At 38.0% G+C, this 68,053-nt stretch overlaps 2 protein-coding genes across 3 annotated transcripts; both read right to left on the bottom strand.

The window, feature by feature from the left end:
- Positions 1–7,797: 7,797 nt before the first annotated feature.
- On the bottom strand, positions 7,798–42,595 carry LRRC6 (leucine rich repeat containing 6). Its single transcript, XM_017818270.1, has 12 exons — positions 42,334–42,595; positions 38,624–38,791; positions 35,654–35,731; positions 33,652–33,824; positions 32,760–32,959; positions 31,473–31,661; positions 28,724–28,801; positions 26,157–26,222; positions 24,435–24,504; positions 23,515–23,610; positions 17,130–17,215; positions 7,798–8,362 (listed from the first exon to the last, which is right to left on the bottom strand). The coding sequence occupies exons 1-12, from the start codon at positions 42,593–42,595 to the stop codon at positions 8,176–8,178; spliced, it is 1,653 nt and encodes a 550-aa protein (XP_017673759.1). The 3' UTR covers positions 7,798–8,175.
- Positions 42,596–50,134: 7,539 nt separating this feature from the next.
- TMEM71 (transmembrane protein 71) lies at positions 50,135–58,288 on the bottom strand. 2 transcript variants are annotated; one of them, XM_017818274.1, is made up of 9 exons: positions 58,184–58,288; positions 55,102–55,159; positions 53,833–54,042; positions 52,862–53,031; positions 52,173–52,352; positions 51,567–51,642; positions 51,016–51,065; positions 50,745–50,817; positions 50,135–50,504 (listed from the first exon to the last, which is right to left on the bottom strand). In XM_017818274.1, coding segments are annotated over exons 1-9 (831 nt in total). In that variant the 5' UTR covers positions 58,197–58,288; the 3' UTR covers positions 50,135–50,503. The 2 variants fall into 2 exon arrangements, with proteins under 2 accessions (XP_017673763.1, XP_017673761.1); XM_017818272.1 differs by lacking the exon at positions 50,135–50,504 and having other exon boundaries at positions 50,651–50,817.
- Positions 58,289–68,053: the final 9,765 nt, after the last annotated feature.

The following is a 68,053-nucleotide window of genomic DNA, read 5'->3' as shown; positions in this document are numbered from 1 at the left end:
GACCACCCTCGTTCTCAGTTCAGCTTTTATACACAAACAAGTTTACATGTAGTTCTCAGGCTAAAACAATTACAGTTTCTACTGCACCTGGTTTGCTATAGAAACTGTAATTGTTTTAGCCTGAGAACTACATGTAAACTTGTTTGTGTATAAAAGCTGAACTGAGAACGAGGGTGGTCGGAATCCTGCTTTTGGGGCGCTAGCCCACAGGTTCCCGGGCCCCGAATAAAGCACCCATAAACCAGCACTCTGTTGGTTTGTGTCTTTGTTTGCGGGCAACAGTATCAGGGAAAGATCACTCTTTTCAACATTTCTTATACAGAACAGGGTCAAGTGCTCCCAGCAGGGTATGCAAAATTGAATTTTGCCTCTCCCAGGATGAGGAGGAAGGGGCTGGGCAATGTTGAAGTGTGCAAGAGAACCACAGCGTCAATCCTGCCTCCCTCAAGGGTTAGCAAGTGTGATGGGGCAGTCACACACAGCCCTCCAGAGTGGTGGCAACATTGCTATTCACTGTATTCACTGGCCTATGAAAAGTCCTGCTTGAACTGAGCCACATCTTGGGCCAAATGGACTCCTGATGTGGCTTCAGCTGGTCTTCCTTACACCTACTGCTGTGGGTCATTGCATAAGAAATTTATTGGTGTATTTGTGCCTCCTACTCTCAACTGAATGATATCCTCAAGTGATGGGATTCAGAATTATATCCTCAGCTCTGCCACTATTAAATTGAGTTACTGAGGTTTGTCACTTTACCTAAAATTCTTCATGTGCTCACCCATAGGATGGGGATATATTTTCCCAGTTTTGACTCTTAGTTCACCAGTAGTTTCAGCATCTATGAAGCTGAGATATGTTGGGAAGCTTTCAGGCCTCCTCAGGAAGTGAGTAGGGACTAGATAAACCAATAGAGCTCAGCCCTTTCTGGGAAACTGTGGGGTATGATCCATGGGGTCCTGGAGTAAAGGACCTGTGGATCTGAGTGCTGGGGATTTCTTTCTGCAAAGGCATTTTTCCGTAAGTGACTCATCTTGACAATAAACCATGCTAGATGCAGAATTTAAGAGTTAGTTTGCATATCAAGCTGTTTACCCAAATTCCTTTGGCAAAAGCAAATGGCAAGTTCCTGTGAACATAAACCAAGAACTCTAAAATCAGCATGAAAGGTCCAAACCAGCTCCACATTCACAAGAAGCAATAGCCTGTAAATGGACTGGTGGAATATGGCTTAGTTCAGGACCCAATGGTACTTTTGAAGTGGGTGTCCTGCTTGTATCCATTTGCTGTTTCCTTGTTTGCAATGTCAGGCAATAGATTCCTAGAACCACCTGAAAAGACCCACTGTCATGTCCCAGTATGAGCAAGGAAGTACAGAAGCATTGCAGTACAAGCAGTGGGGAGAACATTCGTACTTGTGTTCACACACAGGTGTTCATTCCTTGGAGACACTGAACGACACTGTGGATCCTCTTTCCCAATCTGACAAAAGCTCCAGGTCAAAGAATACCACATAAAGTTTTTACAATCAAAGAGGGAAACCTTGAACCTCAGTCTGTCTGATGAAACTGCTTTTTTTTTCCTGATCGAAGAGCCCAGTGACAAATTCAAGAGCTATCAGGTGCTGAAACTAACTCTGTAGTTCATATAACAGGCAGACTTCCCTATCTCTAACTAGGTGTAATAATTTATTTTAACCCCGTGATTCAGATATTATATCCAACAATAGAATCTCTTCTAATTCAGATTAGATGGTCATTTTTGTCAGCTGTCCTTGAATCTTATACATTGAACCCTGAACTAATACAATGGGAAAGAAGAAAGAGCTTCTTTGTCTATCAAAAGAACATGAACTAGACATCAGATTTTCAGTGATATCAGGGTTAGGTTGACCCAGGGAAATTCATTTGTCTGAATAACTGCAACTTCCATGTCACACATTTCTCTACTATTTATGAGCAAATATTAAACTAAGTAATCTATTTGACACAAGCTTTGAAAAGCTTCCTTCAGTCATTAAATCCTTTCAATGCCTCATTAATTCTAGCAGTATAATCTAGTTTTGATTAACCAGGTTGTTAAGCATCCAGTGTCAAACACTGATAAAGAGGGAGAATTTGCTTTACAGATCACAGGCATGTAATGATGTGTCTCATCACAGCTGACAAAGTGTGAGAAATTACCTCCAGCCCCACAAAAATCCCCCCAGCACAGTCAGCACCAAGTAATCTGATGACACATTCACACCTATAAGGTACACATTAACATGCTGCAGGAGCCTTTGGCACTTCACTACCACTTTAAGAATGTTCAGGCTGCACTCAAGATTTGTGAGAAGGAAACTGAAAAAGTTTAATTGATTGATTTATGACACTGTAGACCTGTACCGGAGGCACACTTGGAAAAGTTTTAAGAATGTTTGACAGTGATTTAGTTTCAAACATGAATTTCCAGATCGAGCTAAACTTTAAGCATAAATTTAAACAGACATATATTTTTATTTAGAATATTGAAAAATAATTTTAGTGAGATGAATATAGCTTTTACTATAAACATAAGGGAGGGTGGAACTTTTTTAAGCATTTTAGTAGCTGAAACTGTAACTAGATACTGAGCATAAGCACATGTAAGGAAGTTCTGAAAATGATGCAGGACATCAGCATCTTTAAATGTTCACAAGTACAATACAAAGTCTCAGGTTCATGGAAATTAAAATAAAATGAGTGAAAAAAAGGGACTTGATTCCCTTGGAGGATTTCCACTGCAGAATGTAGTTCGGAGCAGGAAAACCAGACAGCTTGGATTTCTTCCATAGCTGATGTCGTGCTTCACTTCAGCTATGCTTCACAGGTGACTGATAAATCTCCATGGATGTTTTCCCTTTGAAAATTTTATAATGCTGATGCACTTTCATTTAAATATGGAAGCATATTGGAACTTTATTATCAATTTCAGTTAAATCCTTAATTAAAAAGTCACATGGCTGCCTGCTTTGTTGCAAAACCAGAAGAGCCAACACTAATTTATGTACACTGTCAAACAGGCATAATTATGCTTCTGGTAGACTTGCAGATGGTTAGCACTGAGAGCACAACAACAAAGGTCAAAGCATAGCCACAGCTCACATGTTTCTAGCCAAATGTTCCCCAGTCAACTCTTCTATACACATATTTCCCGTGAAGTTTCCGAGGAGAAAGATGCTTAGAGTTTAGAGCTGTGGAGCTTTTAAGTGCTTCTGTTCATATGATGCATGCTATAACTTCGGAGACTTTTTTCCCCCAGACACTCAGGCTGTACCACACTGAAAGCTCTATTTTCAGTACCAGCAGTACAATTCCCAGCACGGACTTGATTTTCCATTGCTTTTGTTAAATATGAGAAGAGTCCCTTATAGGTTGAGACGGTGCCCTATACAGAAAAATTGCCACCGTGCAGATCTGAAGTCATTCAAGGGCAAACTATTTATTATGCCAACACCCAGACAAAGCAGAGGGCTGCTTCTGTACTATACCATCTCCTTAAGGGAATGGGCTTTTGACTTTCAATCCCTGGCCAATTCCCACCACATCAGGGCTTCCCTATGGAGGAGCTGTAGAGTAGTTTCTTAAACCAATGTGTGGCTCTCTTTTAAGCTTTGTGTTAGTCTGTTCTGTGGCAGGGAGTCGTGGCTGTTGCCTATAGGAAGGGCTTGTAAGGCAGAAGAGACTATGTCCAGACTTTCTAACTTGCTTTATGTTAAAGGAAACGAGGGACAAACTAACATCTCCAGTGGTTGGGTTAATGGGGGACATTATTTCCCTTGCTTCCCTGTTCCTTCTAATGTCTAAAGGTTTTATAACTAGCTCAGCTAATCCATGGTGGTTTGGAAACCAATACAGTTAACAGTCCCGAGGCCTGATGTGGCTTTCATAGTGAACAATTTGTACAGAACTTGCCTCAGAGAGATCCCAGTTGATTATTAGATAGTTTCAGTGCACAACTGCGCAACAAACAGCAGCACTTCTGCCACTAATAATCTATTTGATCATTTCTGCTTTTTAAAAAGTAAAACATGAACTGTCACTCTCAGAGTAAGCTGTGTTTTCTGAATTATGTCATACCTTTTGTCTTTGTTATTTCAGATGCTGTTTTCTCAGATTTCAGCTTCATTGAGCTTTTAGTCTGCCTGGTTTTATCAGAGGTGGAAGGAGACAGCTGGATTCTGTCAGTATCGTTTAAGTGCTGCAAATGAGAACAATAAGCTTCAGCATGCTACAGATGACTCCATAACAGAAGAAATACATTTATTCACAAATAATTTACAATTAAACAATAAATAGGTGGTGCCCAGTGACAGGACCAGAGATAGTGGGCACGGACTGAAACACAGGAGGTTCTCCCTAAACACCAGGAAACACATTCTTACTGTGAGGGTGACCACGTGCCTGCACAGATCACCCAGAGAGGCTGTGAATTCTCCATCTCTGGAGATATTCCAAAGCCATCTGGACATGGTCCAGGGCAACTGGCTCTAGGTTTGAGCAGGGAAGTTGGATGAGATGACCACCATAGGCCCCTTCCAACTTTGAACATTTTGGGATGCTGTTTTTGTTTGGGTGAAGTTAGTTACCCAGTCTAGCTCTGACAGCAAACACCTGGTCTTTAGCAATTGTTCAGAAAAAGGCTTAATGCTCGGGTCACCCTGCAGCTTTCTTTCAGTATTCATTAACCAGGAAGAAACAGCTTCCCCTTCAGCTTCCCCTTATGGCAAATATCAGTTGAAACATGCAGTGGGAAAGCACATTTTGCATGTCCAATGCTGTTACCCATACTGAGCATATTCACGAATACATCTAAGACTGTAAGACAAAAAGCAGTTTTGAACCAAGCTTTGCTATTTTATTGCATGTTGCTCTACAATACAGCTGTAATTGTGAGTGCAGGATAGCTTTACCCTGTCATAGTGTAACAGATTTACTTCTGCTTTTTTTTGACCAAGATGAATCAATTCAGTGCTGGAGGGAACTGGACACCTTCTGTTTTGTGTATCAACAAAACCCTCTTGTTCTGACTGCAAATGCCATCCCAGTTATAGAACAAGAGTAAGATTTTGTGGAAATCCAAGGGCACTCCTGAACCATTACAGATCTTCCCTCTTAGTACTGCTAGAATTTGTCATTAACCTCATCCATCTCCTGTCTAACGAATGATGAATTGTTCCATCCACTGCATACTGCTAAAATTCATCCAGTCATCAAGTTAGAGGTGAAATATCACAACGCACACTCCGTGCTGTCTGAAATTTTAATCTACTTAACCCAATTACATAGTAAGAGATAATGCTGTACATTCAACTGCTGAGTCTGCAGTGGCAGAATGAGGGAAGTGGCAAATCAAAAAGCAGCTCTTTGTTGCCTGCTCTAAGTAGGAGCATCATGCTGCAGATGCACAATGGCTTTGATCAGCTGCCACGTCCTTAACTGGGGGAGACGATGTTGGAGTTTCCTTCTTTGCTCTTCCTTTTCCTGGTGAGGGCTGTGACTATCTTTTATTCCTTTTGTTATCCTCTTTGCATTTTCAGTGTACAGTGGATATTTTATCTACATTGGCCACATGTCCTTTCTCCTCTTGCTTTCTTTTCTCAAAGCTGCATTACCTTAGTGATCAGTAATTGATACTTAGTTAGGTGTGTTTATGCTCCTGTGGGCCATTGGTGTCATCCTGTGCTTGTGCACTTCATTTCTCTGTGATTAACCTCGGTTCATGTTCTCCCTGGCCCATACATGCACTCTGAGAGTTTTGTTGAAGCTGATTCTCAGAATACACTCCATTTTCAGGCTGGACTCAAAATTATGGTACCATGTGAAAGAACTCTTTCTTCGGTAGTTCCAAGCATATTTTGGTATCTGCTATTAATTCTCCTATGAGGTGTAATTGTAGCTCAATGCAGTTTTTTGTTTGTTTGTTTTTTCCCAAAACAGCAAAATATATTCATTAGAAACTAGATGAAAAAGAGATCTGAGCTGGAATGGGGAAAGATCCAGTTGTGTTATCCTTCGGTTTGGCAAAAAGGATCAATTTTTAGAGCTCTTTGCTTATGAAAAAAATAATCATACATGACCAGATGCCTGTTTTCTACAACCTTCTGAAACTCTTGATAGGTTCATCCAAATTGGCAGAAGGTCTGTAAGGTGGATTGTCCCTACATGACTTTCAGAAATAAGCAATGAAGAAAAAGAGGGAAACCTGCAATGGGTTCAACTCTTAGAAACTTCAGAAAATCCCCACAGCAATCAATGAAACTACAGGAGACAAATTTTTGGATGTGCTGCCAAAATCTACTGATTTTTATCCTCAGACAGGTGGTGGAGCCTTTCCTCTTCACCCATCCCAAGGTCAGCAATATTCATACTCCCACACAAAATAAAAGGAAATAGACTTGAACAAAAACATGAACTGCCCATCTGACTGGTAAAAATTACAATGTCTGTTCCTTGTTTCCCTACTAGGGCTGCACAGTTACATAAAATAGCACCAACTTTTAGGATCCCCCAGGCTTCAGGGGGGTCTCTGCTCCAGTGAAGTCTTCCTGGGGCTGCCAGGGGGTGATCCCTGCCCAGGACCTGCAGCTCCCCCCTGCCCTCCTCCTCCTCCTCCAGCTCCCCTCAGGGTGCCTCTGCTGCAGCTCCCTCCTTGGCTTCTCCTCCTCGGCACAATTAGGCATTTATAGTGAATAGGGACATATTGCAAAAGCAGTTGATGTTTTTATACTCCATTAACCAGAGCAGAGCTAATTAAATAGATTTCAGGGCCGAGAGGCTTGTATCATGGAAGAATGTATTCTGGAACTGGAAAAATTGAGTCAGTTCATAAGAAAAATCTGAGATGATATGCCAGTACATCACACGATGCTCAAATTCCACTTTGGTCTATGTCTTTGTAATATATAAACTTTCTTTTCAGCTCTCAGTATAGGCAGCATTAGTATGAAACTTCATTTTTTTAATCCTATATCCGTTTCAAATTGCAACCGAAGAAAATGCATCAGTTCAAGCCATCAGCCTGAGTTGATGGGTATATTCTGCTTCTCCTCAGTGCACTTAAAGATAGATTATTTATCTTTATCTTACATTAAACATCTGTGAAGAATCGTAAAGCACTTCAGAGTGGCTAAAAATTCCCAGAATTCAATAGTAATATTTTCATTCAAACTGCTGAGTTTTTTTGCATGATGTTTTTCACAATTAGGGATACAGCACTTTTAAAGAATGTGTCATGAACTTGACTGTGTGCTGAGGGTATTATGGGCACTACCTGAATCTAGACTGCTACTTAAACACTATATTTTAAGTGGAGTTTTAGTGGTTCAGTTATAATTGCAACGTATTAATTTTCTATCTTAAGGATGTAAACAAGTTCTAACCACGTAATGCGGTTTGATACTTCCTGACTTAAATTTGCCTGCCCTATCCCATTTGACTAGAAGCAAAAGCTGATTTAAATCTGAAGCATTTTCTTTCTGCAGAACCAAATGAAGTCTTTCTTTACAAAGAAAAAACTTCAAGAGCATTAGCAAGGTAATGTAGGTCACTTTTTGCTTGAAGTTTCTTTTTATTCTTTCCCAAAATCTTCATGGAGTGGCATTGTTAAACCAGCTCCAGAATCCAGGAGCTGTGCATTATGCAGGAAAATCCACTGATGTATGGTAGATTACAGCAATGTCTCTCACTCTCCTAATGCCTTATTTTCGTCTACTGTTGTCCTTCATGAAAATGAAAACACTGAAGGAATGCACAGAGATTTTTTCTATCCTTAGTTTAATAAGAATAATCATAAATCCAGTTACAAGTGCTTTCTTCCTTCCCTCTTTTTCTACAGTAATATGTCATCTTTCAACCCAGACAGTAAATTCTTTGAAGAAATGACAATCTCTGATATATGACTCCCATTCTGATTTCACATTAAGTAAGCAATGTAGAAAAATGAATTTATATAGCAATATACTAACAGAAAATTCAGCAAAAAACACAAGCATAAAAAAGTTATTGATAAGAAATGTAATGATATTTCCAGCTCCAGCTCTATTATATTTGCTTTACACATAGGGTTCCAAAATCAACTCAAGCATACACACTACATATATAGAGAGAAAGAGGGACTGTTTAAGAATGTATTATAGAGGGACTGTTTAAGAATGTTTCAAATTAAGGGAGGAACATCTTTATCATTTTCGAAATCAACACAACTCTTCTTAACTTCTGTAATCCTCTCTGGATGTAGCTTTATAGGTCCCTGTCCAGTTCGTTCCTTTTCTTGGATTATCTTTGTCACGTCAGGGAATGAATATTTACTAGGATCCACTTCTAACTTCTCAACTTTTCCACTTCTGAAACAAGAGGGAAACAAATGGAAAAAACCTTAATTTCAGTGTCAAATATAAAAGAACTATTTGACTTTATTCTATGATTCCATGATTCTATTTTGAGTGCCTGTTTATAAAGAGATTGACTTTAGTGTGAGGATTGTTACTAAGTCCAATTAAACCAGGATTAAGAGTTCTTGTAACTTAAAAATTGATTACTATAAAAAACCTCAGTGTAAACCCAGAAAAGTACTACAAAATCTCTAAGATTTTGTAGAAAAGAATCTTTAGTCTACAAACATCAAAATGTAATTTTTCATATGTGTAATTTGTTTTATATCAGAACGTGGTGACTGCTGGTATCACACTACAAATGGTTGGCTTTTGATATAAGAACATTTTTTTAATCTAATTGTTTTTTAATTTTTTTCTGTTCATTTTTAACACACTGGCTGTCTATTAATTTTTATGTGACAGATTCATCTTTGGAAAACAGAAATACTTTTATTTAGAGTGAAAACAAAATTGTATAAATTTTTTTATTTGATCATCTAATTTTTACGTTTTAGCAATGTCAATCCTCACCATGTTTGTACTATGAAAAAAAATTTATAAGAAAGGTTAGAGTTTTAACAAAATTTTCAGATTCTACTGCTATTAAGGATACTCCTTTAGATTACACTTAGAAATGTGTACAGGCCACTCATTAGGGCAACTTATCCACATCACATGATGATCAAAGATTTGAAATATACTCTCTGTATTTCAGCATTTAATCTCATTGTTCTTTTCTAATAGAGGAGCTCAATGATTAAATGGAAAAAAATCTAGCTTTCTTTCATGCAATTTGTGTTTACATAAAAAATAGCAAAACGGAAATTTAATACTACAATGTTGTTTAATTTCTCCCAATTACAACATGATTTGTACATCTTCCTACTCCATTGTATACTGAGTGGTACTTTGGGTCACAGTTCCAAGCTCAGTATGGCACAAGACAGATGTGAGAAAACTATGTGTTTACCCAGGAGATCAGAACTAGAACAAACAGAAAAGAGGCAAAGTCACTGTATGAGAGAATGCACTTCTGGGACCACAACACAGATGATGAAAGCATGTAAATAAAGTATATTAAAAGATTTTTAACTGAAAATACACCATCTTTAGTTATTAAAACAGGGAGAGTTCTGCCAAGCAGTTTCCAAATTCTGCCAGTGCTTCTCCATCAAGGCTCTGTCAGATCTTAGCAGACATCCCAGCCCACATCCGTGTGCAGGATCCCTGTCCCAGTGAAGAAGCAAAAGAGTTCATGGGAGGTTTCCTCCTATGCTGTGCTGAGAACAGCATGACGAAAGAAGAGGCAGCCCCCAGCCCAACCACCTCTCAACCCTATGCCACTGGATTTCTCTTGTACTACAGGAATCAATTGATCATTTTGCTGAGGGGAAAACAACCAGAGAAGTAGCCTGCTTTAATAACCTGGATAAACCTTTTCCAAATAGTGGCATAAGCAAAAACTACTCAGAGTAGAATTTTATGAGCAATGAAAACAAATACAAGAAAAGTCTTATTTCTTTACCCTGAATGTTCTTCAATTTATAAGACTAGATCTTTTCCATATATTACACTATGCTATTTAATGAAATAAAAATGGATTCTATTTGTGGCAACATTCTGGAAAATATTCATCCCCAAAAATTAACAGACATTTTTGCTTCCTGTGTAATTTATGAAATGTGCTGTGACCTGCAATCACTTTTTCAGTAGCTCTTGGTGAGATGGCAAAGAGAGCAGACCCTGTCCAGAATCTTAATCTAATCATTAACCACTACTCTGAAGCACCACAGAAAAAGCTGAAAAATCATAAATATGAAAATAAATTAGGCTCAGTGTTTGTTTCCATCACATTAGAAAAGAATTTCCTTGATTAGAAGTATTTTAATTAGCAGTGGTATTTCACATTTGTTGAGGAGCTCTAAAATTGTACAAATTGTTAGTCATTCAAATACAACAAACTCTGTGGAGTTTGAGTAGGTTGTTTAGTAGCAGAATAAACTTCAGTATACCAGAAATGAATTAACAGTAGTTTCATAAGTAACAATCCACATCAACAAGCTGTGAAAGGATTATATGCATCAGCCATTCTCAAAATTCCATCAATACGTAACCTGGAAGTGTCTTAGCAACAGACAATAGGTAAGACTGAGAATCAAGCAGAGGTGATTTTTTTCCAGAAAGGAAGTGGATTTTTACATACTTACATGAACATGATCAAACATTCTATACTTGTTTAGTAAAGCTTCAGAGTGGGATCACAACTACCATGATACAGCTTTGGCTGACAAGAAGACTCGGTTATGCTGAAGTCAGTGCAGCTACAGCAGTATCTGCTGAGAATCTGCTCCTCTCATCGTGCAATCCATGCAAAAAGAGCCTGGGTATTGATGACATCAAGACTAACCCACCTGAACATTTTTGCAAGAAAGAATTAGGGGTTTTCCATGTAATTCTACCTAGTGGAAATAAAATCATCTTGTTGCTGAAGCTCTTCCATGAGCAATGGTAAGACAACTGTGATATTTCTTGCAGGACCAGCCAGAGCACAGATCTGAAAATCTCAGTGTTTGCAAATTACTTCAAGTTCAGGTTTAAAAGAAGATGGTCACAGTTTTTGGCACTACTACCTGCTGTTGAATGTTCTCTACTCAAAAAATTATGGTCTAAAGACAAGAGCACCATACAAAAATAAATAATACAGGATTAAATCCTTTCTTTTTTCCTGGTATTTATGTTCCTTTGAGAGGCTATTTCTAACTCCACACAGTTTGATAATGCTTTTAAAGTAAAAATGAGAAGACCACAATAAAGAAAGTTAGTCCCTCCATTTTGCATAACTATAGCAGCCTGCTGAACAATCTGGTGTGTGACAGAGCACATATCTGATAATTCGGTATTTCTTGATAATTTACACTTTTTGTTCACACAGTTCTTAATGCACATATTTGATACTTTAATGATTTGACAGTTACATTCCCCTGCTTCAACTTCTGAATTTCAATAAAATTTAAGTTGCTAAAGATTTCTCATGTTTAATCCAGAGTATACAATTATTGAAATTTAATTGAAAGTTTTGTTTCTGGCACCAGGATATCCAAAGATATTTACGAGTCACAACCAACTGCTTTGAAGAGACACTTTTTCCAGTCTTCTAACATTATGAATGAAACAGCATAAAAATAATTTCATCTTAGAAAAAGTACTAATAAATCCTTTTCTTGAATAAGAAAACAGAATGAGTCTGTTATATCGAATATCTTATTTGAGAGCTTAGAGAGAGACAAATCTTTATTTATATATGTCAAAAACTGATGGCAAATGTATGACTTTTACCATACCCCAGTCTCAACTTTTGAAAATACAGACTTAGAAAAATCTACTAGGTAATCTAAGCAAATAATTATGGTAATACCTCTTTCATTGTATAAGAGGCCTTTCAAATCTCTCTACATAGAGAAATGAAACTATAACTAGAGTCTTCAGACTGAGTGGATCATTGGAAAAATATAAATACTGGTAGAATCAAATTCATTTTTCAGGGACTGAACTACAACCAAGAACTAACAAATCACTGGTGAGCAGTTCTGATAAATGAAAGGCTGATGACGTCTGGGTCATTCTGTTCTAAAAGACAAATACATCTCACAAATAGGATTCATCAGACTGAGACCGTATATAACAGCAGAGTCCAAGTTTCTAAAAGTTAGACAGAAAATCATAATCACTGTGACATTTTAAACTTCACTGTTCCATCTCTTACCTTCTTATGCATAATCACTTCAAGATACTAAATAAACTGACCTTGTCTGTTAGCAAGAAATATGCTCCAATACCTGCAATGAGCAAATTGACTCTGAATTTTCGCATATGGTTGTAATATCATCTTATTTTCACCCCTTTCACTGTTCAATTTGTCAGCCAAAGTCGAGTCCCTAGTGTGTTAAACATTAGGGAAGCTTATAGTGACACAAAATTTTATTCTAGCAAAGTTGTCTACAAAGTTATGGAATTTTAGAACATGACTTTAAAGTTCATCTCTGCCCTCAGTCTTTTGTCCTTGTCACATATACACACTGGAGATAACTTCAGATTGTAGTGACCAAGACCTTACTGAACAGTGTCTTTGAGAATGCTTTTCCTCCAGAAGGGCACCTTTCTGAAGTCTCCTTGCCCTTATTACAGTTAGGGACTATCAGAGGCCTGTGTCTGAAAATTAATTTTCAAATCACTTGTGAGGCACCCCACCTTTTGTTCTCCTCATTAGTCAAATGATAGAGGTGTACACCCTCTGCTCCATGCCTCCATGAGAATGTAAATGAGTCCATACTTGAAGGTTAATTTGAGTAAAAAGCCTTTTTAATATGTTGCTTAGTCATACCTGACTCTACTTTCTGGTTAAATAGTCAATTGAATTACAGTTCCTATGATTCCTTATTTCCCAGACAATATAACTTGCATTCTAGAAGTTCTCAATGTCTTCATGACAGATAACAAACTTTGTAACCAGAAAATGTTAATTCTGCAAATATATTCAACTCAAGATTTGTGATCTACTCCCAGGTACTTAACGAAGGCAAACACTACATCTCAGTATGTCTCATCTTCAGCAAAACTGTTACATCTCAACTGAGACAACCATAGAGAGTTTTTGAAAGAATCAGTCTTTTATTCTTTACTTGTTAATAAATGAAAAAAAGCTCAACTAAAACCAAAAACTTCTCCAAGGAAAGTAAAGTAATGCTTGTTTATCACCATGAAACTGCAAACCATAAAGGAAGTTCTGGCAATGACTCTTATCATGATATGCTTGCTAGAAAAAGGTTGGAATTAAAATCCAATACAGTGATTAAAAACATTCAAGTTTTCCTGGTCCCAAGTTCAACATAACTTAGAGGCAATTTTATATATTTTATGTTTCTCACAATTAGTGAAATCTGCTGAAACTGTTCAAAGACATTTATGGGTGTTCCAGCAGACAGAGTGGATATTCCAGCAGTATATTTTTTGGTTTTTTCCCCTTAAGAATCTAGACAAAGAACCAAATCAAACCAACAAACCAACCACACAACCCATCAAAACAAAAACTCTGTAAAAAGGCACACATTATATACTGCCACCAAGAACGGATTCCAGTAGAACACAAGTCAGATTTCCAGCCTAATGCATTGCACAATATTTTCGACAGCACCTGCTGGCTTAGTCATCCAGTGCACTCCTGCTTAGCTAAGAGGAAAAAGACATTTTGAGTAAGCAGTCAGATTTGCAGTGCCTGAACTACACAAACAGAAATTACCTTTACCTTACATTCCTTATTTCATTATAGAAGATGTGTATAGATCGAAACTTGCTGACTAGTTTTTAATTCTGCTTTGTGAAGCAGAAATTGCCACTCTATTCCTTTGCCTCTTCAAATTAATCCATTCTCTGGTTGCATTTCTCAACCTCCATATATTAAGATCTACAGTAAAAAACAAAACAAAACAAAACAAACCAAAACAAACCCAACAAACCCTCAAAAAAACAAAGAAAAAAGAGTTATATTCTTATATATCTTTCTTTACTGGAGGAATTCAAGTGTGTGTATATTTACATTTAGAGACATTTTGAGTTTTATTCCATTTTTTTCTTTTCCAATATGCTAAAGGAAGCATAGTCTAAAGCCGAGACAAGGATTATTGACTTTATGTAACTGTTACTCTTAAAATTTCCAGTATTATTCAGAAAAGTGAGTTTCTACCTACCACTGAGTTTCATCCACGCAGCTGTGGAGAACTCAGCTCCAGTACCTCACAGCTGAACTGCGAGGCCAGTTCCAGTAAGAACTGGCATACTGAGCTACATTGATAGAGGCTTTGTAAGTGTAATAAATCACTCTGTCAAATTCTTTCCACAGACACTCGCCTCTCTGAAGGTTTGAAATACAGTTCTGTATACAGTCACACAAGAAATCCCTCATATGTGGCAGAAGTAATGACAGTATCATCATGTAATCTAGCTAACAAGAGTTAAAGAGATTTAAAGCACTACATTACAGTTTAGCAGATTATATGTCTGACAGCATTTAGCTAAGACATCTGTAGCTGTCAAGTGTAATCACTGTAATGAATGTTCTGTAATCTAAGAGACAACTATTCAGCAAATTTTTTAACATCTGGCTACTCAGCGACTTTTCAACTAAAGAGGTCAAAACTTACTATTTTTAGAAAGAGCTGTAATTCAGAGACTCTTTTCCTACTTCTACTTTTGCAATATACATTCCTGTAATATTTTAACCCTCAAAATCTGCAGGAAGCATATTCATAATTACTTAAAACTGCACTGAAATCCAACACCCCTGCAATGAGCAAGGACATCCTCAACTAGATCAGGTTGCTCAGAGCCCCATTCAACGTGACCTTTAATGGTTACAGGGATGGTGCATCCACCACCTCTCTGGGCAATCCTCATAATAAAAAATTTCTTTCTTATATATTTCTCCTCTTTTACTTTAAAACAATCACCCCTTGTCCTGTAGCTACAAGCCCTATTAAAAAATCTGTCCCCATCTTTCTTATAAGATCCTCTTTATTATGCAAGGCTGCTCCCTGGAGCCTTATCTTTTCCAGACTAAAGAACCCAAACTCTCTCAGCCTTTCCTCAAAGGACAGATGCTCCAGCCCTCTGATGACTTTTGTGGTCCTCTTCTGGACTGGCTCCAGCAGGTCCATGTCTTTCCTGTACTGAGGATCCCAGAGCTGGATGGAGTACTCCAGGCGGGATTTCACCAGAGTGGAGTAGAGAGGAGGAATCCCCTCCCTCGACCTGCTGGCCACACTGCTTTGGATGCAGCCCAGGACACAATTGGCTTTCTGGATGCAAGTGCACATTGTCAGCTCATGTCCAGTTTTCCATGCACAAGTATCCCCAAGTACTTCTCAGGGCTTCTCTCAATCCCTTCTTTCCCCAGCCTTTATTTACACCAGGGGTTGCCCTGACCCAGATGCAGCACCTTGTATTTGGTCTTGTCCAGCCTCATGACATTCGCATGGGCCCACTTCTCAAGCTTGTCCAGGTCCCTCTGGATGGCATCCTGTCCTTCAGGTCTGTCAACTGCAACCCCCAGCTTGGTGTCACTGGCAAACCTGCTGAGGGTGCACTTGGTTCCACTGTCTATGTCACTGACCCCTGAGGGACACCACTTATCACTGATCTCCCTCCAGACACTGAGTCATTGCCTACTCCCCTCTAGATGCAACCATGCTACCAATTCCTCATCCACTGAAGCAGTCCATCCATCAAAGCCATCTCTCTCCAATTCAGAGAGAAGGATGTTGTGGGGGACTGTGTCAAAGGCTTTACAGAAGTCCAAATAGGTGACATCCATAGCCCTTCCCTTGTCCACTGATGTGGTCACTCCATCATAGAAGGCCCTCAGTTAGTCAGGCAGGACTTGCCCTTGGGGAAGCTGTGCTGGCTGTCCTGAATCAGCCCCCTGTCCTCCACATGCCTTAACACAGCTTCTAGGAGGATCTGTTCTATGATCTTCCCAAAGTAGAAATTTCAAAGGTGAGGCTGACAGGTAACTAGTCCCTAGTGTCCTCTTTTTTTCCTCCCTTTTTTAAAAATGGGTGCAATCTTTCCATTTTTTCCAGTCACCAGGGACTTCCCCTGACCGTCATGACTTCACAAATATAATGGAGAGAAAGAATCCACTATTTAGATTGGACCTCCTAAAAATTTTTTAAATACTCAGTAATCAAGATGATGCACTGTTGTGATGACTGCTGACTAAAGACAGGGTGCAGTCCTTGTGGCTCTTTAGTTACCTCAATAAATTCTTACAGTTGCCCTATCTTCTCATGATGCAGGTTATTAAAGAAAAGAAGTTAATGACTGATTTTTATTAGAAATAACAAGCAGTGTTAATTACAACTGATGCTTGCAGAACCATTTTTTTTACTATCTGCTTAGTCTTTTTGTCAACATTCACCACAATGAAATCAAACAAGGAAACAAGTGCAACACTTCAAATACAAACAGAGAAACAGCTTATCAAACTCTTTTGTTATCTTATTCTGATATAAATACCACTGGCTACAGCAAGAGTAAAAGGAAGGATTAAAAGAGATATCATAGTATTTTTACTTAGGCCAGGTGTCCATCAACCCTAGTGTCCATCTACATTAATACTTGCTAAGGGTAAAACCAAAAAATCCTGCATCATGGATACTTGCTTCTGGCAGTCACTAACTGGAAGATTTCAAGAGCTGGAGTTTACATCACATTTAAACAGGATGGATCTATGTTATAAACCCTTGCAGAATTGCCTTCAGAACCTATTTACTTGCACAGTAGCTCAAACTGCGTATCAGTGAGAAAATACATTCATGACAGAGGTTCGAAATCATTGCTTTCTAAAAGGTTTTCAGACTTGGGTTCCATAGCAAGGAGCTCTGCAGAGCCCATTCTCAGTAGGTGATTTAGTTTTAGTATATACCAGTTAATAATCTGAATGAGCTGATGGTACAAAACTGATGGGCAGAAATAAGTGCTTTTTTGGCTCTGCTATTGGAGGAGATCACTTTATAAACAGCACCAGACAGGCTATTAGTCTAAAGCTTATAGAAATAGTTTTACTCTACACAAATCAATGTTTTCCTATTTTCAGCAATAACATAATAAGAAGCACATTTTCTGGCATGTGAATAACACACTGACAAAAATAAAACAAATATGGAAGAAAAAAAGGAATTACCTTCTTGCATTTTTTTGCAGTGTATTGCAGTCAGAATGTTTAATTGAAGCTGAAAGTTTTTGCTTAGCCAGGATTATTTCTTTAGCCTGAAATAAAAACAGACAAAAAAATAATTCTCATAAAAGTTGACACTTTGATCACAAGCATTTAAATACTCTCAAAAATAGAAAATTGAGAGTGTCTGCATAAAATTTCTCTTGTGACATTTATTCTTTCTGATAGATTTTAACACTAGTCACTCAGCATGAAGCACAGACATAAGGCAAATTTAACCAAATTATCTGAATGAAATCATAGTCAAACATTTATAAAAGTGTATATATATATATATGATATTATTTAAATATACACATCTATTCATATTTAAATATATGCTGTCTTGTTTAGTACCATGTTAATAATGCATATTACTTATTTTTTCCATAGCTAACTAATTGATTCATGATATGCCTCTCACTTACATTTCAGTTCTGGTGTCCATGTGCTTGTTGTTCAGACATTTTTATTATAGACTCGGCTACAGTTGGACTTCTCCTCACTCTTTATAAAAATTACAAGTGACCACAAACTCCCTCAGCGTCTTTGCTAAAACAGAATCTTAAGTTCAAAGTCCAAGTGAATTCCCCTTCTCAAAGAAAACATGTCTGCCATCATTTTTTGGAAGATGTGTTATCTCATTGCAAAGGAGTCTTATTCCCTTCTTAACAACATCATGGGAGAGGGATCCCTTAAGCATTTGAAAGGAAGAAGAAGACCAGGAAGCATACCAAATAGTGCATTTTATTGACTATTTCATAGTGTAGTTGATTTGAGAGCAGTCTGTTCCAGAAGCTCTGCGAATTTAGAGTCTCCATTTTAACGTCCCCAAGAAATAAAACAAAACCTGTAGCTTCTGTCATTTGTTTCCAGAATTCAGTGTGAAGGGGCTGATGCCCTTTCATTCCCTATATGCTCTGGTGAAGCAAAGTCTGTTTCTTTGTACCCTCTTTTCTCAGGAGGCCCTCAAGTGTTCTGTTCTGTTAAAACAATTTATTCCACTGATCCCCTTGAGACTCGTGTTCCTTACTTTGCCTTCAGAGCATCATCAAGGATGGTAAAGAAATGTGCTGGTTCTGGACTCAACAGAAGATAGTTCCTTGACAAGAACTGATCTTGCAACTTAGGTAAGGGTTATTAGGATTTGCCTACTAGGCCTCTAGTGGTCTAGTGGTTAGGGTGCAGGACTCTCACCGCTGCGACCCGGGTTCGATTCCCAGCCCCCCGGGCAGATGGAGCTCGTCAACCCTGTAAGGCAATCCATCTAAGAGAAGGTCACTCTAAACAAACCTACGTTCTGAGACCCTCACTGCCACTGTCCAAGCTTGCTCGGCCCCGGCAGATGAACCTCAGGATTAAAGGGTGGGCTCAGTTCAGCGCACGCTGTGTCTCACCTAAAAAATCCACTGCGCAGGCTCGAAGGGTTAATGACCTTTCCCAAATCTTCGCTCGCGAAGACTGGCCATTATTACTAGAACATCTATCAATTATCAAATATTGCTTGACATAAAAGTTCTTCTGCTCAAAAGATGTCCTCCTACCTCTGTTCAGTTAAAAAAAATACAAACAAACAAACCAAAAACTAAGGAACACTTTGTAATTTTAGTTCTTTCTGAAAAAATGGTATGTGAGCTTCACCACGTCAGTAACTGACTGTCCACCTCTTAGTGACAGTGATCACTGAGGAAAACTGCTCTGAAAAACAGAACTGCCATAGCTTCAATTGTGGCCAAAGGTAAGACTTTGGGCTCAGTACAGAGGTAACTGTGTCAAATTTAAAGTCTGTGGTATGCAGGAAGATGGACTAAATTAATATGATGAAGCTTTCTGGAAGTTATTCTGTGAAACTATTTCTAATATTTACATTAATTAGAAAACAGAAACAACACCATTTTAAAGATCATTATCAGAGAGTGCTAGACATAGGTGTGTTAAACAGAATCTGGAGTATAGTTGAGAAACCAGTAGAAATAAGTGAAAACCATATTTTTATTCATATTTTCAGTTCACATTTTTTTCCTGCAGTACTTTCTTCTTCTACAATGGGAATTCCATTGAGTAACAGAGTTTCACTGAAACATATTTATTCTGAAGGATTATTAGATTTCCAGGGCTCCACAGTTGTATGTCTCCACATGCCTTTGATGGTAATGAAATATTACTGCATTTACCATACCTAGGTAAGTGAGAATTATATAATGTAATTCTATCAAATAACACTGACATGCATAATATATACCACTTCTATTTTTAGATTAATTAAGGAATTTAACTCTCACTGATCTTTACATTTCTAAATGCTTTTGAAGGCCCAGGCAATAAAAAGCTGTCAGAATTCATTTGTGATCAAAAGTTCAAATTTTTCTCTCTGATTCACTTACATAAGAAAAGGAAAGTTTTAAAACATGACACAGAATGTCTCAGAACCCTAAATTAAACCTGCTTGCTAATAATATTGGGTTTTGATGCTTTTTCTCAGACATTAATTAAAATGCCACTGGTGTAATCCATGATGACATTTTATAAAATCATATACGCCAATTTTGGTCAAAGTCTTTTAAAGAAACTCTCAGGTTTTAATTTTCCTGCATCATCTGCAAAGATGATGCTGCCAGGAACAGATGTTCAAGATTTGAAAAGCTTCAAGTCACAAATATTTTTCCCAGAATATGAAGCACGTACAACGTAGTCATGCAAAATCTCTGTACAGATGATTATTACAGCACAAACACTACACTTTAAAAGTGTCACTGTATCATTTCACTGAACCTTGTGTCCTTCAGGTTCTTTTGATGACCTTCCAAAAAAATGTCAATAGACACTGCCTTAGAAAGGCACCCATTCTGTGGGATTTGATGTGTAGTAAACAGCACAGTTAAAAAAAATGTTCCCAGAAAAGAAGGTGAAAATTATTTGCTTTCTTCTGCTTCATGTGGAATTTACTATCTCCAGCACCTGTGGTGTGGCAAGGTCATTGGAGAGGCAAGGAAAGAGGTTTTGTTTTTCTTCTTAAAGTCTTGAGAACTATGAACAGGTTGGAAGATGAATGGTGCAAGGTTTAGTAACTTGATTAGAAACTCACTAAAGGAAGTGAAAAAACACTCACAATTCAGTTAGATTTCTGTTCTGTTACTGAGAAGAGTGAGATATTTTTAGGATACTATGGCAAGCAGCATGTTATAGGACACTATTTTTAGGTCAGTGGCATTTTTTAATATTTCAGTTACCTAAGGAATGTGCTAAGCCATTTATCTAGTTGCAAATAATTTTATTTTGATAATTTTTTATCAGGAACAAAAATATTAAATGTAGTGCAATATAGTCACTAGGCTTGTCTTATTGATACAGCCTGAAAGAACTTGCATGAACTCTGGTCTTCCAATTATCTTACTAAAAGGAACTCACATTAAGTTGGTGATCTCAAATTAGTATTCTCAAGCATTGTTGATAAAATCAGCCATAATATTCTGCAAGAAAAATACCTATTGGTCTTCCAGTTGTTAATCATTATTCATTATACCTTGCTTCCTAGATTACATCCTATTAATAATAACAACAATAACGTTTTTATGGATAGAAAGCATCTGAAAAGTATATGTATGCCAAAAATTTAACCTGAGAACTGTAATTCAGTCCTGGTGGAAGAGAACAGACTCTGTGACTACAATATAGAAAAAAGAACAATAGGTTGGTATTACATGCAATTGTTTGTGAAGTAACACAAATCCATCTTTTGTCAGCAAATCCACAAAGTTCACAGGATCGCAGAATGGTTGAGATTGGCAGGGACCTGTGGATGTCAATTTGCCCAACCCTCCTGCTCAAGCAGGGCCACCTAGAGCCAGTTGCCCAGGACCATGTCCAGATGGAGTATCTCCAGGGCTAGAGAATTCCCAGCCTCCCCAGGTGACCTGTGCAGGCACTCGGTCACCCTCACAGTAAGAAATTGTCTCCTGATGTTCAGAGGGAAGTGCCCACTGTCTCTGGTCCTGTCACTGGCATCATCGTAAAGAGCCTGGCTGTGCCTCTTTGCACCCTTCCTTCAGGTGTTTACATGTATTGATAAGATGCCCTTGAGCCTTCTCTTCTCCAGGCTGAACAGTCCCAACTCCCTCAACCTTTCCTCTAGGAGAGGTGCTCCAGTTCCTTAATCATTTTCATGGCCCTTTGCTAGATTCTCTCCAGCATGTCCATGTCTCTCTTGCACTGGGGAGCCCAGCACTGGACACAGTTCTCCATGTGTACCTCAGCAATGCCAAACACAGGGGAAGGATTGCCTCCCTCAACCTGCTGACAACACTCCTAATGCAGCTCAGGATACAACTGGTCTTCTTTGACAGAAGAGGACATTGCTGACTCATGTTCAATTTCATGGCAACAAAGACTCCCCAGTGCTTTTCTGCAAAGCTGCTTTCCAGGATCCAAGTGTTTGGATCCAATGACAACAAAGACATTAGACCATGCGGCACTCCGAACATGCATCTCTTGCTGTGTCCAAGCTACTCAAGTAGTTTTTAACCAAACCAAGGCAAAGCTGAGAACATTGACCCAGTTATTCCATAGTACTTCTCTTTCCTCATGTCTTACAGATACCTGAGAATCAGGTCCTCTGAGACGAAGCACACTCCAGACTCTCAGGCTAGGTAAAAAACTTAGGTGTAGCAAAATATTAAGGCAGGTTATATATAAAGTTAATAATGGAATAAAGGCAGTTCTCAATCACAGTACAAAGAGCTAATATTAATTTTGCTGATTTAGGTATGACTTGCTAGGCAGGCAGCAGAGTTGAATATATATCCAAAGACTCTCTGAAATATTTACATTTTCTAAGGCACTGATCATCCACAAAGAACTAGCAAGATGGATGAGTAATAAAAGTAGGGTATGGGATAGAAAGCTGATAGCACTTAAAATATGCAAACAACAAGTAAGTAGTAAACAAGACTGTTCATATACATTTGAAAATGACATTATCCAAAATGGCAAATGTCAAGGCCTCATTTTCAAATAAATTTATGAAAGCATAAATTCTCATATGAGTAAATTTTGAACATTAACAAAACATGGACCTTAACCAAATGAGTTCAATTTTCAGTATTCTTTAAGCTCTTGGTAAAACTGCACACTTGATGCTAGAGTGAAAGTTTGTGATTTAATGAGAGGCTCTCCTCAAAGGGACAAACAGACGTATGGGACTGGATAATGGAAGGAAATATAGAAGGTAAGAACCACAAATGGACAAAGCCAAAAATGAAAAATAACTTTTTAGTTAGAACTACTAGCTGCATAGTCTTAAAATTAAATCAGAGCACAAAGAGAAAGAACTGACCCCAAACAACAGCTGAAGCTATTTCAGCTAAATAGTTTCTTCCTTCAGAAGAAAATGCTGTAATTGATATATTCTGGTAGACTCACATGTAGCTCCATGTACCTCTTCTCTTACACAGCAAAGAAACTCCCTAAAGGCCAGAAGGGTAAGGCTAGAACACCAAAAGGTTTATTTTTTACTGTAACTATCCTTGGGCAGGGTTACCCTACTCTGAAAACTGAAAGTATGTGATGTAGTCCTAAAGGTCTTAAAAGCAGCCCAACCTTCCCAAGGCATAATAGCAGAAGAACACTTGATTAACCTCTCCCTCAACTTCCAGGACCCCATCACAGAATTCATTCTCATCTCTGGAACTCTACCTCCCTAAAACTTCCAGCTCTCTCTCTGCTCCAAGTAGTTTCAATTGAAATACTGAATTGCTACAACCTTCTTGCTCTATGACTACAACACTTTGTACAACTACTCAGTGGATCCTTTCCAACCAGGGAGAACGTGAAGGAGAAATGAATTAAACAGCTCTTGTTCCAAACATGAGACATGACAGGAGTGTCTCTATTTGCACAACAATGTAACCTTCATACATATGTGTGCCACACAGATTTTGAAAAACTGAATTGTTTTTATTGTTTCACAAGTGGAAAAAGAAAGTAGGTATGTTGCTTATTTTCATTATTTCAAAAAAAATTATCTTCTTACACATTTGCATAATACTGCATGTTTTGCAGAGTCTCTTTTAGCACATAAAAAGCTGGGTTTGTTTAAAATAAAGGAAATACAAACAGTTCTATTAATACTGATTTTCATAATGTTCCTTTAAAGGGATTATAAATACTAAGGTTTGGCTCTCTGATTATATTGTCCTTATGCAATGTTCCTTTTTTGGAAAATATGCCCCGATGGGAAGGGCTAGCCTGTATATCTTTATCAAGCCAGATGTTACCTGTAACTCAGAAATATTCCCAAAGTACTCACAACATTTAAGGATCTTCTTGTGATGCCTCCTCAGACTACTTTACATACCTTTGGCATGGTGACAACCAAATGACCAGTTGTTTGTGATCTTTTAGCAGAGCTGCTGTCTGGCTTCACTTCCTCAGGGAGGACAAACTGAAATGGCTATGAGAAAATACGGGATTGAAGTACATCATGCTAACTTTTTTTCTTTCTTTGATACGGACAGAACACATGTTAAAATATCACTCTCACATCCTTTGATTTTAAGGCCAGTATAGGTCTAAATCCTCTCACTTTATATAATCCTAATAAATTATTAGCATGCTAACCAGCTTTTACTTATAAGTATAGTCAGATGTATATTCCTGAATTGCTGCCATTCCTGAAGTGACATTTCTAAAGAAGGTTATAAAATGATGCTTGACTTACATTAGCAATTAAATGAGAAAGATTATCCAGTCTATTTTGGATGTAAAGCAATTCTGAAATTTTGTTTATTCAGTTGGTACAGTCAAAAATAGGGATTTTGGTTTACTGTGAAAGTACTTTGAATTTTTAAAAAAACTGATGACAAAATTAAAACCACTGAGAAGAGAGAAAACTGGAATGACATTTTAAATGCCCTTTCAGAAGAGTATACATCCATTGGTTTCTGTCAGCTATAAATTCCAGATTGTGAAATTGCTAAATTCTAGCCTAGGGCAACTGGGAAGCTCTCTTCTAAAGTGAATTATGGTACACTGTGTGGGGGGAATAAGAAGAGAGAAGGAGAGAAAGACAGTGAAATTTCTATTGCAGGCTTTGCAAGTCTTCTGGTTAGGATGTCCACAGTATATATGTGGTCCAAAATAAAGCAGGTATTTAAAGAACATTCTTTCTGCATAGATACAATTGGGAACTCATACGAATCAAATCCAAAGTCCACTGAACAACTATGGTAAACATTAACTCCTGGTTGGAAATGAATGTAGTAAGAAAACACCAACCTTTTCCTTCACCAGTACTCGTATGTAAGTTGGCTGCACGTCAACATCAAGCAGAGAAGTGTCCAAATATCTTCAGAATTAAATATAAATACATGAATCAATCTATAGTAGACTATATACCTCTTTTGTGATGATTTCACAGTTTATAAAGTACAAACTTAAATTTCAGTTATTAAGTTGTATTATTAGAATTTAAAGTCTTTGAAAGAAAAACACAATCTTCTTGTGAATGTCCATTAAAATAACGTCTAAATTCTGTGAAGTCCATCCCATTAGCTATTGTATAACTGCAAGAATTCAAAACCTTTGTGGAGAACAAAAAGGTTTTTCATCTATTACTGTAGTGCTTTACATTAATAAGAAAAGTAATCTATGTTCTATTTAAAATTGCAAAATTGTTTTCCTACTTTTCTTTCTGAAGGCTTTACTAGTAAATTTATAATAGGACTTCTCTTTTTTGCATAGAATTTGCTGGAAAATAATGAACAGAAATACTTTACGTTCCCAAAAAACACAACACTTTTAAATTTCAGTACTGTCAAACAAAATTTATGACCTGTAAAAACCCCACTTTAACATCTGCTCTTCATCATGTGACACCTGATGCGAGTCATGTGAATGTACAAGTATGTATTCCCCATTTCCCTTCTTTAATAACATTACTTCTCAGGTGAATTTTTCAGATTATTTAGTCTGCATTTCTTACAAGTGAGCACAGAACATTACAATATGCACTGCCATGGAGGTGGTGCAGTCACTATCCCTGGAGGTGTTCAAGAAATGACTGGACATGGCATTCAGTGCCATGGTTTAGTTGACAAGGTGATGATGGGTCAAAGGTTGGATTCTATGATCTTAGAGGTCTTTTTCAACCTAAATGATTCTGTGATTCTGTAATACATCAAACAATTTATTGCACCTGAACAGATTTTCTGAGGTTCCAAAAAGCCTGTATCTTATAATTCAGAAACATGGAGCAGGCCTCTTCTGAGGGAAATTAATGAGCTTTAAGGGAAGAACACCTGGCAAGAACAGTATTTCCGTGCTGTAAAACTAGTTCCAGCTTTATTCTAACAAGTTCCTATTATGGGTAGATAAACTTGTGGGTTTCCAGCCTCTTCCTGAAGAATGGAAAAGGTCATTGTACTGCTTAGAAGTATACATACTACCAAATAGTTATCAGTTCTCTTCATGATACTTTGCCTGGTTCAACCAAATTTATTCCAGGCAATGCCCTGGTATAGTTCATGAATTAGCCATGGACTCTTTCCAGTAAGCAAGGCAAGTAGGACAAGGCTACCCTGCTCTTTTTCAGGGAGGAGAAGAATTTAAGTATAAGGATGTGCATTGTACTGGAGCACTTCTAGGGCCAAAAAATGAGCAAAAAACCCACTCCCTACAACCCTGATCTGCAAATGAAGAACGGAAAAGATTTTATGTAAGTATAAAACGACAGGCATGGAGGAGACCTGCCTGTGGACTGCAGAAAACATCACTTCCCAAAAGGACACAGTCCTCATTCAGGAGTAACAGAATAGCCTGAAGGGTCTTTAGCTTATTTGGCTTCACTTCTGTGGCACAGGCTTCAAGATTTATTGCATCACCCCTTTGGTTTTTGTTTTCCTCTTGAAAAGGCCCCAGTACAGGGAGGAGTATAATTGAAACACCGTGTATTAGATCTTACGAATGGCAAAAATTAAGAGGAAAAAAAAGAAATCTGACCTGTAAACAGCAAGTTCCAAGATGAACTGGTTGTTTTCTTCATCATCTTTCAAAGAGAAATGAAGCCTAATAACAATGATAAGAAACACTTCCAGTATAAATACAACTGCAGTGAATAAGCAAACATTACAGCACACTTCAACTGCTAGCACTTTTGGATGAATACAAATACCATTTAGACAATATGTCATGTGATCATTTTAGAAACGGTTGCAACTTGCCTCATGAACAGAAAAAAATACTGGCATTTGAACCGAAGTAATTCTTACATTTATTTTCTGTTCTTCCCACTCAATCCACAAGAAAATGAAAAAAAACCCCACTGCTGAAGGTCAGTTAAAATTAAGCTCATTCTGTCAATGCAGAACGAGAGACATCTGCTGGTGAAACCTGCCTGCTCTGTTACATCTTCATAGAAAAAAATCAGATATAAAATGCATGAAAAGCACAGAACTTGGCAATTCTAACATTATGGTACGTTAAAAAAAATCAATTTTGTTCATAGCAATTAATTTGTCTAGATATCAGTCTGTGCATTTCCAAAGTAAAACATGATTTGCATAATATCCTCAGTTCTATAATCTTCACATTTGTTGAAAATGAGCCTGTAGATTGTATTATCTGCATGTTTGTGATCTGCTGGCTTAAAATTATAAACAAATCTTACCAGTTATAAATTGAAAACATCACCTATTGCTACAATCTAAGGAGATCTAGTCTAGACTTACAAGTTCTGCTCACATGCTCAGAAGTTTCCCATGTATTAAAGTAGAGAAAAAAACAGAATAAAATCACCTATGAGAATATTTTTATAAATTAGTTATTAGTATAAAATGAGAGGTGTTTGCTTGAAGTAATTTATCTGGACTATTTCATTGACATTAAAATACTTAGATACATTGGATTCACATAACGGAAAGATGCTCAAATGTTAACAGATAAAAGAGTAAATTTTTTCAGCATTAAAAATATTTGCCAGATATACTTTTTACTCTTTTCTCTCCTATATTCTGATACAGTCAATTTGCAAGAAAGTTTATGGAATAGTAGTTTATGTGTCTTTTTAATGGGAAAGTGCAATGAATACAAAACAGCTTCTTTCTCTTACTGCATTACTGGTTTTGAGAATTCACTAACACATAAAGGGTGAACAAGAGGACAGAACTGTAAAATTTTCTAGGAGGAAGCTTAATCAGAACTGAAGAAGAGAAATAGTCTGTCCTCAGTAGAATGCAGCCATTTCTCTTCCTAACCTTCCAAAAGAATGGCAGAGAAACCTGGACACTCTTATGGACATTAGACTTCCACACTGAAGCAAAAACTTTGGAGAATACCATCTGCTTACTCGTATCTCTCTCTTTATGCCTCTCCAGTTCACTGCCAGATTGTACTGAGGAGCTGTGATGTTCTTGCTGAAGCCATGAAAAAAAATGCTCATTGGTCTGGCTTTACGTGGGCACATCCACAGACTAAATTCTAATCCAGAAAATTTGGGTGACACAAACAGGTCTGCTACTAACAGTAAACCCTGTATTTTTTCTAAAAAGACAGCTAGGGCTTTAGTCTACATATCTCCGCTTTTTAAAGACATAATCAGCTTCTATTAGCACAAGATTTAAATTATTTTAGGCTTGTCTTCTCTGGACTAGAAATTTATATATATTTTTACTGAATATTGTGTACTACCTATAATGTAGGTTTTCAAATTCTTTTCATTTGCATGGATTTATAAATTTCCAAGATTTGGAAAGCAGGACAAGTGTTTTCACAGCTTTGGTTTTGCAGCTATTTAAGTCTTAAGATGGAAAAACTTCTTCAGAGCACAGCAGACAGGTAAGTGGCCACTTTCTGATGCCAGTCTCTTATAGGAGGCTCTTTAGGGAGCTGTTTATAAAGGAACATTTGTGCTCTCAGTCTCATCCTTTCCCTTAGAAATGAAGGTTTGGTTCAAGTGAAACTAATGACAACACGTGGCTGATATCCCTGGAAACTCATTCCAAAACACTCGAATACCCAGGTACAACAGAGGCTGATAGAACATCAGCCTCTGTTGCTATAGACTTCATTCAGTGTCAAAGGGCCTCATGCCACAGAAGCTGATAAGATATCCTTCCCAATTCTGCCAATTTTACATTTGTCATCAGAGGACAAAATGATTTCGTCCAGAAATATTACATGGATGTTTTTTCCACATTTAAAGCGGGTGCTCATACACATTTACCTTTAATAGTCAAACCAGTTAAACTTTTTCCACTATTAACAAGATGCTCCAAGAAAGAGCCTTACCATAGAAGGGTAAAGACTAAAATATATCTTTTACAGAAAAACAAGTTGTTTAATCATTTAAGACTAAGATGTTAAATTAAACCATCTTCAACACTTTACTCACTGAAAACTGATTCTTTTTCCAGCATCAGAGTACAAAGAAGACAGTTTTCCCAAAAGGAATATAATACTCCAACAAGAATTTCTCATCTCTCTTACTTTTGTATTGTCACACATGTTGAACTAGTTTCCCAAATCAGCTATAGAGAGATTAGACTGTTTAACCTCTTAACCTTACATACTTAGGCACATTCACATTCAGAACTTTTCCTTCTGCAGTGACCAATGTCCAAGGAGGCTTCTCACTCTTTTTTGATTCCCTTAACAAAACAGAAACAAAAACGGTTTATGGTTAACAGTTAAAATTTTGCTATTATTATGTTTAATAGCAAAAAAAGAGCATGGTAAGAAGTAAGAATTATCTGGTATTTGATGTTCAGGCTATAACTTATTTCAGGAACAAAACAGATTATATCACATTTCCAACTGCACATTAAAAACATTGGCTAAAGATGAGCAAATGCTTTGTAATATCACATCTTACATGGATAACAACTTCTTTTGCATGTCACAATATCCACTATCAAACAGTAATATATCAAATTATCTAGTATACCATAAGAAAACAGTGGATTGCTTAAACATCTGAAAATTCTAGTTATGAATGGTCAAACTAATCATGAAGTGTTGTTGCTGCTAACTGGTTTGATGTACGTTTAAGCAAGTCTAAAGAAGTTTTATTTATGCTCACTTAATTACTGCTACTGAACAAATGCTTGGCCTATCTCCAAACAGCATCAGTCTCTCAGTCACTCCTGCACTAGTAAAAAGAATTTTAATGGTCAAAAGATTACAAGCAGCACCAAATATGATACAGTAGGGCCCAAGTGCAGACATATACATTATTTGTTGATGTATTTATTACATTTTTTGCTGTGTTCTTCCTTGAAAAAATACAATACATATTCCTGATGTATTGATGATGTACTTATTAATATTCACTATCCATTTCCAGCTATCAGCAATCAAACTATGGCTGACTTTCAATTAGTGCAATAAATAAGCTACCTTAAATTTATCTGCCCAAACAAAGCAGATCACAGTAAAATCATTAAGACTTGTAGTACTGGTATTTTCCTGTTTAAATGTTTAGCAAGGAAAGGAAGAGTAAGGAATCTTATAACATGAAAAAGAAAAACCTTGCTTGCATGTAGGTAAAAATGTGGCTGTTAAAAATACAGCACTGCAATTGTCATGTTGTATTAATCTACTCTTCAGCTGGTCAATATAGTGGGTATGCTTACTTCAGCCAGCATATTAAAAAAAAATATTTCTCAAAAAAACTCAACAGTAATGCATTGGGTTTTTTTTGCTCCTGAACCAATTTCTTACTATGAGTCCAAGGTTAAGAGAATATTAAATGTAAATAACTAATGAGGGATATAAATTATACTTAAGATTTAGAGCCCCTTGGGGGGAAAAAACATAAAAATAGATTTGGTCTATAAATACAATGGATTTGAGGAAGAAATAAAACCACTCAAGTACAGCTACTAGAATGACTATATAAAACCAATTTCTGTTTAAGAAAGATTCACAGTTATCCATGTGTTAAATACTATTCTACAATATAAATCAGAGTTCTCATGTGGGATTTGTGGGCTAACAGTTTCTATACCTGAATTTCAACTCTTGACTTGAAACAAAAGTGAACGAACCACCACCCTGCTCAAAAGATATGTTCATGTCAATTTTATACAAAAATACACATCCTTTTATACTGAGTAACTTATATGAAAGTTGTATTTCAGCCCCTGTCTACCAGAGGATTTCAAGTTGTCAGGGCCACTTTTCTGTTCTAACCTTTCTCATGCTACCTAACACAAACATCAACACTAAACCAAAACGAACCCCAAAAGGATATTTAACTCCTTCAAATGCTCTCAAAATTTAGAAAAATCCCAAAAATAATTATTCTATCTTTAATATAACACTATTTGGACTCTCCTTGAATCCTTACAGGGAAGCATTTGGAACACATTTGCTTTTGAGTAGAGCAAGGCACTTCTAAACATAGCAAAATTCTAACTGGGTAGGATCTGGATTCACAGTAGTTCTTCCAGGAAAGAGTTAGACCTTGAATTAATAATAGCAACAAGTTATGCACACTTCCAGATTTCCTGGAGAGTTCCCTAGGACTGACTTTTTCAACACTTAGGCTTGATAAAACTTCCAAAAAGCATGCCCTTAAAAAGAAGAGCTAAAAAAATCTCTGGTACAAATTATGTTATATAAGTAAAGAAAAAAAAAAGACATTGCTTACAATGTTTGTGGAACTGATAAGCCAGTAGCTGTAAAATACTGTGGCTTTTTGCTAGTATCTGCACGAATTTTCCATGTTCAGCAAAAACAGTGACAACTTTAGAAGGTTTTAAAGGCTTGTCAGGGGCCAGACTTCTTCAGATTCACCATGCCAAGTAGCCCAGATAACATGAAGAATCCTATTACTTGTGACAAATATCTTTTCTAAAGTATGCAAAAAAAATCCTCAGTTACACAGAAAAAGTTCCTGAAATGCCACCTGTGCAAAAATTTTGTAGCATGACCTTATGGCATTTATATAATGCAATCTGCATGAATGCTTTTAGCAGAATATTAAATGTAGAACTACACAAAACAAATTAGTTAGCTGACAGAAAAGTGAAACTTCTAAACTCCATAAAATGGAGTTGAAAAGAGAAATTACATTTAAAAACCCTATTTGAGGAAAAATAAAGAGTACCATAAATGAGGTTCAGAAAATGAAACAAAGCAAAATGAACAATTTGAATATTTAATTTATATTTTTATAAGCCTATTTTCACAGGCAACAGGGATTTAAGCTGCCAGTTCTCTGTTATAATTAATGTCAGGCAATCACCCACCTGTCCTCTGTACCTTAGAAAATGTCTCTTTCTTCAATTCATAGAACATATTAAAACAGAAAAGCACCTTATATTGTCTTTAGCTCTCCGCTTTTCTTCAATGTATCTGTGAGTTTCTAATCTAGATTCTGGAGTATATGGTGTAGGCTCCTCCCAAAATCTTCTGTCTTCTTCATCATCTTCAACTGTTCTGCATGTTTCCTGCTCTCCATCTCCTTCTGCTTGATGGTTTTCTTTCTCCTGTAGGGAATCGGGGCTACACAAGAACACTGGAATATTATCCCAATGAAATGAAGGAAGAGTAACAGTTCTTGCTAATGAATAATTACAGTAATATTTTTTTCAACCCAGTAATAACAACTGTATAATTCCTACCAAGAACAATATCTTATATATTGGGGTAACATCCTCTGCTCTGCTTTTTCTGTTAATCAACAAAACACTAAGAAAGTGATAGTATGGCTATGACTAATCCTCTGAAAACCCCGATACATAGTTCAACAGATTCAATTTCAGAAGCAGAATTTTCATATACCCTCACAACTTTCAGGTGAGAGAAAACTTTCAGTCCATGTGATGTTTAAGTATTCCCAATATCAGGCAGCAGCAAATTAGAAACTTATAAGGTAGCAATAAGCATCTACTCAAGTGCCATCTTAACATTGAGTAATTTTTTTCTTCTAGCTCTAAGCCTCTCTAATTCTCTACCAACAGAGGGAGAAAACTAAATTTATGATAGAGCTGTGATCTATGAGGACAAAGTTCTGCAGGCAGCTCCATGGAACTTAGTCTCTATTAGATTAAAAATAAGATGGATGGCAACTGCAGTGTAAGATGACCCCAGATAAAAATCCTGCTGCTGTCTAGGGACTATCAGTGATATGAAGTGGAAGAAGTATGAAAATCAACACTGCAAAGCCTTTTACATCTCCAAAGACCTGCTACATTCCATTTCAGTCTTCAGATCTAATAATGCTAAAGCAAAAGCAGTTATAGGTGAACAGACACTTTCTCTGGAACCTCTGCATTACCTTAAATAACAATTTCCAGCTGTTCTCCTGAAAGAAGCAATCAATTACACTATTTTGGCATCCAGACAACTTAGCTTGGAGTTTTGGGACAAAAATTCTATTGCACTGTCTGCAGGCCAATAACAAACTGTGTTTGTAATTAGTTATATTTTTCATTAGAGATAACATGCAAAAGGAGAAATAATTCTGCTTGAATCAACAATAAAGATGAACAAAAATATTTATGTGAAATAATATAAACTCTTCAATGAGGAAAACCAAACTTCTTAATAAAGAAAGAGAAGAATGATATTTATTCACATACTATTGTTGCTTACTGTTACCTGTCAAATCCAAGCTTAGATTTCATTTGTTTTTGTTTCTTGTCCTTTCTTTCTTGCATCCTTCTTTGAGCCTCTTCCTTTTCTCTGGCCCTTTTGAGAAGGTAAACTTGTTCTTGTTCTCTGATTTTCTGTTTCACTTCTGGATAGTTTTGAAGTGCTTTAATCCTCTCTGAACGTTCTATTTCTTTACTATCCAAATACTTCCCAAAGCGGAAAAAAAATCAATATATATATGTGAGAAATTATAAGCATATTCAAATCAATAAATCTATTAAACTGTAGGTTAATTTTGAAAATTTTGTATACAATTAGAAATGTACCTTTCAAACCTTCATAGAACTATGTTATAATCTATTAAAAAGAATTATCAATAACTGTCTATTCAGATGTGAAAATGGTTTGTGGTAGTTTTGGCCATTGCACAGAACCTCAGTCTCAAAGTAGCTATTTACAGCCAATGCAACATAGCACATTTTTACACCAACTTGTGCCTTTCTACTGCCTTGCATTGCAGGTTTAGAACATACTGTTGGTATGGTACCAACAACCTGGTAACTTTCTGCAACCATGATAATAATTTAAAATCCACTGCGTATATAAAACAAATGAGAAAAAAAAAAAGCCAGAACAAACATTTATTTCTTCAAAACTTTAGGGATCTCAAATAAGAAAGACAGAAAAGTTCACAAATGCATGTGGTTCCATCCAAACAGAACCAATTATTAGAATTAATTTACTGCAGTCACTTATTCATCAGAATATCATTTAATTTCCTGTGGACAGTAAAATAATGCTACTGGTTTTCCCAGAACAGGTATTTATTTTATTTAGGATAAGTAGGTTCAGTCAACAGTGCTCTTTTTTTATTTGGATTTAATTTTTTAAATCTTACTTTTAATTGATGAAGTGTTGCCACTACAAATGGTCTATAGCCTTCAAATTCAGTGCATGGGTTACCCGCTAGAAACAGTTCCTTCAGATGTATGTTATGTTTTAGGGATTCAATACTGGAGAGTTCACCAATGAAATTTGCTGTCAGGTCAAGTTTCTTCAGTTCTTCACAGCCTAAATTTTGGAAAAATCTTAATTCAGTTTGTCCATAACACAAATGTACACATGACATACAAAGACACACACATGCACACATCTGGATATAAAACTGTCTCCATTTGTGTTCTGTAAACTATTTTTATTCTATCAGAATACATCTTTTCTGAGACTCTGAGTGAAAAGAGTGACTCACAATATTTAAAGGAAGGAAACAAACTCAATAAAATAAAAAAATACCAAAACATTATTGGTTTTATCAGTATCAAAACTTTGTGATCATTTATAAATGAGATATTAAATGTTTCATTTCTAGAAAAGCTGGACTTCACTTTTAACAGTCTGATTGCCTTGATACCCCTCCTCAACTGAGTCTTAACCATGTTGGTAAAACAGTGTCTAGGTGCTTCAAGACAGCAGGATCAATTACGGGTTTCATTTTTGTATATGGTTAATCTTTGCTAATATTATTAAAGTGAAAAGTCAAGGTTTTCTAAAAATTCACTCCCAGTTAAGAAGAGGTCTTCCATAGGTTTCACTCTATGGACTCAGCTATCATTTTAAACATTTTATCACTGGTTAAATTGCAAATACTGGTGAGAAAATGTTAACTAAAACAATCATAAACAGAAACTCTAAATTAGATAGCAAAATGCTCTGGAAAATCTCGATCCAAAATTTATCAGCCTCTCCTTTTATCATAATCTGTCCATGAAACCTGGACTCTAAGAGTAAAAACGTTGAGGTAAGAGCAAGCTCAGCTTTGATGCTCATCACTGTAATCACTTCTTTTCCTTTGCTGGTCTATTTGGTAAGTTTTATTCACAGTGGAGTTGAAGGAAAGTAACAATGCAAAACAATTTATCAGGGGATTATAACCCAAATTTATGCAAGGGTCATTCCCAAAGCTTCTAACTTCTAAGTAAATAACAAATCACAGTAAAAAATAATGCAGCCTGATAGATGAATTTAAAATTTAGTGGCATGAAAACAAATGCAAGTTTCTCAATAAATTGCCAAATATATGATGTACTACCTATTTCTTCAACTTTTACAAATTTGTGTTTAGACTATTTGCTTATTGTTTATTTAAGCCATCCTCTTGAATCAGCTCGCAGACTTCAAAACACAAACAAAATAAACCAACCACAAAATGAACGAAACCAAACCAAACCAACCAATCAACCAAAAAAAAACCAAAAAACAACCAACCAACCAAAAAAAAAACCAGCTTTTTTTTCTTTTACTGTTCCTTTTTCAAGGCAGATATCTTAAAGAGTTAGCAACTGGTCTAATCAGAATCAAGAAACAAAACAATCAAGTCATAAATTATTCAACTAATATGGAATGTGTTTATGGGTGGCTCTAAGTGTTAGATTATAGTCTTGGAAAATGCCATATCTTTGCACATGAAATGTGCAAAAGTGATAGGATAAAGGATTAAACACAGATAAAACAGGCAGGATTTCATGCAATGAGAGAGAAAAAAAATAATATGAAAACCTCTTTAAAAATACCCCACACCCTCAATGCAACCTGTGCTCACAGCAGAACCTTCCTTGTGTGGCATTTGACTGCTGAACTGAAGATGATTGTTGAAACATTACAAAGAGACATTTTAAAAAGTTCAGTGTTTAATTTTAAGAAAGTTCAATGAGAAAACTTCAGCACTAGGAAGCCCTTGGCTACAAAGCAGCATTTATTGAAACCCTGCATACAAAACCACTCAGTATCAAGAAAATACCTTCACTGGTGAATCTGCTTAATGGCTTCTACCCTCTTTCACACTAAGTCACAGTTTAAGTGTTCTAATATGAAAAGGCTAAATGGTTTGTTTAAAAACTGACCTTCCAGATTTTCAATTCTTTCAATGTTGTTCAAAGCTACATTTAAATATTCCAGCTTCTTTAGTTTGCTCACATTTTCTGTAACACAACACAGATACATTATTTCAGTTCTCTGCACTGGAAAGGGCATTACCATTTTACCTGTTCACTTTACTTCAAAGAAAAAATAATGCAGAAAACAGGAAGGACAAATCAGAACACACATCACATTACCGGGCATCAATATTTTAATATTAATTAAAGGACAAAACAAAAAAGTTCTCTGAAAACACAAATTAAAATAAAAAAGTAAAAAGAAATAAGGAATCTTATACGCACATTTTTAGCACAAATCCATAAGACACATATCTAATGCAAGAGGACTGGCCAAAAAGCATGGTGAGAGCATGACAAATGCAAAAAGCACCTGTTGTGAAACTCAGAAAGGATTAGACCATACTTGGACAAGCTTTATAAAATTAAAGTTTTACACTTACTTATATAGAAAATATTGGCTTTTTTAGTTTATCTGTAAATTTTTGACATCTTTAATCTACAGGTTTAGTACAAGAAACTTCCTCTTCCCCTTTTCTAAAAATTTTACACATAAGGATTTCTGTGAGTTCAGTATGAACAAAACAAAGACACACACACATACCCTGATCTTGGAGTCTAACCTGTATTATTTTCACCATGACCTATTGGAATTAGCAGGTTCACAGCGAGTGGGGAACATTTCCTCTTTGGAGGAAAAGGGGTAAAGAGGGTAGCAACAATCTTCATCGCTTCCAAAAATGTCTGAAAAATGCAAAGACCACTTGAGATAGATGACCCACAGGTCAGAGACTTAAATCTGAGACAAGATACAGTGGGTAACTTGTGTCATAGTTACCAATTTCTTCCCAATCACCACGTTTCAAAGATCTGACTGGAAAACCTGTCCAAAGAAGTCATCAAGTTTATCTCAAATTCTAACTCACAAGCTGCATTGAATAACTGCTGTACAAACTGTGCCTGCTGGGGCAAACAAAGTAATTCAAGCAGAGGGAGCTTCACCTGACAACCACAGATCATGTCTCCAGCTGAGTTAGTTGTTCAGGCTCTTCTACGATGATTACAGAGAACTAGGCTGTTCAAGGTGCAGTTCGTCTTACCTTAAATTGGCTGTCTAAAACTAGTGAATCAAATCATTCACAAAAATATGCCTTTTCTTCATGACTGGTTATAAAGGGAAGATACTGTAATTTGTAGACAAAGATGTCTACAAATTTGGTGACATGAATCCTACCACTTAGTACTAAGACCTTGGAGAGGTATTTTCTTCATAATTCACAAAAAAATGATGAAATTAATTTCTCAGCAAGAACTTGTGCAGCTTAGGTTGGATGTTTTTCTTACAGTATTTCTGTAATGGCAGTGCCTGTACACACGAAGACATGAGAGAGCTGAGTGTTGAAGCCAGTGATATCTTGGGGTTTTTTTCCATTTATAGAAGAGAATCAGGACGCATCCATACAGTGGGTGCCTGACAACCTTGCTCAGTAGGCAAGTCTGATCTTGAGGCCTGCAGAAAGGTTTTGTTTAAGAAGAGAAAGGACACATCCCGACAGAGTCAATATAAACCATTCCAGGATGATATTCAGAAGCATGCTTGGAAGTGCTGTGCCCTCTGCAAGGACATGTTGGTATCCACTGGAAGAATTACTTCTCAAATTCAATACTTTGCCACATAACCCCTGTTGGCAATGCTTTTGGTCACCCACTAAAGTGCAGGGATGGTGTGTCTTCGTGTGTGTTTGTTTTGGATTTTTATCCCATTAGTTACTAAGGCATTATCTTGGAAAGCCATTACATTATACAAGAATATATGATTCACTAAGTTGCACACTTTCCCAACTCCTACAGTTAGATTATGCCAAGATAAAAACTGCATGCCTCAAAAATGAAATTGCTGAGAAAACTTTGTGTCCAAAAAGCAACAATCTGAATATGATATCCTGTACTAACCTAAAGGAGGCCTGAGTGTTGACAGAAAATCCACAAGATGAAAACTTGTTAAGGACACAGTAACAGAGAGAAAACCAACTTCAGTTTCAGTCCCATTTTTGATGGGGCAAAGCATCATAAAGTAGTTTCAAAAAACTTATTCTCTCTGGGAGAAGATTCCTTCTCTCTAAGAAATGAAGATGGTAGCAGTACAGTTTCATGATGAGCCACTCCAGAGAACTTAACAGACTTGCCTACAAGTTCTGAGCACAGAATTTCATCTTAAAACTTCAGTATTTAATTTCTTCCTCTTAAGGAACTTTAAAGAGATATGCTAATATAATTCCTGAACAATTCCAACTTTTCAGTACTCATCTATGCACTATCTGTAGAGTCTAAGCTTTTCTAACCATAGGCTTGATGTTGCATCTTTCAATAGAATGTCAATGAAACACATGAACCAATGCCAAAAAATGCAGACCATATGAAGTCATATCCTCTCCTGTGGTGCAGGAAGACCACTGAGACTGTGTTGTAAAAAGTTTGGTTTATGCATAAAAGTATTTTATTCTAATGAAAATTATTTCAATGTCAACAAAAAAATACCATTTGCATAAACACTTCATTTAAAAATGAGCCTGAAGAGAGCTAATCCTATGACACCATAGTACATGGCTAAACCCTTTGTTTGCCACAAATACGGGATATTTAATAATATCTTGACTTTTGAGATTTTAATCAGTGAAAGGTGTTCCACACTCATATTCTAGTGAGTATCTGTATCCCAGTAGTATCTTTTCCATTTAAAATTTCTCTTGCAAATTTCTGAGCTTCTTAGAAACTTAATAAAGAAATCAGGAAAGGAACTCTTGTAGGAGCACATCCACAAGGAACCTCTCTGTAGTTACTCACTGTACATTCCCTTAAAGTACTTTTTTTTTAATCTGATTTCAAAATTATGCATGTAAATCCATTTTAAAATAAACATATCCAGAAAACACTTACCAATTTTTGGAATGAGATTATTCTGAAGATAGAGAATTTTTAAATCTCGACACCATTTGTCAAGATACTCTAGTTTTTCTATTTCCTGCTGATGTAAAGAGATTTCTTCCAGTGAAAAAATTTCACAGTTGTTATGTTCTGCACGTCTTCTAACAAGATCTTCAGTGACTGAAAGAAACATTAGATGTCATATTTCCCCTTAGTCCTTTTCTGCCATCTGACTTATAAACAACTTATAAATTCATTACAATACTTTTTTCCACCACACCAAATAGCCCAGTGGGAATGCCAACAAAAATAAAATCTGCAGGAAAAGATATTGAGTACCAAGTAACCTCGAGCCACTCTACCACAGTAAACACCTTTTGTGAAACACATTCACGTCGCCTGTAACATTTGGAAAAATCCATATGAAAACTGCTGAGTGTTCCATAAGAGTGAGATACAACCCTTGCAGAAATTAATCCAGCAGCCATTATTTTCTGCATAGCTTGGGTTGCAGACTGATTCATATAGACAAGAAATGGAGTGTTTTATGCTGTTTTATTTCCAGATGCCAGATGTTCACATCACAGAGAGCAGTGGGGGGGTGGGAGGGAAGGAAACTAACTACAGTGTGTCATCATATTCTTCAGTACAGTGTGCACAGAAATAAGCAGGATAAATGTTGAAAGTAGGCAGATATTTTTTATGGCAAAGCCATAACTAACTAATGCTTATAAATGTTTGTTAGAATGAAATGTGCACCCGGACATTTCTTAGGCACCATCAGCTCATTAGCAGCCAGCAAAGGAATTTCAGTGGCTGAAAAACACCAGAGACCTGGGTTCAGAGTTATCCTGTAGTAATATTTAATGCCAGGCAATCTTTCAAACAGTGGAAAGGCTCTGGATAATGAAGGTAAAGAAATTCTGTGAGAACCAATGCTCACTCTTGAGCTAGATGTTAGTACTTTGTTTCCAGCCCGCTGCACCAAAAAACGCTGGCATTTTCTTCTCCTTGACAAGGAGTGAAGCACTGATGAAAAAACTAGTGGTTTATTAAATTAGCATAGGTATTTTCAGGATTGCTAATGCCAAAAGACCCACAAAAAAACCACAAAAAACCCTGAAAACAAACTCCCTCCCTTCCCCCCCCAAAAAAAATTAATCCTTTAAAAAAGACTCTGAAGAAAAATAAGTAAAAATTACAGAGAGATCTGTGAAAACAAACTGTTCCTATCATGCATTAATTAAAAGTATTCTTTCACTTCTTTATCTCAGGAAGGGTTTGTGACATTATCCAGTTGTATAGTGGTCCTGGAATGGCTGCACACTTTCACACAGACAGGTCTGCTCCAGGTTGGGAAAACTATGTACCAATACAGCCCAAACTCACATGTGTCTGTGCCTCTCCTGTATCTACAGTCTTTGGAAAAAGGGGTGAAACTGGTTTTGTGTATATTATATGATTTAGAGATGACGAGGGTTAAATCTCTCTTCTGCTCAACAGATTTTCATCTGGCATGATTTACAGAATTAAACGTGGTGATACCGATATTGATGGAAGGGGGGAACCTGTCTGCACATAAATCATATTGGGAAAGGTAAGTGTCTTTGTATTTTTTAACCATCTTGGGCAGGTTTGCTGCATCTGAACAACCATCTTCTCTTTAACAGACCATTGATCGAACTTGATTAGAGTAACAGAGAAAAGAGAAAAAAAAAGGCAAATAACCATGACTAAATACTTTAGTCTTCAGAGAAATTATGAAAACACTGGCATTTCTAATAAGTTACTCAGTAAATCTGCTGCAAATTAAAAGGAAAAAAAAAAAGGCCTTCTTACTACTGTATTTGGAGCAGATTTTTCAGTGCCACTATTTCCAAGTAATTTTGAGCAAGAAAACAATATTCCTTAATCTGCATACATACACACTATGGCAATACTATGCTCTAAACCTTTTATACAAAGTCATACAAAGTGTTCCTGGCAGTTTAATTACAGCCAGATTTCCCTTTTCTGATGAAAATTAAAATTACTGTTGCAGCAATTATGCAAAAATGTCCACTTCCATTACCAGATGGTTTGCAAAGCAGAGACAATCATTCACATAGAAGCTACTGTGGAGCTTTAGGGACCTATTTTGGGGTCCTGCTGCAGGCAACTGAGTGAATATTTGGCAATTGGTATATGATCTAGTTCATTTAAGAGGAATGAGGGAAACAAGCTTGTAAGAAAAAACAAATTTTAAATAAAATTTAAAACAACAGCATTTTCAGGACATTGACAAAACACACTGAATTCACTGAGAAGTTCATTAAACAGATTTTCTGATGTTGTGTGCAGTAACAGGAGACTGGCCCAGTGACCTGGGAGGTAACAGCTACTCCCAGGTTCCCACGAACACAGGAGGAAATAAGGGATGGCATCACTCAACTGGAGACAACAGACCTTGAATATCTAACTTCCAAAAATTGCATGTTTTACTCAAAAAAGGAAGCAGATACGAAGGATAATATTTAAAAAATTGGAAGAATAAGCAGGTGGACAGCTGCAGGTGTATCTCGAAACAGTAGGGGCAGCTGCATTTCAGAAAGGTGAAGTATGCAATCATTATTTTAGGACTCAAATTCATGCTGTGCTGTTCGGGAGACAAAGCCATTCTCCTTCAGGCAGTGCCTGCTCAGGGAAGGCATCTGACAGCTTCATGCAGGGAGAAGGAGTTCCTTTCAAAGCATCATTTTAGCCCCGCACGGGACTGGCAGTACAGTGATGATATACAATCAAAATAGATTATAGGAAAAATCACAGAGGAAGGGAACTCCTCAGTAGCTTTTTTTATGAGTGGTAGGTGTGAGCACTCAATCTTCTAAATCATACTGCTATACCTGTAACAGATGATGTACCCATAACAGATAATCAATTCATAAGCAACAGTAGGGAGTATTTTAACCCCATTTGGGTTTTTTTCACATCTGACAGCCGCCGGCTCAGACACGACCCATCCTGTCCAGCATCTCCTCATGCAGGGGCTGCCATACACACAGAGGGCTCCCCAGCTGGGCCGCCTGCGAGGCCTCTCGGGGGCTGTTTCAGGAGACAAGAGCACCCCTGTGCTGTATGTGGTGGGTTGTTATTGCCAGGGAGGAGGGAAACCTGATAATCGAGCCAAGCTGAGGAGAGCAAGGGAGGCAGGAGAAGAGGGGGCAGCCAGGGGAGTGTGGGAATGGCAGGGAAGGGGAAACGAATCATGGAATCGTTCAGGTTGGAAAAGACCTTTGACATCATCGAGACCAACCCAGTACTACTAAATCCACCACTAAACCATGCCCCTAAGTGTCATATCTGTGCCTTTTAAATACCTCCAGGGATGGTGATTCCACCACTTCCCTGGGGAGTCAGTGCCCTTTCAGTGAAGAAATTTTCCCTAATATCTAATCTAAACCCTGGCATAACTTGAGGCCATGTCCTCTCGTCCTGTCACTTGTTACTGGGAGAAGAGTCCGACCCCCACCTCACTACAACCTCCTTGCAGGGAATTACAGAGAGCGACAAGGTCTGCCCTGAGCCTCCTCTTCTCCAGGCTGAGCCCCCCCGGCTCCCTCAGCCGCTCCTCATCAGAGTTGTGCCCTTCTGTGGACACGAAGGAGGTGTCCAGGGCGCGGGGCAGGTCCTGGGGATGAGGGAAGGAGCCGGGGAGGGGAGGGACGCGGCTCTTTGACACTCACTCCGCACCATGGCCGCCCCTCCGCCGCCATTACCGGACGCCGCAGCGCTGCCCCGGCAACGGGCCCGGGCGGGCGGTGCTGAGGGAGGTGCTGAAGCTTTTGTACAAACATACGAGAGTTTCAGCGCTGCTCCTGCCCCCGTTATTCGTCTGGGAAGACTCAACAGAGGTGCCTTTTCCGCAGGCATAAATCTCACGTCTGTCCTTTCTATGACACTTTTGTCCTCCTCCTGCGTGTTCGTCAGCCAGTTTGCCTCACGCATTTGGGGCTGAAAGCATGTTTATGGAAGCTGCCTGTTCCCGTGATTCATAGAATTTTAGAATCATAGAGCCGTTCAGGTTGGAAAATACCTCTAAGATCACCAAATCCACCTGTTAACCAAGCACTGCCAAGTCACCACTAAACCATGTCCCCAAGTGCCACATCTACACGTCCTTCACACCCCTCTAGGGATGGTGACATGGTGACTCCACCACTTCCTTGGGCAGCCTATTCCAATTCCTGATCACAGCTGTCATCAGATCAAAGTGGAAACAGCAAGGAAGTCACTCTGTAGTTCCTACCTCTTTGCTAACACAGGTCTTCATTAACCTAAAGGTCTAATCAAACCTAAAGGTCATCTTCTACTAACAGGAAAGTCACATGTAAGTTTAAATAAGGCTGTAAGATTTCTAAAAATTATCAAATTCATTTATTAAGTCATTTGCCTCTGATGTAAATGCAGCTCTCCACAGCCACTCTGCAACTTTCTTGCTGTATTGCGGATTAGAGAATGGAGGATGAAGGTGTTATTGAGTTCAGGCTACTGAGTTTTGTGGAGATAATGAGATACAAAGGAGCAGAAGTAGTTTATGCACTTTATTATAACTGCATAGTATTTGTCCAGGCCTGTCTGACTGGCTGAGTATCAAATCTATGCCGAGGACAGGGATGTTTACACAGCTGGACGGAGTCACCACTGTGTCCCAAGGCCCCTCCACAGAGCCACAGAGATTAAAGGAGGGCCACTGGTTCCACTACCTGCTGGTTCATATCAAATTGCAGGCCTCTTCAAATAAGGACTTTTATAGCTACTCCTTTTGCTAGTACTATCAATTCTTTACTTGGGAGCAGGGATCACAATCAAAGTAATCAATTTCAATAAGTAGAAGAAGAAAAAAAATCTTGTTCTTGCTGTGTACAGTATTTTAAATGCTACATTGTATTACATGGAAGTAACTATGTTATTTTGTTATGCTAAAAACAAGGGGGGAGGGTGTTCATCCCTTTTGCTGAGATTCTGTATGATAGTTCTGAGGAAAGAAATATACAATCTGCAGTTAAATAAATTGCCAAATAGTAAGGTGTGGTGGGTTGGCCTTGTCTGGATGCCAGGTGCCCACTACCTGTTGTCTCACTTCCCAGCCTCAACAGGAGAGGGGGAGAAGCTCATGGATTGAAATAAGGACAGGAACATGACAAAACAATTACCATCATGGGCAAAACAGGTTCAACTTGGGGAAATTAATTTAATTTACTGACAATTAAACAGAGTAGGATAGTGAGAAATAATAACTCTAAACGCACCCTCTTTTATTCCTCCCTTCTTCCCAGATCAACTTCACTCCAAACCCTTTTACCTTTATATCCTGAGTGAAGCCATGGTTTGTTTTAATCAGTATATGTGTAGGTCCTGTTTGCCAAATCTACTTAAGCTACAGGACTACTTGTTTGAGCAGGTAACTTCTCACTTGTGAGAAGTTTTTTAGCACAAAAGAAGTATTCTCTGTACACCAGTGACTGAAAAGCTCTCAGAATGTGTTTGTTTTTCTCTTGCGAAGAACAGTTTTGTTTATGACTCAGGGTTAAATTATTCAGGAAGACAGAAAGCACAACTTTGGAGCATGTGTTTGCAACACACTGGTCCTAACCTGGTGGCCTGGCACACATAGGGCAAAGCAAGATGCTGAATTAGGGGTTTTTTTGTGTTCACTATTTTCACACAGTTATTTTTCACTCAAATTATGTACTAAGAGCTTCAAGTGACACAAGCCTGAAATATTAGCATGAAGCAATGTACATGCCAGAGATAATGTAATGACCCACATTTCAAACAGAAGAATGGAGTAGAGAAGGAAGAAAAAGGGTCGCATCTGGCATGCCTTTCCTGAAGAAATTCACTTTACTGCTTTAATACATTACAACTTTATTTGTCAAACGCACAAAACAATGCAATATAAAATGTTTCTATGTCATGAGAAAATAATCTTTATAGCATTATTATTACAGTGTATCAGAATTATTTTGAACATGTGTTGGTTCCATCAGTATATACTCAGGTAAGGTGCTACAACCCCAGCAAATTGATATCCATGGCTGAATCTTAGCTGTTGAAATGCTGCAGCTCGGAGTCTCAGCCGGTGTAAATCAGCTGATTGATACCCACTCAGAATCTGAACCTATATATTTCTATTTATTTCCTATTAAATTACTGATTTTTAAAATATTACTTTTTATTTTATTTTTCTATGGTGATAAGTAACTTATCACCATAGGATAACAAACCAAGGCTTTATGTTTGCACAAAAGTACCAATAAATCCTTCCCCAAAGAGCACACAATCTACAGGGCAGGACATAAGCTCACAAATAAGAAATTCACTGAAGTATGCGAAGTTCCTATTGATAATAATCTGCATTACTGACAACACCCTCAAATACAGGAATGAATGAGAACAGGAACAACTGTACTGATATGGAAATGCCAGAGATAGGGGAGAAAAGCATCATGAGAAACCATTAAAAAACCCTCCTGAATATAAAATGAAGTAACACTTTTGCTCAGTGTATATTAAAATGTACAAAGAGGTTTAAAAAACAGTGCAGCCGATTCACAAAAACATACATCAAAGAGCAGACTCTGCAGAACTGGACTAAATGGTAATAATCTGTATTCTGTACCAGTGTAGTTTATTCCATATCACTTAAATAAAAGATGTTATCCTTGTATGGGTTGGCTTCTATGACTAATGCTTTCAGGATAACTACAAACCAGACCTGCTCACAGACTAAGAACATTATAAGGTAAGAGATGCCATCAATATTATCATCTCCAACATGAACATTCTCGCTATAAAGCACTACATGATATATGCTCAGGAATGACCCTGAAATTCAGCTGAACACAGCAAGAAATAAGAAAGTGTAAGACAAGGTGTAATGACAAAAATAAATTTTAAAAAAGTAATAAATGGTTTGAGATAATATACAGGGAGTTATAAATCTATACCTTGAAATTTCTATTTGATTCTCTTTTTCTAAATAACATGCTATGTTAAAGTGGAGTAAGAGTTTAATCACTGGGGACAAAATCATGAAATTCTCGTTGTTTTCTCTGTTTGTGGATGTGTCAGTTAATCAATAAGTGGTTTTACTTTGCTAGAATTATGTTTCAGAATTATCAGTTAGTCAACAGAACCCGCAAATACCAATTGCCTCTGAAAGTCTGAATTTAAATACTGAGGCTGCAAAATGTTGTTTTCACTTTTTCATCAGGCAGACCCTGGGTTCAATTTTTCATCCAACAGGAATGAATGTATAATTGTGCCTGTTTTCAGAGAAAACAGATGAGGCCTGTGTTTATGTCCATTGGAATATATGGAAGGGAACTCTCACAGCCAACCAATTTGGTGACTGAACAGAACTTTGTTAATTCAACGTTAATGAATATCATGGAGAGCAGGTCTTAAGAGATCCTGAGCATTTTATTTTTAGCTCTTGAGCTCCAGTTGGGAAATTGCTCTTGAAGTTCCTTCTCTCCAGATCAAAACCATTCTAATTTACAGTTTGTATTTATTAATAGATAGATTATAGCAATTCATTTTAGACCAATTTTTTTTTAGTCTGAATCAGCTTTTTCTTCACGAGTTTACAGGGAATTAACTAGTTTACAGTGACTCTGTTTTTCTAGTTTTCACATAATTGCTTTGATGACTGCAGAGTAATTGCAGTCTTAGACTTTTCTCTCAATATGGGATTTGATTTTCCAGATTATTATTCCAGGAGATTATTTGAACACTAAAGATCTTTATAATTCTTTAGTTCTAAAAGTGCATTTCATAATGGACCTTTTATAAGTAATCATAAAACAGGTAACAAAATATTTATACATTTTACACAATGATATTTACTCTCAGTTGTCTCTATAGTTTAAATAAGGAAGAGGAATTGTTTAATACTGACAAAATTCTTCACCTGCATTAACTACGAGTAAATATGAGGATGAGTCTTATAAATACTGTTTTAGTTACATAATACATCAGTTTTATGAAGAACATTGTCACCATTTATTCCTGGTGTTGTTATATCAAATGGTCTGTATTCATGCAGTCAATTGAATGGACTAGAATACAGTGAATGACTATGAAAATTGGTAATTTGGGTGAAATTTCACTCTTTAAGCTCTTAATGCTGAGTTATTGATGCTTATCTTCAAAATATAACCAGCATACATTTATCCTTTGGAAGAGAAATGTACATTTTAACTTCAAGTACTCTTTTCCTCATTGCATCATTTGTTTGGATTTTTGCTGCTAGAAATACAGTTATAATCTCCCTGAGTTTGGCTTAGACACAGTGTCTGACAGACAGTGGTGTTTTAGTTATGTAGGTTTTTTCTTCCTCCAGAACCTGTCGCTTGTGCAGTTTTGCTGCAGAGTTTTTGAATCCCTGTCATTCTGCCTCCCAGCCTGACTGTACCTCATGGGCAGACCCAACCCTTCCACAGGCAGCGTTTCAAGTCAGTGCTAGCACTGCTTTTAGCACACCAGGGGACAAGGAGACCAGAAGCAACAGGAGTTACAGAATGATTTGGTGGGCAACAGCATCTTCATGCATTATCATCGCTTTATTGCACAGGCAGACGAAATCCATGCTGTTCTAGATAAACTGGCACACAGGGACGTATTTTAAGAAACAGATTATTAGGAGTCACAAGATAACAGGTTTTGGCTCTATTTGTAGTTTAGTCTGTAGCAAAGATACAAGCCGAAAAACGGGGCTCAGTGTTTCCAAAGTAAATACCGACAGGTCTCGCATTTTGGTACATGATTCCAGGTAACGCAGATTCATCATTGCTTTACCACATTGTGATTCCTGGTTTTCTGAAGAGTGCTCTCCTTCCAGTAATAGTTCTTTCTTTTCTTTTTTTTTCCTGTCTTCTTAATGCTCAGCATAAAGGCCAAAAGGCAGTTCATATACATGATATAATAAAGCTTCTGAAATATGTTATTACATGTACTCAGCCACTATCCAAATCCATTATCTTTGACAGCATGTTGTTACAAGAAATTTATAGATAAAATATGAGATAACATGAATTTTTATAAATAAAAGTATTTCATGGGGATTAGAAAACACTTTTTACCATCAATGTATTGTCAAAATGCTTGTAGTCTACACGTCTACATAGAATTTCATTGACATAAGAGACTATATGTACAGCAATATTTTGCATGACTGCTTTCAGTCACCAAGAAGTATGGCCTCATTCACATGTAACCAGAACAAAAATAAAGTTAAAATGAATTGTATTTGGAGGAAGAATACTAACAATTCTGGTTGTTTTTTTTTCCACAGGAACATGTATAACAATGGCCATAAGGAGGTATACAGGAGTTTGATGCTGAAGAGCTGAGAAAAATAAATTTGAGGAGGAGGAAAAATGAAAACTTTTAGTGAACTCGTTTCAAAATATGCAGAATTAACAACTCTGCTTTTAAGTTTTTATGAAATGCAAGAGACAAGCTTACTTTGAACAGTGGGAGCTCCTGTCTCGTAGTAACCTATGCCAGTCTGTATTGAATTTACTCCTGCTAGGCAACAAGTGCCAAGTTCCTTTACTCCATCCTGTAGAACCTGCTTTGGTTAACATCGATACTGGCTTTCAAAATCAGAGTGAGCTCTCAAGCTCTGGTGTTGCAGCCCTTACAGGAACAGCTCCACTGACTTTAAGTGCCATATGTAGCGTCCACAGCTTGGCACACTGGGAATAGAATGTCATTTTAACCATAGGCTTTAACAATTCTGCAAAGTGATCAAATGCCTGCACTCCTTTCTAAAATACTGTTCTCAGGATTAACACGCTCCTTCTGAGGGCTGACTGCAAGGTTTTCCAGGTTGTGTCTGCAGCCGTGCAGATGCCTTTAGATCTCAGAAGCTGAACTGCACTCAACTAGGAAACTGATGAACAAGGCTGCTCTGTCCACACTGTAAGGAACACAAACCTGGGCACAGCTCCACTTAATTCCTTCTTTTCATTTTTATCCTTATAAAGTAAAGACATAAAGGAAATAATGGAGCCAGGACTGGGATGGCCAATTCCAAGTTGAAGTAAATCAATTCTCCTGTTTTAAAGGTTTGAGCTTCAGCAAGGCTTGGAAATGCTTGAAAAACAGAAACTGGAGTCTGAGCATGAGGCTTTAGTGAAAAAGGATAGGGAATAGAAGAATCTGTAAGTGTTTTTCAGATATTCTGAACTGATTCATGTTGATGCTGCTTCACTGCTTCCGTGGAATGCTACCGAGTCAGAGCAGCACAGCACCTGGTCCTGCTGTTCAGTTCAAACTTGGAAAAAGGAAGACTTGTTTTGCCTGTTACTGAAAAACATGTTTTCTCTGGGCTGAAGCACAGCAATTGTTAACAGCTTACACAATTTAGCCACTGTTGTCAAACAATAAAAAAGAATATTTAATCCAAATTAAGTAAAAAAGGAGTTGTAGACACCAAAGTGGAGTAATTTGCAGTGGAAACTGCAAGGGTACTGCAGCTAAACCTTTTAATCATAAGTCCATGGAACCTTTCTAAACCCGGCTTGAACCCTGTGTCATAATAGAGCTCATCCCTAAAAAGATGGAATTCTTTCTAAACTTAAACATATACTCACCAATTATTCTTTCTTTCTTATTGTATTCTCTGGGGGAAAAAAATAGAATAAGTTTCTGTATGTTGTGATTTAAACCACAGATTCTTATAATCAGTATATATTGTAGGCCCTGTTTGACAAATTTAGTTCAGTTGTAGGACTACTTGTTTGAGCAGGTAACTTCTCACTTGTGATGAGCATAAAAAAGGTTATTTTCTGTATACCTATGACAGAAAAGCTCTCAGAGTGTGTTTGTTTTTCTCTTGTGAAGAACAGCTTTGTTTATGACTCAGGGTTAAACTATTCAGGAAGACAGAAAGCACTTTGGAGCATGTGTTTGCAACACACTGGTCCTAACGTGGTGACCTTGGTAAAACCAAAGTTTTAGGGACTAATTACATAGTACAAAAGTGGGAAATAGCATCCTTGAGTATCCAGGGTGGTGTGCTAAGACCCTTGGGTGCTCAAAAAGTGAGACTATGATTGCAATATGGCTCTCCAAGCTATGCCTTGCTGTTTTTCCACTTCCAACATACTCAATTCAAAGGCTAAAAGGTCTGTCAGATTATCTTTTTGCCCTTGGGATACACTAAACTCCTGAAAACTGACAGTGTCAGAAACAAACAAGATCCTCTTGAGCTTCACTTTCACACCATAAAAATTCAGATAAGCCCTAACTTTTTAGTCTTAACAGCATTTTAGATTTTAGACCTTTAGAATTTTCTGATGCATAAAAAGTAAAAGAATGGTAATTCATAAATCGAGCACATCCATACGTGCTTTCAGCATGAAGGCCTATGTGTGAGCTTCATCTAAAGATATAATTCAAACCCTCTAAACGCGTAAGAATTTTTCTCCAGAAGGATTTAAAAGCTACAGCTCTGTGCAACACTTGAAACAAAGAAATAATGCAGTCTGAAACAGCAACATCTGCACCTTTATTCAACTGATTGGACTGATTAAATTCTTCTTTCTAAGACATTTATCAGGTTGCAGTATCAGCCAAAGGAAAAGCTCTCCTGAATCTAATGGTGCATTGAGTTACTGGGCCCAAGTTATGTCAATTTTGTAGTCCCTGGAAGGTGGTGATGGGGCTGGCACCATAATTAGTTGGTTTTATTTTTTCCCAGTTAAAAAAAAAGGCTCCATTTGGTGGCCTGAGAGTGCAAGGACTTCAGTGCAAGGCTTGACGGCACATCTCTGGATTCGTAAGTTACTCTTCTTGGTCTGTCTCTGTCTGTGTTGCGACATATTAGGTTTATCTTCCTTTTCTGCAAACAAATAGGTGCTACAAAATTTATTGCACATTATGAAAAGGCAAATTTTCAAAATAAACAGAAAGTTTCTATGAATACAAATCAGTAACAGGAAAAGCCAAATACTCCAGTAGTAACTTCAGATCTTGTCTTCTCTCTTCTGACATGAAAACAACAGCAGGAATCTCTCCTTCCTCTTCTTAATATAAAACTTCTAAATTCCCCTATTCACCACATGACACTGGAGCCACTTACCAAAACTTTGTGGTTTTGAAAGATGTGTCAAGACTGAAGAAAGATGGCACAGCAGCATCTTGAGACAAAAGACCTGTGAAATTCAAATGCAAAATCCTCTAATAGATTAAATTCTGTGCCCATGTGCCCACATACTGCTCTTATTGGCATCAGTGAGAGCCATGGATATACATCCAAGGATGGATTTTGGTTCTTGGATTTTTTTTGTAGAAAACCCCTCTTTTTTAGAAAAAAAATCCCTGTGCTTTATATAAAGAAATTCTGTACTTACCAACTAAAATTATAAGCAACAAAGTGGCAGGCAATCCTCCTAGAAAATATCTGAAAATATAAAATTATCCAGAAAGTTTAGAAATAGCCACAGGATGCATATTTGGTTAAAAGAGTTGAAGCCTGGATGGGAGGAGGAGAGAAGGTTTTTGCAGATGAACCCTCTGAACTCTGGTAGGTGAACTGCAATTTGAAACTTTTTAAATTGCATAAACTATTGAGGATAATCTCCAAGAAAAAAAGACCGCAGCTTTCCCAGACTGAAACATCCACTTAAAAAGACATGGATGCATTCAGATTCTTCTCAGCCTGCCAAAACCCCTGTCCAAGCACACTTGGAAAGGTAGTTTTCATATCTGCATACATTTCTTAATTTTGTGTATATCTCTATAGTTCAGATAATTGCCTGCATCGACTATCATGTGAAAATAGATTTTCACAGAAAGATATAGGGAACTTTGAAAATGTGACCCTTAATTTAAATTTTTTTCACCAGTTGAAATGGAATAACTACTAATGTCAGAAACAGCAAATAAAAGAAAGAAAAATTACCTTGTACATATTGAAATGATTAAACACATGATCAGTGCAACCATCTGAGAAACGACATTTTGCACTGTCCTGGATTCTAAAATAAAAATCAGAAAAATAATTTTAATGGGTTTTCAGGAAAGTAAATATCTGACAGGAGGTGTTTTGAAAGACTACCTTCAGCCTGTGAGACCAGTCTCTTCAGTTCCTTTTTAAGAGAACTCGCCTAGAGTGATTCAAAGCAGAAAGCTAATTTTCATGCTCTGGGTGTCTCTCAGGAGTCTTTTTCCCCCACAACCACAGAGACACTATGCCCTCCATGCTCTCAGAAAACAAGCTTTTCTGCATAATTGCCCGTTTCAGTTTTTGTTCCCATGCCCTTTCCTCCATTTTCCTCTTCACTCCACATTTTTTTTTTTTACAAAAAATGGGAGAGGAAAAGCTGTGAGCAGAAGGGAGTAAACAAGTAAATAACAATTTTAATATTTTGTTAATTTTAATAATTCATTTAAAATATATGTTTAAGGAAATAAATTCTGGTTTGCAAGGGACCAGATCCATATTTTTAATGTGAGGATTTTCAGTTCACTCAAAAATGAGGCATGTCAGAATAAGAACGTAACATACCTCCACTGCTCAAGGTTTCTTCATTTGCATTTATCATAAATGGTGAGAAGGGTTTTGAAGCACTAAATGGTTTCTCAGTCTGAAGAAACTCATCATCTTTGGTGAGAGATGCTCCATTATATGCTGGAATTTGCCTTTGTGCCACATGTTTATTATATCCGTAAGAAAAGTCTGAATCACCTGCAAAAAGTGCACATATAACTGAGATTGCACAAAAGAAGAACTTTGAGACTTTGTGTTAATGAACTGGGAAGGGAGTTAATTGCTTAATCACAGGAGGGGCCCCAAATTGTTATGGGTAGGGAATTGGCAGGTCCAATGTACGCAGAAGATATGCAGAGTAAAGACAAAACTGCATAGAGTATAACATGATGAAGTTATTGAAAGACCCAGGTGAAAGCAGAGAGTGCCAGATATTAATCACACCAGAATAAACAGTACTGATGATGACTTTGGATTCAAATTCAGTTTAAAAATGCCTCTTTGGAACAAAGGTCTTTACAAACTCATGTGCTGGTTTAGTGCCAGGAGCTTTATTCCCCACTTTGAATTCTGTTGAGCATCTATCCTTTATTTGCACATCCTGGCAGACAACCCCCACAAAACTTACAAAAAGAGATACTCAAAGTCTCACTAAATACAATCTGTAATATTGTAGTTTAATTACTTGGTACCTGATCAGGGCTTACCAATATTGCTGTAACTGGCTTCTGGTTTACTGCATCCATCAGGCCAAGGATCATCTACATGGGAGGAATCCATATTGCTGGGAATGGTGGAGCTGAGCCATGAGCTGGAGGCACTGAGGTTGAACAAGCTGTCAAGAGAGCGACGGATTTTCTTCCTTCGCCTGAATACACTAGAAGGAAAAGATATGTTGTCAAGGAATAGAGCTAATTATTCTTGCTGAGATCTAAAACTTGCAAGAATCACATAAAAGAACCAGGTTCTGGGTGCTACTCCTAGCCCTATTCTTGCCCCTGGGTGTGTCACTAGGAATTATTCCTGCACACCATAGAATGTCAGAGAATGTATTGGCAGGAGGGCACATCATGCTGTTGTGATACTGGAGTCTATGATGCTGAATGATATCACAGCTATTGGTCTCTGATACTGCTGTATCATGCTACTCATGAGCTTCACCCTGCCATATGAATCCATTGAACTTCAACTTTTTTTGAACCACATTTTATATACCTGGCTAAACTGATGTTCTTCTGAAATCAACAGAGGTTTTTCCTTGAGTAAGAATTCCAGGACAAGACCTTTTTTTTTATGTATATATATGTATGTTTATATATATGCATGTGTTTTTTAGATATAGGTATTTAGACATTTATATGTACTTTTTTTTAGTCCTTTTCAGAGCAACACCCCATTGGCAAAATGAGCTGTAGCTCTCCTTTTTTGTTATTGGAAACAACTTCAATTATAGCAGCAAGTGTGTACTGAAGAGTTTTTGGGTAATAAGACATGACTGAAAATCAGGTTATTTCAATCACTGCACTCTCTAAACTAAAGCAATTGGGATGTTCCCATTCAGAAGCAATGCTGATCTTACGCCAGGCAGAACATAGACAGACACAGATACCTCTGGATAAGGCCAGAGAGGTGGAAGCAGTTGCCAGCACGGAGTAAAATCTGCACATAGTTCACTTACCGAATTAAATTCTCTTTATATGTAACTCTTGTGTGGGATGGTGTCAATGTTACGTTGCCCTCTTCATCAGACAGAAAACTGTCTTCTGTCAAAACGTAATAACCATTAGAAAGCAGCCGAGGGCTGCGGCGGCTTGGGGAAAGGGAGCCTGTCAGAGGGCTTGTGGAACACTCATAGGCAGGATCATCGTCCAGAAAGGCACAAGCACAACTGAAAAGGAGAAATGAAAGCTTCTAATTTAGTGAAGGTCTAGACAGAGCAAACCCACCATTTAATAGCAATGAATTTGCATTCGCAGCTGAGGCAGGCTGGTAATGACATCAATTTAAAATACGTGTATGTAATGATTTTTGTACCAGGGGGTTTCAGCCAGCTGAAGTGTGCCTGCATCACGCTTTCCAGAGCTTCAGATTACAGGAGGGATACATGCCAGAGGAGCATTTCATGCCTGCGTGGAGCCAGCTTGAGCTGAGACGTGCATGGTGTGTTTCTGTGGCAGCGCTCTTGGCCAAGGAATCCTGCCACACCTACACCTATCTGGAGCCATCAGAGCCATCCCAGTATTTTGCTTCTCTGAGTTACTCTACGTGGCACGTGATGGGTGCCTCTGAACAAGATAGGATTTATTTGTTCTTTTGTAGCCTAGCCATACTTGGAGAAGATTTAAGGATACATGACTTGTAACTCACAAATCCTAGAATACCATGCAGCTAGAACAACATGACATAAAGTCTACACATGGTGATAACTTCATCCAGCACTGAAACACGATTGACTCTGAGATGAAATTTAGCACAGTAAAATATACTATGTGGTATTTAAAATAGAAGTAAGTAGTGACAGAGGTGAAAGAATCTAAATGTCGTAGACATTTTACTTAGCTTAAGTAAGATTGGATTTATGGTTAGTCCTTTCTCCTCAACACCTCCAAGTTCCAAATTGCCATGCAGTGACATCTTTGAAAGAAAGGAAGACACTGGATTGATTCAGTGTCTGACCTGTGTTTCACTAGCAGGTTTAACTATCCCATATGGCATGTCACAGAGTGATACCATAATTTCAGTGTAGGGAAAAGCAGATGGAAGAGAGATACTCCAAAACCTTGTAATTGCAAAGCCAGTGTTTCCAACCTCCACAGCAGTACTTCTGAACTTCCATTTAAAGCAGTAATTAAATTAATATCGGCACTACAATTCTAAGTGGCCCAAAAGGTATTTTTACAAAATCTACAACAAAATAAAATTAAGCAAGTGTGACTTTCCTCAGTACCTTGGAAAAATATGTTGTGAGAGGCTGCGTCTATGCTCTCCATTAAATGCTGTTGAACCTGCAGAGGCAAAGGTGAAATATGAAGGAGTTGTTACCATATTCACTGGTTGGTACCTTGTGTATATCAAAAAGATCATAAAAAAGCTAAAAAATGAAAAGGAAATTAATAGTGGGATTAAAGGAGATAAAACAGATGAAAAAATGGGGGAAAGACATCGTGTTTATAAGAAACTCATCTGAGCAACGCAGAATCAGAGGCAACCAAAATTAGATACCTGTGCTCTGCATAGATTACAGACTTCAGAGAAATAATTGTAGGCACAAATACAATAACTGCAGTAATTTTAATGCTGTTTTACCAGAGATCTTCATGCCAAAACCAGTACATATACTGGCAATAGATATAGAATAGAATGGAAAGTACACTGTTACCATTACATTAAATTTTCAGATGAAAATTGCAGACATAGCACAACAGGCACAGGGATTGTGACAGTGACAAATATTTGACAGTAATATTGTGGCAGGAGACTAAGGAAATAGGATTTGTCTGGATTACCATGGCTCAAGCCTGCAAAGTACTGCTGGGTGTTCAGCACCTGACAGAATCAATCTTAGGAAATATGAGCAATGGCTATCCATAGGGAGAATTTATATCTGTTATTACATAAAAAGATAAAAGATATGATCTTCCTCTATATTACCTTGCTTCTTCTATATCTTTAGAGCTTCAGACTTACACCATTGTTAGTAAGTGTCCATCATTCACCTCCTAGAGGAGATAAGTCTAAGAGAATTTTATTTTTTTCGGTTAAGTTATGAGTTGAGGCAAAGAAAAGACACGAAGGTCAGTGTTTCCACTTTGGTAATCTTGTTTATCCTCATTTGGAGTTCAGTTGTCAGTCACACCCTTGGGACCAGGAAGGGTCACCAAGAAAGAGAAGTAAAACCTTCAGGGTATTTTTTACAAATCAGTCTTATTGCCCTGCTCCCATACATACTGTTTCTCCTACCCTTAAAAAAAAAAAAATCACTTTACCATACAAAAATTATGCTCTAATGCTTCCAAAGGGAGGAGACAACTGGAAGAAATTTGGTGGAGGTACAGAGAGATCAAGTAGCATCGGTCAGAACACCACAGAGCAAGTTGTACAAACAGGGAGAGCGGTGGTGTATTTCATAGTCTGACATATTAGAGCTACTGTTTTTCACATACAACTAGCTTCTGAAATAATTTCTCTTATTTTAGGCAAAATCATGATTTTTAAAGGAGAAAAAATATTGTATTCAAAACCAAAAAATCCATCCAAACTCTAAAAGAAAATACAGGAAGAACTCAACAGGTAGTTTTTAGGTCTGGATATAAACTAAACCCAGCAAAATCCCAAATCTTATCAGTCAAACAAGATCCCCTCCACAAGATATTTTTTTTATTAAAAGCTCTGACAAATGTGCCCAAATTGACTTGCTCCTGGTGTCAGTGCAACATGTGATAGTCCATACATCTTGAAAAGGACGGTTTCATACACTCTCGGTTAACAGGTATTATAGATTACCTAGAAAAGACTTTTAAAACACATTTTGCCTTGTTTGAAAATTAGGATCGGTAAGATTCTATCATTAATATATATCACATTATTAGTTATAATGTATTCTCAGGCAAAAATGATTGATTCTAGAGTAAATTTGTTTGAAAAGGGATATAGAAGTGTATCTCATGATCAGTTATACCTACTACAACTCTCTAATGATCTGAGCGAAACTTTCCAGCAACTGAAACCCACAACACAGCTGTATTGCATGTGATTGTTTCAGTTATGATAATATAAAGCAGCTGCTAAGAAAGAATAACTTTTAAGAGTGGCAGCTTTCATATGGGTAGTGCTTTCATTAGAAAGTGTTGACACATAGTGATCACAGTGGCAGAACAAACCACAGTCCTTCTGTTACTCATTTGAATTGTTTCATAACTTTGCAAGGTGTGTCTCTGCAGGATGCTTGTTTATCCGTCACCCTCCACAGAAATAAAGTTTAAGATAGAATAGAGTATATACATCTATTTATAAAAGACAGTGAGCAATATACACATGCAATTATCTTACTGGGAGGTGATGAATTTCCCTCTTTTCAAGAACAGTTAATAAGCAGCTGTAATTTGCTTTCAAACTGTTTTAAGTAATGATAATACCAAGCTTCTGGGAACAGTCGTAGAACAGGCAGTCCAACAGATTTTTTTGCTGCCCTTGATCATGAAATTTTTTGTCTAATGAATAATGAAAGAGTTCCTGAAAATCATAATTCAATCCTTGATGGAGAAAACATGGAAACATCATGTTTTAGACAATGCTGCACAGTGTTCTGCTTTCATTTAATATTCAGTCCTAGTTCTGGGCTATTAATAGCGTGAGAAGCTATAGTAACGACATAAGCAAGCCAAAACAAAGCATCTCAACCACCACTGCACAATGAAGCACTAGTATTGTATCTGTAACCCACAAAATGAGCCATCAACAGAGAACCTTTAAACTATGGCATGCAAAAAGACCAATAGCGCTATGAACTCTCAGTAAAGTGAATCTGAGGTGAATGTGGTAATATTTTATGTAAAGAACTCAAATAAAAATTTAAGTCAACAACTCCCCTTGAATTTCAAAACACATAAAAGTTCATGTTATAATATAAACAAAAATCACAGTCCAAGCCAGTGAGTTTTAAATATCTTTCCCTCCAAAAATCAGTGTTCAAGCCAATGATGCCATCAGTTTACAATCTAAATATTTACATTAGTACCTGCCAAAATATAGTGCTAACTATCAAAATAGCCGAAGCCCAGGCAACCAGTTTTATTCTATTGTACCTATCAAACACAAGTGTCTGCAAAGAGAGTTTTATTTGTTCACACATATCAGTTATTTTTGAAGAGCAGTTTAGTCTTTTCTCCCTGCAGGTAATGATAACAACATTCACAAGAACGCAAAACTTCCTGAAGAGCAGCATAGAAATGAATCCAAAGCTTAGTTATTCCTCAGCTGACAAGCTGACAAATCTATTAAGAGATAAATAAGTCTAAAATCTTCCAAACCTGGAAAATCCATCTCACAATTAACACAATGTGTGCAAAAAAGTTTCTTATGATCAGCCCGAGAGCTTGTCGATGGTTGGTGGAGGGTGTTCCTTTGGCAGCTTCCTGGGAGAGATCAGCTCTGGCTCTTCAGAGAGGCAGGTTATGAAGTCCCCTGTTTCCTTTTGAAAACAGCCCCGTGCAATCAGCGGCACAGAGACCGAATGAGGTCACACTTCCTGTAAAGTAGCCTCCCATCAGAAGCATTCGTTTTGAAGATTAAGATTAGCTCAGTGAACGCTCTTACAGGCTCTTGTGAAAGAGGAGATACACTACAAATAACGTTTCACTCCAACGATCATATAGAGAACAAAGACAGAACCTTTTCTCATAAAGAAAAGTGACACGTTTCTGTTTCAAATTTACTTTTCTACCTCATGCAGAAAACTTTCAAGTGGTGTATCCAAATCATTCAATTTGTTGAAATACTTGTCAGCCTGAGAGGCTTTGATGTAAGAAAATGATCCTGCTACCAAAAAAAAAAATCCATGTACAATAATGACATTTTGCAAAAGCACTATTGTACAGAAGATGCGTTTGCTGGGAGTTCAGAGTTGTTTAAGTTTCATGGTCAAAAACATTATTGCAAATATATATCATGCAATGTTAATATAAATTCCATTGAACAGAGAAAGGAATAAAGCCACTTGTAAACATATTCATTGTTATACTCTGTATGTTTCGTACTGTGTAAGGTATCCATCCGTCATACCTTGAAGTATACAAAAATAAAGTCAAATCCACATAAGAGAAATGGAGCCTGAATAAGATGTCCCGGCAATCAAAAGGATTTGGCTGTAAAACTATTACACACAATATTAATATAAATCAGTTGTTCGACACTGAAGAATTGTACAGCCTTAGGGGGTAAAACTTCTTCTCCAAATAGATAAAATATTCTACTAGTTATATCTCTAGATGTATCTATGTATCACTGACAAAAGAAGAAAACATAAATCTAGTAAAATATGATTGATTTGATTTAATGATAGTTTGTGGGGGTTTTTCCCCTTGGAGAAGGCAAAATATTTCTACTGATAAAAGGAATATAAAAATCTCACCTCATAGAAAACAAAACAAAAATAGGAATTAGGCAATTAGGATGTTGCAAAAGACCTTCTGTTTGGGAGTTAAACTAAAATGAACATTTTATGGTCCTTTTACTCGAACATGAAAACACAGGAACATATTCGATCTTCACATCAGTTCTTTTAATTTAGTGCAATTATGCCCATGAGGAAATTTAGTCCAACACTATTTCCATGGATGCATCACAGCAGCATTTCCCTGGCCACCCTGTCTCTCTACAGGCAATGAATATAAATTCCCAATGATCTTTAAAACTAGGTCACCTACAGAAGAATTTTTTTTACACACACTAATTTACTCCTTGGGCGTATTTTTGGTTTCTTTTCATATTCTTCTCAACAGAAAGCAGTTAATTCCAAGCTTGGACTGCTTTTTGGAAGGACTGCTTTTTTGAATGTCCTGTTTGTCTATATAGTTAAAATATATTGTGTCTACATCATGTTTAGACTTGGAGGTGTTTTCTTTTTTAATCACTACTATTTGTATCTGAAACTCACTGTTCCACAAGCATTTGATGCATAAACTTTGTGCATTGGTGAATATTTTATAAGTGAGTGCTTGATTATAGTTAGTACACACACAAAGGTATATATACAGCTTTTTCTCTTCCCCTCCCTGTTGGTCCTCAGATTTCCCACCTCACCCCAAGCCCTGTCTCAATCGCCAGGTTTCAGATTCTACAAAATGAGTAGAGCAACAAGATTACTTGCTGTGCAGTAGTTTTGTGCAACCCACAAAGGGAAGGAAATGAAAAATTACAATACTAGACACCACCCATCTTTCTACTCTTCTCCCAGCTTACTCTACTTTTGATGCACCATATTGTGCTGGGTCTGACAGTCCAAGAGGGGAGAGGCTGGGGCAGCAACATGCTCCTTGGGAAAGGCCCAACAGGGAGTCCCTTCCTCTTTAGTCCTTAATTCAGGTTCCCACCTGACTTTGTGCCCCTGGATTCCTCTAGGCTGATGGCTGCTGGAATGGGAACAGCTGGGGCAGGGCATTCTTTGGGCTCCCCCTCACACTGTTGTCTCTGAGCTCCTCTATGGGTGTGCAGATGAGCTTTTAGCACATATTACACCATAACTCTGCCATCTCAGCAAACCACTGCAACTCAATGCAGTGCACTATTAAGCTAAACACACAGTTTTCAGGAAGGGTATTTTCCTGGTAGAGTTAATTGAGTGGCTTGTGGTGGAGGGAGTAGAGTGCTTATTGATTGAATGCAACTGAAAGTAATGTGATGCTTCTGTAGCTCTCTTTGAACCTCCTGGAAACCTCACAGCCTTTAGCTTTTCCACCAGCTTCAGTGATCAAATCAGGCCATTTGTCCCATATCACAGAGCTGTGCCAATACTTTTATATAGTATTCAACAAGTAAAAAATATTCTGAGATATCTGAAATTTAATTGAAAAATTAAAAAAAAAAAATCCCCAAAAATGGCAGGGGAAGGGCTGACCATGAGAACCTTGGAGCAGCAACACTGCAACACTGGGTCAAAATGAAGGTCTATGAAACTGTCCTTGCCTGCAGTCTTGCTGCATGGAAAATTAAGACCCATTTCCATACACTTTCATGAATGATAACATTTTAAGCTAAGTGCATTCCTTTATGCGGCATTCCTTTAAACTTAGCAATGTTTGAGGTACCCTGGTAATTTAAAAAAAAAGAAATCTCACAAACCTAGACATTTAATTTCAATTTTAAGAGAAGGCTGATCCTGCATTAAGTTAGCATTACACTGTAAGTTACAGAACTGACACATCATATATGATTTTAATAACCTTATCAGGTCAGCTGTATGAACAAAGATTAATTTGCTTTAACGAGGAACAAAGTAATTTTTAAGGTCATCAGATGGCAACCCCATCATACTCTATCAGAGACTTTCTTAGATTCAGGCTCGATTTCTTTTCCCCCCAAAATTAATTAATTTAGCTTAATTATTCCTGCAAAACAGGCAACAAAGGGTATTTTTTTTGTTTGCATGGTGGAGTACAATGCATAGACCTGTAAAACTTGGAATTAGCTCTGAGTGTGCTGATACATCCATGCTGCTTGGATCTCAACAAGAGCTTACCTGCAATAATGCTGTGTCAGCTACCTCTGTAGTATACTATGCACACAGATAGACAAAAAGTGTTTAGAAAAGATCTAAATCAAGTGAACCTGCAATGTACAATGATATTTCTCTGTACAAAGCCATGACCAGTCTGTGTTGTATCTCATTGCTCTTTGATTATATGGTAGCAGAGGGAAATTTCCTCGGTATTTAACTTGTTGTAGACATGGCAAAATGCCACATTATGAGCAGTGTAATAGTAGATACGGGGAAAATTAAAAGAAGTGCTTCCATTAGAGTCTGCAGCTCCCTGACCTTGCATCTGAAAATACTGCTTTAAAACTTTTATCAGAGAAAGAAAATAAAAGGAAGAGGCTCAAATCCATCAGCCAAAGCAGAATGTAGGCAAGGTTTCTAACAGAACTCAGGTGGGTCCTCATTAGAGTTCGTCATAAATTTCCTCACAAGGAGAACTGACTTTACTGAACAAGAAGGTAGGAACACTAAGGAAACACTAAGAAAAGCAACAAATCTGTACTAAAAGCTGTCTGACTTATTTTTATTAAGGATGAAAAAAAGTTCATGAATCAGCACACTGCACTGTCTGCAGTGACTAGAACAGTCAGGACAGAGTCAGCTCCTGGCCAATCGTTCTCCAGCAGCACCTTATTTGCAGAGAATAGAAACATTAATGCACCAATCCCTGGTCTGAGTAGAGAATGAGTGGGAAGAGGTTTGATGTGGCAGGTGTGAATGGTGTGTGGCTTGTTCCTAAGCTAGCAGGTCATCAAGCTTCCAGCACAAATCTACATGACACATTTTAGGACACCCAGACTGAGAGGGAAAGGACAAGGACTAAAGCAGATAGGACAGGATGGGGAGATTGCTTATTCTCAGCTCTGAAGGGTGTAAAAGATCATGTCCAAACACATCACTATGTGGTCAACCCAGGAAGAACTCATAAGACATGGTGAAGACTTGATTGCCCATGTTCCTTGTTTTCCATGTCACTGCGGTTAATACTGGACAGACCACCTACATAGCAGCATCTTGGGGGCTGAAAGCTGAACAGGCCACTGAGATACATGCAGCTTTACGGACCTTCTAGGTGCTCTAACTAGACACATAAAATCTCAGTCTTTGGTTGGGAGTTTCCTTGTGATATTTTGAGTCCCAAAATGAAAATTAATATTCCTCTGGAGATGGTGCTGCGCTGCTGTTCACTGTACCTGAGAACCTGTGCAGTTTCTGTGACAGTCCTGATGTGATCTACATGGACCAGAGGGTCTTGTACCAACGTACTGCGAAGGCTTTTGGCCAACATATGACTATAAAGGATCATAGCATGCTTTATATATATTGAAAACCTATAGTTGAGAGGTGTTGGTACCACTCATTCCTGAGACAACAGTACTGGCAAAATACTGATCATACTGATGTCGTGGTCATTTCTATAGTAAATCAAGCTGAGTGAGGCACAAATGAAGACATAACAACTGACAGTGATACTCTAATAACATTTTTTAAAATGCCTGTCTTTACACAGTGCCCTTATCAGTTGTGTCTCTGTAAATAACCACTGTAGTCTGACAGTGACTGAGTTCCTTTCTGCCTGTCTACCAGTACTTAAGCGAAGTCTAAATTTGTGAAACTTGTGCTGAGAATCCACAGGCCTTTCTTGGAAGTGTTTGCAATTTTTCCAGCCATGCCTGTGCCATATTCGTATTTTCACCTGGATTCAAACTGATGTCCTAGACTAATTCAATGTCTAGGGAGAGGCAAAGGCACAGGGAGCCTTGGTATCCAGAGGAGGATCACGACACACTAGAGGCAGAGTGGTTTTACAGCTTGGATGCTCTCCAGCATTGCATAAAGATCAAGGATTTGAACGTGGCCTACAAGGCAATTAAGGACAGAGAGCAGAACTCCGATAGCCTTCCAGGAACCTGCCCATGTGATGCCAGCACAGACACAATGGCCAAGTATCAAGAAACAAGTGACTCCTGCCATGAACACATGCTCTCATGAACAAATGCTTTGCAAGCATTTTACTGGCAGGGTTGGGCACTAAGGGCTAATCTCAAAATCAACCACCACCCTTCAGCCCCTGAGGACATCCCAGTTTTCACAGGACCACAAAGAAGACAGGAAAATATCACATTAGTTTTACAAAGTGATTGGTATTGCCTGCTGGCAGATGTGATGAATACTTTTTCATTCTCACCCCTGGACTCCACCAGTTTGGACATGTGAGTTTGGGAGTTCTGTTTTCCTTCAGTCCAAGTTGCAAAGTCTCTCTACGCATTAACACTATCTGACTACAAGCTCATCCTTGCCAGACTACAGGGTTTGCAGCGCTTTGCCTATTAGGCTCTCCTTTCCCCGTACAGGACCCCCCAATATCATTATGATGCTGATAAACATCCCATTGCTGAGTGCTCAGACAGTGCCTCCAACTCAGCCATGGTCTTGGCAGGACAGTCCTTACCCACCCTGAGGTCTGCTCTCAGCAATGGCAAACCATGAAAAACACACCACTGAGATATGTTTGTGAGCCAAGGGTGCTGTTGATCGACCATAAAGTATATGCTGAATTTAAATCTCACAGGGAAATAATCTAGGAAATCAGTGCATGGAGCAGGTATGATTAGTATAGCTTTTTGTTCAGCACTGCTGTCATCAAGGCTTTGAAAGAAAAGTCAGTAAAATATTTACTGATGTATTCCAATCTACAGAATCTACCCTAAAAACAAAACACAATCCAAGACAGATGGCTGCAATATGTAAGGCAGAAGTAAGTGATTTGCACAGCAATATTTGTAAGGCAAAAGCACAATTATATCTCAAGAGGTCTAACATTCATTGCAAAACAGTATTCATAGCACAGCAAATGTTGAGTGTGCCCCCAAGAAATATCAAATGATACACAGAAAGTGGTTTAACAAGGCTTCAACGTGACACAGCAAAGCTGCCTGCATCCAAAACAGGTATCTGCTCCCTTCCAACCATGCAGAGCATCAGGGTGAGCAGCTCACTGTGGTGAGCAGCAACCTCTGCCTCAAGGATTCCCTTTAACCCCATCAGATGTAAATGTTTGCTCTTTCTTCTCTTTCTTTGCATGGATTTGGGACTCTTTCACTAATGTTGGAACTCTGATAAATGCAATTTCATTACCAACCCGGCTTTAGCAGGTTTCATTCCTTAGCATCCTCACCTTACTGTACTTCACCCTTAAAATACTGCCAGTAGGAAACCTTTCTTCTAGTTCACAGGTTCATGTCACCTCTCCAGCATGCAGTGAAATGCAGCCAACAGCCAGCTCTCTGAGAGAAATCATTTATTGAGTTAAAGGCACTCTGCAAGGAACCAGTGAGGAACTGAGTAAAAAAAGTCCAGCTTCAGTATCTTTCAAAACTGGAAAAAAATGGGGTTTGTATCCCAAACCGGTGTGGTTACTATTTTGTTTGGTGTCCATAGCAATGGGTGGGAACTACTTTCTTTTCCCATACAAGGCCAGATGCTACAAAACTCATCCACTTTAGGGTATTTCCCAGCTTCTGGAAAATTTAGGGCTTTAAGAGGGAAAGTGTTTGGTGAGATAGTGGAAACCTTCACAAAGGAGGGAGGAATTTCTGGAGGGGAAGGAGTTTCTGGCATGAAAGAAGAAGGGTAGAGAAACTGAAGAGGAGGACACAGCAACTTGTTGTCAGACATGGTGTTGAAGTAGACCAAGGAAGTGGCAGGAAAAGGAGAGATGATGGTGGAGCAGAGCCAGGTCATGACCAAGCTGCTTCCAGAGATGGATAGAGCAGGGCAGAAGTGCTGCTGCACGTTTGCCAAACTGAGACTGTGCAGACACCATTTGAATACAAGCACCAGCAATCATCTTAAATATGTCTTTCTACTATAATAAAGGTAAAAACAACAATTTAGCTTTATTCTGCTGTCACCTCATGATTGCAATATTTGACATTTAAATTGGTTCCTTTAAGGACTAACACAATCGCCCACGAGAAAAAATAAATGGCAAAATAAATAAACTGATGTCTGGGTTTCCCACCAGGTGTTTAATTGTGCTCCCAGACCTTTCCTGAACCCTTCCAGTTTTCGGATGGCTTTTCTGAACAGTAAGTTATTTTAATAACAACATACTGGTGCCAAGCGCAGCGATAATGTCACCTCTCTACTCCTACTCTGTGCTTCCATGTGCATGTGCTTTGCAAAGACTGCATTAGTCTTTTCAGCATCAACAGCATATCATGAGCTCATGCTCAGCTGATTATGAAATCCTCTCTTCCCCCTCCAAGTCTCAGTGAGTCACTGACTGGCAAGATAAAATCTTCTATCCAGTTTGGTTTCCAATTTATGGTCTGTATAATATTCATGATGCTAAAGACCTACTTCGTGACAAGATTAAACACTATAGAAGCAGTGAAATCTCTTTTCCTGCACCTCTCCCTTGTCACGTTTTGGTGTCTGAAGGAAAAGAAGGACCAAGTCTTTCCATCATGGTGAGGTCGACACCATTGCTCTCCCCTGTCCAGTTGAGTAATTTAACAGGAAAGGTTGGGATAATGTGATGAGATGTCTCTCTCTCTCTGTGTCAAGCTTCAAGTATGGTGGAAGTTTCAGGAAAAAGGGAGGAAAGATAAAATGGAAGGCAGACAGGCAATTCAACCCTGTTTTCCTACAAGACAAACTAAATGTCAGATATGTTTTTGTGCTACAAGAATAAAAAAAGGTCTTGGCCAAAGTTGTTGCTTTACAGTGGAACAGTGTAGCTGAAATTGGGTCCTGGACCATGGACAGTGGTGGGGAGGCACTGGGATGGGCAAGTCAGGGCCACCAGAGGCTGTGGGTGCCTGCAGGGGGCCACCAGAGCAGGGGTGCCATATATGAAATGGCAGCAAGGAAACGGGTACACTGGTTGGGGCTCCTTGTTTTCCTAAATGTTCTGATAATAGTGCAGTGAAATGCTACCCTGTACTGCTGGACCACAAGTGGACTTCTGTTGTTCTGAAGACAGCGTGGTAGAAGTCACACATAGCACCCTACATTGGGTGTCCCTTCCTCTGAGTCCTTAATTTGGTTCCCACCTGCCATTTTGCCCCTGTGCTCCTCAGAGATCAAGGAAATGGGATTTTGATGGCCTGATTGCCCCCGGGAGCTGCCAGGGCAGGGGATTATATCGGCTCACCCTCCTGTGCCCTTCTGTGAGTGTGCAGATGTCCATATTACCAAATACCTGGGGCTTGCTGTGCCTTTGCAATCTTCTGGCAGCTCTGCCTCCCTTTCCCAACTCCCTCAGCAGTGAGACGTCACACACTGCTCTGAGCCCTTTTCATGCCACAGGATAACCCAGACAGCCGCTGGCAGTCAAGAGCATGATTCAATCACCCCACATACCCAGCCCCATCCTCACTGCCTCTGCCACCTCTCTCTCTCCTTGGACAGAAGCACCTTCACTTTTCTAATGGTATCCTGATACTGCACATTCATTGCCACTCAGAGAGATCTCATTCCCTGCACAACAACCTTCACCATCCTGTAACAATCCCTCTAAACAAAAGCCTGCATCAAAACTACACTCAGGGCAGCAAGAACTGAAGAATTCGAATGAATGCAATGGCAACTTCTTTACTGAAAAAAAGGAAAAAAACTTCTCACTTCCTTTCCTTTTTTTGTTTTCTTATTTTGTTTGCTGTGTTTTTCTTCAAGCCGCTTTCTTCCTTCAGTCTCTCCTGTTTGCCACCACCTTCCAGAAAATTATAACAGGAGAAAATCAAAGGAAGAAAAAGAAATACCATAGCAAATACTTTAAAATATCCTACTGAACAGTCTGCTTATAAAGATTCTTCAAGTGGGAGGCAGCCTTATAGGGATTAAATGAAGCAGATGGGTTGACCTCGAACAGCAGCCAAACACCCACACAGCCACTCGCTCACTCCCCCAGCAGTGGCATAGGGGAGAAAATAGAAGGAACACAAGTGGGAATCATAGAGTCCTTAAGGTTGGAAAAGACCTCTAAGATAATCAAGTCCAACCATTATCTGAGTGCTGCTGTGTTCACCACTAAACCATGTCCCCAGCTGCCACATCCACATGTTTTTCTGAACACTTTCAGGGATGGGGATTCCACCACTTCCCTGAGCAGCCTGTTCAATGCCTGACCACCCTTCCTATGAAAAAATTTTCTCTGATATCCAATCTAAATGTCCCCTGGTGCAACTTGAGGACATTTCCTCTTGTCCTGCCATTTTGTACCTGGGAGAAGAGATCTACCCCTTGCTACAAACTCCTTTCAGAGAGTTGCAGAGAGTGAGAAGGTCCCCCCTGAGCCTTCTTTTCTCCAGGGTAAACACCCCCAGCTCCCTCAGCTACTTCTCATCAGACTTGTGCTCCAGACCCTCCCCCAGCTCCGTTGTGCTTCTCTGGATTCGCTCCAGCACCTCAATGTCCTTTTTGTAGTGAGGGACCCAGAACTGAACACAGGATTCAAGGTGTGGCTTCTCCAGTGCCAAGTACAGGGTGACAATCACTGCCCTGGTCCTGCTGGCTAAACTATTGCTGATACAGGCCAGGATGCCATTGGCCTTCTTAGCCACCTGGTGTCAGAGACTGAAATGGTTAATGATTTATGCATTCTAGGAGACTTTTGCAGGCTTTTGACTTGCATGATACC

The sequence above is a fragment of the Lepidothrix coronata genome, unplaced genomic scaffold (assembly GCF_001604755.1).
Source record: "Lepidothrix coronata isolate B3197 unplaced genomic scaffold, Lepidothrix_coronata-1.0 Scaffold67, whole genome shotgun sequence".
Taxonomy (NCBI): Eukaryota; Metazoa; Chordata; class Aves; order Passeriformes; family Pipridae; genus Lepidothrix; species Lepidothrix coronata.
Note: the sequence above shows the minus strand (reverse complement) of the source record. Positions and strands in the feature narration are given on the sequence as shown.

Bases quoted from the DNA above. Each gene is read 5' to 3' on its own strand.
- LRRC6 (XM_017818270.1), bottom strand. From the start codon at position 42,595: ATGCGTGAGGCAAACTGGCTGACGAACACGCAGGAGGAGGACAAAAGT. The intron at 33,825-35,653 runs GTCAGTTTTTAA...TCCAAAATTTAG, and splicing joins AAGAATTGAAAATCTGGAAG to GCTGTGAAGAACTGAAGAAA. The intron at 31,662-32,759 runs GTAACAGTAAGC...GTTCTTGTGTAG, and splicing joins TCTAAGCTTGGATTTGACAG to CCCCGATTCCCTACAGGAGA.
- TMEM71 (XM_017818272.1), bottom strand. The intron at 53,032-53,832 runs GTAAGTGAACTA...TTTTCCTTCTAG, and splicing joins TATAAAGAGAATTTAATTCG to TGTATTCAGGCGAAGGAAGA. The intron at 51,066-51,566 runs GTAATTTTTCTT...TTATATTTTCAG, and splicing joins ATCATTTCAATATGTACAAG to ATATTTTCTAGGAGGATTGC.